Source organism: Emys orbicularis, chromosome 1 (assembly GCF_028017835.1).
Source record: "Emys orbicularis isolate rEmyOrb1 chromosome 1, rEmyOrb1.hap1, whole genome shotgun sequence".
In the NCBI taxonomy this organism is placed as follows: domain Eukaryota; kingdom Metazoa; phylum Chordata; order Testudines; family Emydidae; genus Emys; species Emys orbicularis.
Window position 1 is genome coordinate 162238031 of NC_088683.1, and position 72089 is coordinate 162310119.

The 72089-nt window shown below is 47.6% G+C and overlaps 1 protein-coding gene across 1 annotated transcript; it reads right to left on the reverse strand.

Moving 5' to 3' along the window:
• Window positions 1–502: 502 nt before the first annotated feature.
• GAP43 (growth associated protein 43) lies at window positions 503–37062 on the reverse strand. Its single transcript, XM_065418259.1, has 2 exons — window positions 36402–37062; window positions 503–591 (listed from the first exon to the last, which is right to left on the reverse strand). Exons 1-2 carry the CDS (start codon window positions 37060–37062, stop codon window positions 503–505), a joined length of 750 nt encoding a protein of 249 aa, XP_065274331.1.
• Between the last annotated feature and the right edge of the window lie 35027 nt (window positions 37063–72089).

The following is a 72089-nucleotide window of genomic DNA, read 5'->3' on the forward strand; positions in this document are numbered from 1 at the left end:
AGGAAGAAAAAGAAAAATGTTTTTTTTTTTTTTCATTTTTAACTCACTTGGTAAATCTGGACTCCTCAGATGAACGGAACATTGCACACACACTTGGAACAGAGAGGGACGGGAGGGGGGAGAGAGAGAGAGCGCTCGCGGCGGGCAGACAAACACACGCACGCTCCAGATCAAAGAACTCTGATACAGTGCAAGAATTTTCCCAAAATGATTGGATCATCATCATTACCAAACAACTCGCCATAACAACACCAAGAAACAAAGAAATGTTTAAGCCACACTGTTCGACTGGGATTTTTCCTGCTTTTTTTTTTTTTTGCTTTTTTTTTTCTTTAAATGTTTGCCACACAGAGAGAAAAAGGGTTTAAGTGGGATGGGGGAGGGACGGACAGGCCCACAGGGGCGAGCAGGAGGTGGGAATCAAGATTGGGGGTGGGCACAGGAAGAAGGATACAGGAAAGGGGGAGGGAGGGAGGGGCAGTGGGGAGTCATTTCTTAATGTTCAGGCATTTTCTTGGTCCGCCTTGTTCTCGTCTTCTTTCACCTCTTCCTGCTGGGCACTTTCAGTAGGTTTGGTTTCTTCTACAGCATCTAGTGGGGAAAGAGAGAGGTGAGGGTTAGTTGCCTGAGCTACAGTCAAGGGTGGCTCTAGCTTTTTTGCCGCCCCAAGCACGGCAAGCAGGCTGCCTTCAGCGGCATGCCTGCGGGAGGTCCCCAGTCCCGCGGATTCAGCGGCGTGCCTGTGGGAGGTCCGCCGGTCCTACGGCTTCGGCGTAGCCACCGCCGAATTGCCGCCGAATCCGCAGGACCGACGGACCTCCAGCAGGCATGCCGCCGAAGGCTGCCTGACTGCCGCCCTCACAGGGACCGGCAGGGCGCCCCCCGCGGCTTGCCGCCCCAGGCACGCGCTTGGAGCGCTGGTGCCTGGAGCCGCCGCTGGCTACAGTGTACTTTTCACATGCTTGTTGCAGAGGGCCTGAATGACTCCAGGTCCTTGTTCCCAAATGGGCCAAAATCTGAGAGTTCTTATCTGGCACGTGTGTGGGTGACTGTGTGAAATGAATTTATATTGTCCAGATCCTAGTGGACAGGTGTATGCTTCCAGGGCCGGCTCCAGGGTATTGGCCTCCCCAAGCAGCCAAAAAAAAAAAAAAAAAAAAGCTGCGATCGCGATCTGCGGTGGAAGGTCCTTCGCTTCGAGCCGGAGTGAGGGACCGTCCGCCGAATTGCCGCCGAATAGCTGGACGTGCCGCCCCTCTCCGGAGTGGCCGCCCCAAGCACCTGCTTGACAAGCTGGTGCCTGGAGCCGGCCCTGTATGCTTCACACAAACCAACACCATGATAAGCGCTAATTAACCTTCTGATTTAGGGAGCCAGAACAGAAAGGCTAAAGGAGTGAATCAACCATACAAATACAATTGTAGAGCGGCAACACACCTGTTAGATCACCTAGTTTATCCTAAATCCCTGCCCGACCCCTAGAGCCAGTTGCAGGTTGTTTCCTTCTATACATTAGCTAATGTTTTTTCCCCAGTCTACTCTTAAGTAGGCCGTGAAGAGTGAACTCTCCACTCACTCCTAAGTGTTTGGAAGGCTACATTATCCATACGGAAAAGTCCTATAGATTTTGATAGGGATGAGACCAAGGTTCTCTATACACATGACAGAGTTCTGCGGAAATTATTCTAGAACCCTATAGAATTGAATAGCAAATAGGAACCTATATCTATAGGGTTTTTTTTTTTAAGTACAGAAATCTATAGCAGGGAGCTAATTTTCTATTAAATGCTATAAGAAGTTATAGAAAGGTTCTCATTCTCTAATCCCTCCTCCAGGACTTCTCTATAAGGATACATCTGCCTGAGCTGTGCCAGTTCTGTGACTGGAAGCCGTCATACTCCATGGCCATCAGACAACTTTCACCCGCCCTCAGTTAACATGAAATGTTAAAGTAAAATACTTTAAACAGTGACATTCTAGACATGTATTAGACAAGAGATCAGGAAAGGGGGGGCGTTAGGGGGGAGACAAAGTAGATGGATGTGGAATGATTTAAGTTGGAATGGACCTGCTTTTGGGTCATCCAGCCCATTCTCCTGTAGTAAAGGGACCTGAGTGAACTGTTGCTGAAGCATCCCTGACACCCACGCATCTTGTCTGAGCCTAGAGGATCGCTGGGGCTATAAAGCCAACTTTGCACTTTTGTGGTTTGTGACGCAAAGCTGCCGTAATGCACTGGAGGATCTGGTCTGCTTTGCACAACAGTAACTGACTACACAAGACACAATGGAGTGGAGAATCAGGACCATAAATAGTGAGCACATGGATAGAAGATTCCAGGACTCACTTGTCATAATGGTTGACTTCAGGACTGTCCCTCTGTGTGTATAGGGTTGGTTACGTTTCTTTAAAACCATTCATATTAGTGTAGTGCTGGTGAAAGGGAGTGAATTGACACCACTGCAAGCTAAAGTGCTTGGTTCAGCAGTGCAAGAAGCGCAGAAAGGGCAGTGGCAGAGCAAACCCTCTCCTCTCCCTCCCCTGCCCCCACTGATGTGCCTCAGCACTGAAATGCAGTGACCATCCTGTAAAGGGGAGTTTGGTCACATGTAGCCCATTCACTACTTGCACTGGACTAGGGCTCCTTGCCGAACATCAGTGAGGATGCCTCTTGGCACGTGGATAGTCATAGGAATTGGACTGAGACCAACTCAATTTTGCTAAGCTATTCAGTGCCATTAGATGGCAGACATGCATTTACTACCAACCTTGGCAAACAGCCAAGACCCCTTAACCTAGCTCTTTTAAATACCTTCCCTAACCCTACGTCCCTAAGGATAGCCTTTAAAATGTGTGCAAACCCCCTGCCTCGTGTGCCAATTAAGTGCTTTTATTGCACTTACGCTGCTCGGACCCCCAACCCAGGTGTCACAATGAGTTCCTACTGTAATATTTCCCCCCAAAAATCTATTGGGCAGCACCTTGGCCCAGTAACCCCGCCCTTGTCCCTGGGGCTGCAGACTTCCAGCCAACAGAAGCATATACATGTTTGCTTTCTCCTGCTCTTAAGCAACAAAATCCAACAGCTTTGCGAGGCCTCCCTTGCATTAATTAGTACAACTACAACCATCAACGGAGTGAAATAGGCTGTTGATTTAAATGGGACGCACGCAGGGTTGGGGAGCCCAAACAGGTCAAGTGATCTTAATGGTTTTACTAAACTTTCTTGCAGCTATAACAATTTTACATTGGTTGGGTCTCTCCCCCCCACTCATCTCTAGTGCCAGCTAGCTGAGGGTTTTATGATGGAGAAATGGCAGCACAGAGAAAAAGATGTGATTTGCCCATGGTCACACAGTGGGAAAGGGAAACAGAACCCAGAAGTGCTAACACCTAGGGGTGAGTTTTAGCCACAAGATTGTCTTTATCTGCTAGCAGCGCAGACGCTGCAAGGGCTCATCTGAGCCTTCTGAAACAAAGCCGTCTACAGATTTTCTTACAGGCATACGCAGGATGGGTGGGTGAAGCATGCGTGCGTGCACACACACACACACACACAAAGCTAGAGGTGGGTGAACCAGTTCAAACAACATAAGAACTACACCTGGAATTTTGTTCTGTATTGGAATTATGTACAGTGAAAATTATGTACACTATTATATATAGTGCTGTGCCACCATTAACTTAATCAACTCCCCAGAGAGGTGGGTAAACATTAACTCAGTTTTACAGAGATGGGGGACCTGAGGCACAGAATGGTTCACATGACTAGTTCAGGCTACACAGTATCAGAGCCTGTTTAGAATTTGTGTCAATCCCCATGCTCAGTCCGCTAGGTCATAACACCTCTCTATGTACCTTAGCAATTAAGGACCTGGTCCTGAAGCCTGGAGGGGTCACTTAAAACACCTATGGACTTAATTGACAGTTTTGGATGGTCAAGAAATGCAATACCAGGCTCTAAATGTGGGGTACTGGCAGGCTCAGAGCAGTGCATGGAAGCTCACACTAATGCCACCTTGTGCTGTTCTTGCTCAGTGGATAAACAGAAGGCTTCAGAGCACAATGTCCTGCCACACTACGGCCCCTTTGCATTGCTCTAGTGCAGGGGTGGGCAAACTTTTTGGCACAAGGGCCACATCTGTGAATATAAATTGTATGGCGGGCCAAGAATGCTCACAAAATTGGGGTTGGGGTGCAGGAGGGGGTGAGGGCTCTGGTTGGGGGTGTGAGCTCCGGGGTGGGGCTGGGGATGAGTTTGGGGCGTAGGAGGGTGCTCTGGGCTGGGACCACGGGGTTCAGACAGCGGGAGGGGGATCAGGGCTGGGGCAGGAGGTTGGGGCATGGAGAGAGGCTCAGGGGTGCAGGCTCCAGGTGGTGCTTACCTCAAGTGGCTCCCAGAAGCAGCGGCATGTCCCTTCTCCGGCTCCTATACGGAGGCACGGCCAGGCGGATCTGCACGCTGCACCGTCCGCAGGCACTGCCCCTGCAGCTCCCATTGGAGCACCAGAAGGGGCCATTGGAGCATGTAGGAGCCAGAGGGAGGCCACACCTCGGCTTCCAGGAGCCACGTGGAGCGGCCTCCCTGACCCTGCACCCCAGCTAGAGCGCCAGAGCTGGGCAAGCCCCAGACCCTGCTCCCCAGCAGGAGCTCAAGGGCTAGCTTAAAATGGCTGGCAGGCCGGATCCAGCCCGTGGGCCGTAGTTTTCCCACCCCTGCTCTAGTGGGACAAAGGGGCTGAAAAGCAGCAGATCTCACCCCAGGTCATACTCCTGGCATAGGGGAATCCTCAGGTGGCATGGAACTCGTGTGGTGGCTCAACACTATCCGCCTTCACTTTGCTGAGTATCAGGGTCATAGGCAGAGCCATGGGGACTTTATTGACAGCCTGGCCTCATGACTGCTCTAACTTATACTGGGACTGACTTGCCCCCTGGTTCGGTCTGGAATCAGGGAGCCACAATAGTGACATAAAGCCACCTTTGTCACCCACTCGGGCTCTGCACCAAGCACAGCTCTGCTGGACAAGGGAATCAAGGCTTCAGTCACCAGGGCAGTCCCAGGCACCTTTCACCAGCACTGAATTCACATGAATAAACGAGAAACCTGCTCCGTGAAGAGAGTTAGCAAGCAAGATTCAGTTATCTGCCTCGCTCTTGCTTGGATCTGAACAGGGAGCATCTGGGATGTGTTTTTGCTTAACAGCTGTGGCAGTGTCTCACTGAATTTGAGGACAGTGAAAAATCAGAACCTACTGGTCAACATTGAGGTTTGATCACAGGTGGCAGCACAAGGATATACAATTGTGTGCAAAACAGGTTCAAAGCACTGAAATGCTACATCACAGAATCCTAGACAGAAGAGCTGGAAAAGACCTAGGGACAGATCCTCAGCTGGTGTAATTTGATGTAGCTCCATTGATTTCAGTACCAATTTACACCAGCTGAGGATCTGACTCCTAAAAGTATGTAAAACAGCCTCTCTCTCTCCCCCTTCTCTCACTAGTGCACGCTTGTTCCTGGGTATGTGTTCTGACCAGGGATTTCTCCAGTCTAACTTTAAATGTCCCAAGCAAAGGGGCTTCCGCCCCTTTCCATAGGAGACTACTAAGCAGTTATCTATTAGCTGTCACTTGTCAGAAGGCTTTTCTTGATATTGGGCCTAATTCTCCACTCCCTTGCACCTTGGGTCGTCATTTACATTGGTGCAGTGTGGATGTGTAATTTGCCTGTCAGCAACACAGGCGGTGGCATTTGACATGCACATTGTACTCTTGTTGTATAGGGATAAATAGTGATATGAGATGCAAGGCCCATTGAGCCAAAATGTTCCTTCCCTTTTTCAAAATTGAAATGCACCAGCTGCAGCTCCTTTTGGGTGGCCAACTTGCCACCCCTGCAGAAGCTGCCACATCTGCTCCTGCCAGGTATGCTAAGATTCAGTGCATTGACATTGTGAGACCTTCTCCCATGACCCCGCCTCTCCATTTTTGTGGGCGGAGTAGGAACAAGGAAGAGGCATTGGTTTATTTGGAAACAGGCCGGTGGGTCTGAGATACATGGAGCTGTAGCAGAAGAAGCTCAGATAGCTAAAGATGTGGCAGGAGAGGCCATCAGCTGGAGCAGGGGAGGCTGGTTATGTACAGACAGCAAATGGAGCCCCAGCACCCAGAACGTGAGAGGAGAGGCCCTGGGGTATGTCAGAACATGGAATAGATGCGCCAGGAGATTGAGAAGAAACAGGAAGGGCAGTGACATGAAGCTGAAGGGGCTTGGGATATGCAAAAAAATAAAGCAAGGGAGGCCAAAGGACAAAGAAGGAGTGGCTTTTTGAATTCTTCCCATATGTGTGGTGATTCTGGGTTAGGGACAAATGTCAGACTCAAGATTCAGCTGAGATGCAACCACTCTCATTTTAATCCTGGATTTTGGAAGAGAAAACCTGGTTCTGAAACCCATTGGGCCACCTCAGAGCCCTTGTATGATGCTTTAAATTGACACGGTGCATTTGCACCAGTATTAAACTATGGAGTTGTTTGGTAGATTAAAGCTGAAGTATATTTCTGTGCCCTCCTGGAGTGGACTTTGGGCGTGATTCTGAGAGGGGCTGAGAACCTACATCCCTATTAACTTCAGCTGGCAGTGGTAAGTGCTTATCACCTCTCTGGATTAGGCCCTCCAGGTACTGTGCCAGGGAGTGTAAAGCATGGAACTGAATTACAGAGCCCTGCTGAAATGAACTTGGAAAAATCTCCTGCCTTTTAGTGCTCCATTTATTTCCTGGAAAGGGCGAGAACTGTGTCTGAGAACCCCACTGGCAAGTGAGCGCCTTGAACATATGCAGCTACGGTTGCTATAAAGCTGAGCTAGGCAGGCAGGCAGCAGTTTCATTGGATGGTGGCACTTCCAGCTGCTTTCGCCTACGCCACGTTCTAATGGCTGAGCTTGCAGGCCCGGCTCCAAGTCCCTCCACTGCCCTACATTAGTGAAATTAGGTTGAGTGGATTTCTGGGTAAATGTTGCCTCTTGGGACCTGCCCAGCTCCATTTGACTTGCCAAGATTAATTAAATTCGAGCAGACCTCAGCACGTGACCATAGGAGTAGTAACCTCTCCACTGATCATATTGGTTTTGTTTTCTTTTTCCTTTTATGTTCTCTTACAGATCTTTAAATTGTCACAGTCAACACCAAGAGAAAAGAACACTTTGAGTTCAATACAGCCGACTCAGGGATTTTGCCTTTGTCGCTTTTCCATGGTTTTCAGAATTACTGCTCATGCTCCTCACTCAGAAATTATTGTCTCATTCCTTATATTACAGTATTCCACATCCAACCAGCCTGCATTCACCTTGACCTCTGCTCTGGCCCCAGCCTCAGGGAGCCACAATGGTGGTCTACCTTCCCTCTCCCCCCCGGAGTCCTTCACTGCTCTCAAGTGTTGTGCAGGGTCTACTACACTGCTATCGGCAGCCATGTTCCACCCCAGAGGCAGCTCTATTTAAATTATATTTTTTTAGAACTTTGGAAGCTCTGGTTTAGAGATGGGTCCCAATCAAAACCCAGGATCTCAGCCACTCCAAGCTGTGATGATGTTTGGATCCAGAGCTGAACTTCTCAGTTTGGATCCATCTACCCAAATCTATCTATCTATCTATCTATCTATCTATCTATCTATCTATCTATCTATCTACCTATCGATCCAGCCACTCAAAAGCTAATTCCAGACAGAGCATGATAAGTCTGAGACTGTTGAAATGGAATCCATTTCAGGCTCAGAGCCACTGCAGATACCATTCTCCCTTCCCCATCTCTGTGTAAAATGCATCCTTGCCCCAGTCCCCCTCCACTGAAATGCCTCATACATCACGTAGTAGGTTAAGAGCTCCATGAAAACCACTATCCCTTTGAAGGCCCAGTCTGCTTCACTGTGTGACCTTTGTGGGCCTGTTGAATACTGGAGAGAGGGGAAACAGAGTCTATCATGGGTCTCTCCTCCATGGGGAGTGTCTCCTGCTATTCTTCACAATTGTTTGATGAGTCACTCACTACAGTCAGATCAGTAGCTGGCCCACAGCACACCTAGAGCGCCTTCTCAGTTGAAAGGGAACAATAAAACAGCTTTTTGGGGGAAGTGTCTGTCCATTGTATAGAAGGCTCCTTTCCTATAAACAGATGTATGGAAGTATAATTCTTGATGATGTGTAAATCTGCCTGCTTACTCACACTATTCCTTTCTTTTAACTTCACACTTATCAATGAGGGAAAAGGTGTGTGGGGCTGGTAGCTCTCCACAAGGCCCTCTGCAGTGCCATCTTGGCTCAGGCTCCCGTCGGGAGTATTGTGAGCTCACCTCCACCCAGGGATCCTGGTGACATCATAGAGCCAGTGAGCTCAGAGCGTCCTTAGTGATCACACAAGGGGGTCTCAATCCCCTGGCACATGCAGCAGCAGGTGGCAGTGGTGCCCAGATAGCCCAGAAGACATCAGAGAGAAGTAGATGGGGAAGTAGAAAATTGCAGCTCCCTGAATTAACTCTTAGAAGATTTCTCAGGCAAGGGGGTCATTGAGCATGCTGGGGGAGGGAGTCCCAGGGAAGGGTTGTGTGTGTGTGTGGGGGGGAAGGTCAGGTCCTCAGGGAAGGTAGCAATCAGTCACATATCACTAATATTCATTCCACTTTTGGTCTTCCAATCCTGATACTCCTCTCCATGTTGTGTTCAGCCCCATATCAGCCGAGACCCTGAACAGGGCAGGGAGAAGAAAGGGGCAATGCTGTTGGTCCTAGCAGACCAAATTGTCTGCTGCCTCACATTTTCTGACCAAGCTAAATCCTCTGAGGACAGTCAGATCTGTCTCTGTTGCCGCAGCTGCCTTCTTGCTTCACCAAGCTGAGGCGAAGATGGCTTTGGGATTCTCCCCACACACCCCGCAGCCTGTGGAAAGGAAACTCCATTCCACCATTGGGCATTCACGTGTGCAGTAAATGGAAAGGAAAAGGGTGGAAGTGTGTGGGGGGGGTAGGGTTGAGGGGAGCTAGAATTGCAGCTCAATTGCAAGGCAGCTCTCACAGTGTCTAGACACCAGCTGCCTGGTTGCCATGGAAACCCTCCAACTTTGGCTGATGGGCATCTCTCCAGAGAGATAAGGGGGTGGGGGAAGGAGAGATGCTCTTTGTGAATGTGTGGCGTTAATCCTGATACACCACATTTACAAACGCTCTGCTTCCTTGGGAAAAGGAAGAACTGACTCCCTGTCATTCCCTCCACCGCCACCCCTCCCACATGCACATATATGGTGCTACACCTAACGGCTGAGGGGCATTGGCTAAGTTATTGCTGGCAGGTTGCTTTTTCACTCCTATCTACTGCTCTATGGTGTCAGTATGTTTGCTCGCCCTCAGCAAACCAACGCGTTCTGCACCGAAACAGGTACCATAACTGAGCCATTCAAACCCACCAGAGAGGGGGATACAGAGCCTGTTATTGCTTTACAGGCAGCAGGGCCTCCCTTGTCAATGGGGAGTCTCCCCTCACACCATTTCCCATAGCACCTTCCTCAGTTGGTGCAGCAGCAAAATCAGCAATGAGGCTTGTTTCAGGGATGCTTTATATTGTAGTTGGAAGGGGAGGCCTGGTAGCTCACTGTCTTGGAAAGTGGTAGGGGAGCATCTTTCAAGTAAGAAGATGCATTGAGGAACCAGAAACCTCGTGCAGCTGCAGAGTGGGCCACTGGCATCTGGCTGTAACACTGCTGCTTTCGGTGCATTTTCGCTGAGGAAGCATTTGTCTCACAGAGCACGACCAAGGGCTCAAGGTTCAAGTACAGTTTGCACCCCACATAGAACAGGCATAATGATATTGAACCACCTCACTGAGGGAATCAGACTGGAGGTTCATGGAGCTTCATTCAGTAGATCTGAAAGTACTTTAAATATACATCAGCTGGCAAGGGCTACAGATGCCAAGGGATGGTTATTAGCTCAATTTACTGTGTTGTCACAGAACAGGTTCCCTCGCCTGCGGCACACACAGCCACATAGCCGTGCTCTGCGGGTGTGTATATATAAAGTACTTTGCTCTTTTGGGGGAGGGGGGAGTGACTGTAGTGCTTGTCCAAGAGGGCAGCCTGGCAGCCCTGGTTCAGGCTAAAGGATCCTATCCATAAAAAAAGTGCAGCATGGCGAGCAGCCAGCGAGCTTCCCGCATGCTGTTCCATAGCCAGATGCTGTGACCCCAGTTCCCATATGCTTCATTCTGGGCGCTGGGACAATGCAGTTCTCAAAAGGAGCAGAGCTGTTGGGGTAGCTCATAGATTGGAATTCAATCTTTGATGCACCTGGGCCTTGATCAATTAATTGCTTTGAAAATTAGGACCAAGGCCTTAAAGTGGCTTTGGAAAATGACTGGGTGCCTGGGGAGGGGCCTGAGCACAGGCCTGGTGTGCTCACTGAGGCCTGAGCCATGGAGAAGAAGGCAGGCAGCTGCATTCTGAACCAGCTGGTGCTGGCACACCATCTTCACATTCAGCTTCAGGTACAATGAGGTCAGAAATACAGCCTGGAGGGGACAAAGGCGTGGATCAGTGTGTCCAGGTCCTTGTACAAAAAGGGACGACATTTCCTAGCTAGCTGTAAGAGGGACAGGGCTTTTTGAGATACTCGTGCTACCTGATCATCCAAACTTAGTGAGGAGTTAAACAAGACCTAGAGGCTTCACACCACTTTAACGAATGGGGGCTGTGTGCCTTCAGCGAAAAGTAGAGACAAGGTATTGACAAGCTCGTCAAAGTGTTTTTCCTTCCAGCCAGTATCTCTTCAGTCTTGCCTGGGTTCAGCATGAACCAGTTGGGCTTTATCCAATAGCTCATTTCCTGTAGACATTCTAGTAGCATCAGTAGAGAATAAGACATACAGCTTAATGGCATTGGCATGCTGTTCACAGCCAAGCCCATGGCATCTCACATCTCTCCCAGTGGACTCACATAAATATTGTAGAGGAGAAGTAGCTATTCATCTTTATTCTGAGTTCTGTTGGAGTGATTCTAATGCTGGGCCATCTACCCCTGTTATGTCACATAGGTGTTTGTAGCAGTACCTAGAGTAATAGATTCTAAGTCCAGAAGGGACCATTGTGATCACCTAGTCTGATCTCCTGTCTAAACACAGGCAATAAAACTTCCCCAGAATAATTCCTAGAGCAGATCTTTTAGAAAAAACATCCAATCTTTAAATGATTTAAAAATTGTCAGTGATGGAGAATCCACCACAACCCTTGGTTAATTGTTCTAATTACTCTCACTGTTAAAATAATAAGCCTTATTTCCAGTCTGAATTTGTCTAGCTTCAACTTCCAATCACTTTGTTTGCTAGATTCAAGAGCCCATTATTAAATATGTATTCCCCATTTAGATGCTTATTAAATGTAATCAAGTCACCCATTAACCCTCTCTTTGTTAAGCTAAATGGATGGAGCTCTTTTTTTTAATCCTTTAAACATTCTTGTGGCTCTTCTCTGAAGCCTCTCCAATTTATCAATATCCTTCTTGAATTGTGGGCACCAGAACTGGACACAGTATTCCAGCAGAGATCATACCAGTGCCAAATATTGAGGTAAAATAACCTCTCTATTCCTTGTTGTACGCTGTATCAAAACTGCAGAGAGATCCATCAGTATGAGCATGGAGATTTTACCTATGTCCATGGCCATAAGGTCATTGTTGGGGGGAGTGGATGGCTTGTGGCCAGTGGCAGTGGACAATAGGTGATTGTATTGCTGTACTAACTCATTGGCACCTTGGCCTTGTAGTTGGGTGTCTTGTTCTCCTAGGGTGAGATGAAAACCAAGGGCGTTCATGAGTCTTTTGGGAGGGGTGGGGGGGAAAGTGGATGAGCTTTGGTTGCTCACTGTCCTGGCAGGAAGGAGGGAAGGCTCTGATCTTTGCTTGCAGGAGGCAGTGATGAGGCCAAGAGAGTGGCATGTTGGTGACCTCTCCAATATCCAGTCCTAGGCTGAAGATAATGTCCAGCGTATGTGCGGATCCAGAGACTGCCTAGCAGAATCCCACATAGGCCATGAGATCAAATACAGTTGTATCAGTGGCCTTGTCAATGTGGAGAATGAGATCACAGAGAACAAGGAATCTGGGGGATTCCAGTACTCTGCTGGTCAGCAGCTCTGCAAGTTCCTCCAGTAAGTTGACAGGGTTTCCAACTGGAGGCCTGTACCATACTAGGAGCCCTAGGTTCCTCTTGTCCTTTGCCTCACAGACCATATAGGTGCACTCAAATGTTTCTGTTTCCAGACTGGAACGTCTTCTGCATCCTAGGCTGGAGGGCAACAGGACTGTTGCTGTACTTCTTCTTTGCTGTTCTTGGTGCATTCTGGGGTCTGTCTTAGCTTTTGACATACGATGAGTCCTGTGGGCTTCCTTCCAGTGCCTGGTTTTTGAGTTTATCCTAGTGCATGGTGTTCTCAGGGGATGTTGTGACAGTTTGAGTCATTTCCTGCAATATCTTAGAAAAACCTTATTGAACTAAGTTTAAGTATCTTTGGAATCCATTGTATTGAATGCAAAGTTTATGTATTATTCTGGGATTGGATGTAACTTCTTTGAGGGGGAGACATGGTCAATGCAAAACTTGGCTATGAATTGAGCTTCAAATGACTATTTTAAACAAGAAGGAACTTTTGGGATAAACAAAAGTTAAGTGTGTTTCCTAGGAAATACCTGGGGGAAGGTGAATGTAAATCTCCACCTCTGGACACAACCATTTGTAGCTATGCCCTGAGGAGAGAACCATTGTCTGCTGATTACCAGTTCCTGGAATCTGAAGATCAAAGGCACAAGTTGTATAAAGGACATACTGACGTATTCATGTGTGTTCTTGCTCTGAGCAAAAGCTGTTATGAAATTGTAATCACAGAAGAACCCCTGTGTGGGTGTGAAGGACTGATCACTTACCAGAGTTCTTGTTGGAGTTGGGGGATCTCTGGTAAGCTTGCTAGCACATGTGTAAATTCTTTTATTGTTTTAATATGTTTTCTCTGTAATGCTTTCACTTTAAGAATAAATGTGCTTGCTTAGAAAAAGTTGTGTGGTAACTTAAAATGGTGGGCAATTGTTCATAGCCTCAGAGGAGAAAGCACAGCAGAGACAAAGGACAGTTTATGCTGTCTGGCTTGCTGGGAACATCACAGCATAGACAGGGAACTGTGCAGCCTGGAAAAAACCCTGATCAGAAGAGAGAGAGATTCAGGTCTCCACCAAAGAGAGGTGATGGCTGAGGAGGCAGAAGCCTAGCTTGGGTGCCCTTGCTGGACCATGGAGGGGGAATCATGCCCTAAACTGTGACAGATGTTTCCTCAATGCAGTGATAGTGGGGTTTGGAGGGTGTGGTGTAATGGGGTTTGAGATCCTTTGAAGGTGCTGGTATTCCTGTTCTCCAGATCCTGAGGGCCTGGCCATGTTGTGCTGTATCCAGAACATTTGCATGATGATCCTTAAACAGGTTTATCAGATGAAGGCTGATCTTGAATTAGAGGATTTTGGCATGAGTGGTAGAGGGAATTTTCCCTCCTGCAGCATTTTGAAAATCTCAAAGCATTTTACAAACATTAATTCTCACAGCCACCTCTGTGATGTTGAAAAGTATCATTATCCCCATTTTACAGATGGGGAAATTGAGGAAAGGAAAGAAGAAATTACTTGACAAGATCGCCCGTAGTTTTAGTGGCAAAGCTGGAACAGAACCCACAAGATCTGATCTAACTCCCAATCCCCTGCTATATCCACTGTCTAGGGGGGAAAAAGCAGCCAACAACTTTTGGCTGCTCTCTGAGCTGGATTTAAAGTGGCAAAGACTCCCATTAATCACTTTCCTGACCCAGCCAGTCCCCTGAGGATGTTATTCCACAGTACCACAGGCAACTGTAATACTGGCATTTCCTAATTTTCAGCTGCTTAACTTTGCAACCTTAATTTTAATATAGTTTTTTGGTATGTTTTATATAACATACACATATATAACACACACACACACACTTAAAATGAACTCTGACCTTTGTGGCGCCTGCATTATGACCTGCCCAGATAGTACCCATTACTCTGGTCTATTCCAAACCACAACCTTGGTGAGCAAGTGCCATTAGCCCCATTTAACAGATGGAGAATGGAGGCACAACACTGAGTAACTTGACCAAGGTTACATAGGAAGTTTATGACAGAACCAGAAATTAAACCTATGCCTCTTCAGTCCACTACCTTACCCATTAGACCCTCCATCCTGACCTCACTGTTGTACTACCCATGGCCTTTGCAGCAACAGCTGCTGCAGAGCCAAAAGTCCGGAGAGGGATTTAGAGCCTGAGAAATTCTACAAAAGCCCTGTCGTAGGCCAAAACCTGAGGCTGGGCAAGCTTGCTAATGGCCCACTTTTTCAGAACTAGCACCAGGACAGGGGGGTATGGCAAGTCATGACCTGATTGGCTCCCAAGCCAGGGGACCTGAAGGAAAGGCAATTCACAACCTATTTTCTGATCTCTTTCTCTTCCCTAAGAGCCTACAAACCATAAAACCTGCTCATCCTACTCCTTCTGAGAAATACTTTGATGTGTGAACAGCTTGAATACGCAGGTTTTCTTCCAACTGTGGAATGTGACATTTGACGGTAGTAGGAAGCTCCTATTGGCACACAGATTGGAAAAGATGTCCCCATCCCATGTAGCAGCAGTGCCCCTCTGTGCAACGTATCTGTGCCCTATTTCTGGGGATCTTGCAATCTCTAGAAGATGCTCTGGGAGATGTGTGTGGGAACTTGTGTCAAGGCAGATCAGTGGTTGAAGTGTCCAATTTTCTTCAGCCTGTCATCCAGCAAGAAGATGCAGTAAAGAAATTAGAGAAGGCTTGATATTATAAGGAACTGAAAGGCCCAGACAGAAGAGACCACAGCTTGCTTACCATGGAAATTACTCAAGCGCGTAAGGAGATTGGCTGTACAAGCAGGTCTATCTTAGCCAACAAGCTCATGAGGCTGAGGGTACAGCAGTTTTAGGGGCACTGTTTTGGCGAGGCCAAGCAGGTCTGGGGGAACTGTGATGAAAGCTACGTAGACAGGTGGGATCCTCAGGTGCATGTTTACCTGCTGTAGCTCCTACGGGAGGGTTTGTAGCTGCATGCTAGTTGTGTGAAGGTGAAGAGGCAGGCTGTGGGTGAGAGAAAGGCTGGCTGAGCAGAGCCAAGACTGACTTCAAAAAGAGGTGGTAGCACCAGTGGGAGCGCAGTAACCCACTGATAGCTGAGCCAAGGTAAAAGCATTAAGAACAGGAGGGGAGTGCACAAAATTGTAGGGTCCATGTGCTCTCACTGGGTTGATCCAGCTCTGTATATAACTTCCTCCTTGTCATAATGGACAAGCCTTGTGTCCACAACATGGGACACAGGCCTTGCGTGTGCTCCTCTCCCCAATTGAACATGGGGAAAATGGTGCTCCCTGTTTGCAGCAAAAAGCTTTGGAAATTCTTCCAGTGCCTTCTGAACTGATGACAGCCTCTATCCCTGTGCCCCCGACCACCACCACTCCACCCTCATCTCTTATTGACAAAAGAACAAATTGCTTCAGCCTTACTATACAACCCCACGCCCACCTACCCTCCCCCAGTCCAATGGATGCATACCATTCATGATCTGCCTCACTGCCCAGTGTCCATTAATATACACTCTACTACAAGGCTGATAAATTGGGGATTCACGAAACCTGCAAACCTTCCACTAAGCCAGATTGCCATGGAAACCAGGGGTAGCCTCCAACCTAGATATGCTCTAGGAATTAGATCTGCTCTTAACATGAGTGGAGCATGGCTCCATCCCACAATACTTTGGGTAACCCAGTTAACTCTATCACGACCACTAAGTGAGTTGACACCATCCCCAGTTTGTACCCTCTGGGACTGATTCTCAGCTGCCTATCTTTTACGTCTCCGACACGAATTATTGGGCCCAGGACAAGGGTAACTGAAGGACATTCTGTGCTCTGTGTTATGCAGGAAGTCAGATCAGCTGATCTAATGGTCTCTTCTGAGTCTCACATGCTATGAATCTATGAGTGCATGTTACACCTGCTCAGCAATCACTTTACACTGGTGTAAATGACTGCAGCTGGGGCCTGGAAACTGGGACTCCAGGGTACAGAACAGAGTAGGAATGACAAAGCAGGAGGGAGGCCTGTCTGAAAAGTCTTACACATGAGGACTAACCAATGTTTGCACTGGCATTCTTTTCCATTAAGATGGCTGCCAGTGGCATAAAGAATTCCAATTTTAATTAGAATCTGGGCATTTTTAAAACTACCTCTCACAGTTTGTGCCCTGCAGGAGGGACTTTCCACCCTCTGAACTTTCTGAATGCTGCACCCAGCAAATAAGGGGCAGCTGCCTTTCAATAGCTGCCTTGTTTTAATTGGCTGACAAGCTTTTTACAATAAGACTTCCATTGCTCGGTTAATGAATTCAGGCTCAATGAGAGACCATCCCTGACTAGGCGGCTATGAAAACAGCTCTAGATGACCGGAGTGCAGTGGCAAGCCCAGCTCTTTAATTACCCAATCAGCCCACACATTGGAAAATACAAGGCTTCTCCATTGTTGCTCAGTGCAGTGCAGATCTCTGGACAGCAGAGGGCACTGGTGTAATTCTCTTACTAGCTGTGGCGTGAGTCTGCATAACAACTCAACTGAGCTCTGATAACGCTGGGAGGCTTGATCTCTAGATAGGGCGTGGGATCCAATGCCCCAAGCAACCCAAATGAAGAGTCCCACAAGCAGACATAGCCCAATGTAGGCGCTCTTTGCTGCTAAAGTTGATGAACAGATTCTAAAATTAACTTTATCAGCGAGCAGAACTGGGCCCCGGAATGCACGCGGGGTCTGATTCTCCTCTCACGCTGCGGTAAATCAGGAGTAACTGCACGGAAGTCAGTGGAGCTGCAATGTTGTGACACTCGTGTGAGAGGGAAATCAAGACAAGGAGTGTGTGTTCCCACAGCCAAGACTGGAACAAGAAGCCCTGTAGCATTATAATAAACTCCTCCTCCTATAAGGGCCAGATGGAAACTACCTGTGAAACTACCTGTATTTCTTAGTACAGGAAATAATTTCTGGATTATGCTGCCTAGAATCCTTAAGAGGTAAGTGGCTGATCTATGCTTGGAGAGTGACCAAGAAGGCCCAGAAGATTGTTAGTAGTGAAGATTAAGGTCTCCCTGTTTCTCCTATGGAAAAATATCCCACATGTGCACATAGTATGACAATAGCCCTCGACTGGTTGACCTTGAAACTGCCTCTTTCCCTAGTCAAGGAAAAGGCAATTAAAGAAATCCAGTCATTCTTTGCAGCAGTGACTCTATCAGGGCCGGCCCTAGATTGCATTAGCAAGCTAGGAAAATGTGTGATTGACTGTCTTAACCTAATCGGTCGGTCCCTGCTCATTTCTTCCCTTCAGCCCATGCAGCTCAGCCACTTATGGCGTCATTTCCTCCTCACAAATACTGTCTTTGTCTCCACTGGTCAGAGTGTGGTGGGTGACTTTAGGTTCCAGACTTCTTGACTCTGGCTACAGCAGTGATTTACGGGAAATGACCTAAAGGCTTCTGATAGGCGTTTGGGACCCACAATCGCATGGAAACATGAGTAAGCAATTCAGGATTTGTGACTGACCACAGCATAAATCCCCTACGCAGTTGCCTACTGACCTTCCCGCACGTCTCGCTCTTTCAAGGTTCCTGTATGCTTCCCTGGATTGTCGGGCACATAGGAACCAGAAACGTAGAGATCCCATGGAATATCCATCTGTCTTATCAGTGCTGCTTCCTGACACCAGGACCTGACTACAGCACCATCCTTTTGACTAGTGAAGGAAACTAGTATTTTTTTCCCATTAGCAATGAGTAATATAGTGCACTAGCAGTTCCTCCCATGACTGCTTTGTCCCGGCTAGGACTTAGTAGACCCTGTGTGGTGACACTAGTCAGCACAGGTTGTGTTAGTCATTCAAGGAGCTACAGTGCCAGACAGAACCACAGGGTCTATCTGTGGCCAGCAGCTTTGGTAACAAGTCTCCTTTCAATTCATTACAACTTAGCCCTTAGTACAACTTAGGGACACTGCAGGCAAGACTATACAACAGGTCCATGTAGTGTAAGTCCCTGAAAATATAGACAGGTGCATTTTATACAGGCTGCATGCCTCCATCACATGCCAGCCAGGCTGGGTGAATGTCACACTCAGAATTTCCATGTGGTAACCCATTAAACTGTCACTCCTCAGCTAGGCTGGCCACTTTGCCCATTTCTACAAGCACAAGTGTGGAAGGAATATTTGGTAGAGAAAAGGCTGGTAGGGTTGTCTTCTCCATTACTCAGGATTGGCTGGCACTTTCCCTTTAGTCCCTATGGTAAAAATCAGTGATTCCATCCATCTTTCTCACAGTCGTTTGGCTGCAGACCTGAAGAAGGTTTCTAGCTCGAGACACAAAGAAACGTTTTCTTTCACACTGTTTATCTGTTGAGTGCCGTGACCAGTGGGGAGCTGAAGCCCCTTGAGACTGAAGTCTGCTGTTTATCCAAAGAACAACTGCTGTACTGGCAGCAGTGTAGGGTTGCCAACTTTCTACTCGCACAACACTGACAACCCTTGCCCCGCCCCCGCCACGCCCCTCCTCCGAGGCCCTGCCCCCCACTCACTCCATCCCCTCCTCCCCGTTGCTCAGTCTCCCCATCCTCACTCACTCATTTTCACTGGGCTGGCTCAGGGAGTTGGAGTGCGGGATGGGGTGAGGGCTCCGGTTGGGGGTGTGGGCTCTGGTGTGGGGCCAGAGCTGAGGGATTTGGGGTGCAGGAGGGGGCTCTGGGCTGGGGCTGAGGGGTTTGGAGTGCACAGGGAGCTCTGGGCTGAGGCAGAAGGTTGGGGTGCAGGAGGTGAGGGCTCCGGCTGGGAGTGCGGGGGGTGAGGGGTTTGGGGTGTAGGAGGATGCTCCAGGCTGAGACCAAGGAGTTCGGAGGTTGGGAGAGGGATCAGCGCTGGGGCAGGGGGTGGGGCATGGGAGGGGGTCATGGGTACAGGCTACGGGTGGCGCTTATCTCAAGCAGCTCCTGGAAGTAGCAGCATGTCCCCCCTCCAGCTCCTATGTGGAGGCGTGGCCAGGCAGCTCTGCGCACTGCCCCTTTTACAGGCGCTGTCTCCGCAGCTCCCAATGGCTGAGATTCCCAGCCAATGGGAGCTGCAGAGCCAGCGCTTGGGGCGAGGGCAGCGTGCGGAGCCCCCTGGCTGCCCCTACGCATAGGAGCCGGAGGAGGGACATGCCACTGCTTCCGGGAGCCACCCGGAGCCACGGCAGGCAGGGAACCTGCCTTAGCCCCACTGCGCTGCCGAACGGACTTGTAATAGTTCCGGTCAAAAACTGGATACCTGGCAACCCTACAGCAGTGATATGTGTTTCCTCTTGCTGCCCTGGCGTTGGGCCTCACCCCTGCCTAGAAGAGCACCCTCTATGGGCAAGAGTGGGGTTCAATCTGCATGGCCCATGCACTCTGGCTGCCCTGCTGAGACTGCCCACAAAGGGTGACAGTGGTGGTGAGTTTTGTGATGTGGACCCCAGTCCACTGAGAACTAGACAGAGACACTCCCCTTCCCTCCCCCCCCCCCCCCCCCGCACACACTCATTTCACATAACCACTGATATGTTAAGTTTGAGAGCTTTGGAGCCCCCCTTCTCATCTGCCATTCTTAGTTGAACTCTGATCACTCTCTAGCCCTCACCATCCAATAGTCCATTGGCCAGAATGTGAAGAGAAGGTGGAGCTGATAGCTGTAGCTACCACAAAGGATCATCAATGAAGATGAATTTAAATGCATGTATTAAAGGGGGGAGGGATAGCTCAGTGGTTTGAGCATTGGCCTGCTAAACCCACGGTGGTTATGAGTTCAATCCTTGAGGGGGCCACTTAGGGATCTGGGGCAAAATCAGTATTTGGTCCTGCTAGTGAAGGCAGGGGGCTGGACTCAATGACCTTTCAAGGTCCCTTCCAGTTCTAGGAGATAGGATATCTCCATTAGTTTATTAACTGCTTAAGCAATTTAAGGGTCTGTCGTTCACCCAAAATTCTGATTGTACTCCAGGTCCTGCAAATGCAATGCATGCAGAACTTCTATTACAATTGACAGGCGTTCCACCTAGGGAGGCCACAGGTCTCCGTGGGCAGAACACTGCACTGAGTATCAGGAGAGCTGGATTGTAGTCATGGCTCTGTCACTGAATTACTGTTTGGCAGCGAACAAGTCATTTCAACTCTCTGTGCCTCAGGGTCTCCAGTTCTGAAGTGGGGATAATGATCCTTACCCTTCCCCATAAGTGCTTTGAGAGCTACAGCTGCAAAGTGCTATGTACATGGTAACCATTGTTATTTTGATATTGCCATTTGAGCTTGCAGTGCGCAAATGATGTAAGATGGGCCCTAATATCCCAAAGCAGCAATGGAATATACATGCAGACAAAGGGCCAGCCCCCTCAATTGGTTTAAATCAGAGTCGCTCTGCTGAAGCCAGCTGAGAACCTGGCCCATAGACTTTACAAATAAATATCTTTTAAAATAGTTGAACATCAGTTGCTTCCTTACTTACCGACCTTGAACTGAATTCAGAGTTCAGTTTTTTAACTCTGCTACAATCTGGCTCCTAAAACAGTGTCAGGAACTCAAGGAACGCCATGGCCCACCATAGGTGTTAATAAGAGCATCCTGTGTTGCAATACGAGTCTAAATTCAGGGCTTGGCAGGTTAAAGAGCTTCACGTTGACCAGAAAGACCATATATTATGGTATTTCACTAAATATCAGAACTTGGATGGAGCTCTCCAAAGAACAACTAAGTGCCGCAGCTGATTCAGTTAGGGACACTGTTCTCTGTGAGTTGGTACTTAACCAATGTGCCCCCATCATGTTAAGGCACACCGTGTCTGCTGTACAATCAGTAGTCTCTAAAAGTTCTATGGCACTTTTCTCAGCAAGGGGGGTCAACACTGGCAAAGTTCCAATTTGGTTGCTTCCTTAAATTCCTCTGCAGTTTAAACTGGATCTTGTATTCTTTACTTCTTTCCCCAAAAGGTTGTGTAGCGAGGCTAGTTACTACTGAACAACTACTATGTATCACCCCAGACATGGCTTTGTTTCAATGAGGGAGTGTTTGTAAATAGTTTTGAGAGTGTTGTGTGAAAGAAGTGTGATATATTATTAATAATTAATAGTAAGTAATGTGTTGTCATCATGAGTAATCATGACTATTGGGATCAGGGCCACAGTGAGTGGCCAAACATGACCCATGACTGCAATGCTTATAAAAGAAATGTTACCATAATGGTTCAAAAGGCTTTAGCAATAAGTGTTACTACAGTGTTGTGGGCCATAAAATGTTGTAGTGGGGTTTATAAAGGTTGAGAAAATGAGAACCGATTTCAGATGAAGGAAAGTCATTTCTATTACAAAGCTCATGGAATCCATGTTGACCATCTCCCCATGTTGCACTGCAGTCCCTGGCATCTCTGTGGAGCAGTGGTAGATATCAGTTGAAACAGAGGGACCCAAATGTAGCCAAATGGGAGAGCACCCAATGGAAAAGGATGGGAATGGGGAGTATCCTTGAAAGCATTCAACCTAGCAGTTTCCATGGTGACACCTAAATTGTTGCTCTGTGCAGCTGCTGCTCCAATTCATGTTGGGATTTAAACACGTGTACCCAAAAAACCCACACAGATGTTTCAAAACATAGAAAAACTTCAGTACACACAATCTCCTCCCCAAAACACATCTCTCAAAACACCCCCCTCCCCACAACAAAACACATCCCAACATACACACACACATACAGTGTTGTTATCATAGGGTCAGTTGTGGTTTACTCCCCCTTTGACCTTCATTCTTCTACATCTGATAGCCCACATGGTCAACACCAAGCCAAATAGAACATCAGAAAACAGCCAGGTGTCTGAAGGGCTTTGAAAGAACTAAAATAGGCCTTTTGTCTCCTCCAACAGAAAGGGAAGACAGAAAGCCAGTGTCTTCCAAAGTGGGCTAACTCATAGCATGCCACACATTAGAATTCATGCAGTCAACATTTAGATAGGGGAAGAAACATACAAATCCTTCACTAGAGGGTGTAGGAGAATCAAGCCCCTAGACTCCCTTAGACTCACATGAACTTACCAAAGGGGAACTTACTGTGGCAGGATGGCAAAGTGTAACATGGGCCTTATTCTCCATTGGCTTGCCTCTAGTGTCATTACTTACACTAATGCAAAGGAGGAATGCCACGCCTCTGATATAGTGGCATTGTGCACCCACGTTGCACAGCTGTAAATGACTAAACAAGGCAGGAGTCCAGAATCAGATCCTAAGACCTTGTACCGAGATATATGGCTCTTCTGTCAAGTCATACTACGGAAACGAGGTGGTTGAGGTAATATCTTTTATTGGACCATCTTCTGTTGATGAAAGAGAACAACTTACAAGTTACACAGAGCTCTTCTTCGGGGCTTCAACAGATGTTGGTATAATAAAAGATATTACCTCAACTATCTTGTTTCTCTAGTATCTTGGGATCAACATGGCTACAACAACCCTGCAAACAAATCATACTTGGCTCAGGTGCTAACACCATAGGGGAAATCCTGGCCCTAATAAAGTCAATAGGGGTTTTGCCACTGACTTCAATGGTGGTCACGATTTCACCCCATGCATTCAAATCCAGCCATTACTACTGGGCCATGCTAGCTGGTGGGTCCACTTAACTCCAAATAGAATATAAGTGAGTTAGGACAAAGAAGGTCCCAAACCCTAGGGGCAGCTATCATGGGGAAGCAGCATAGGATGAAGTTTATGTCATGTTATTGATTTTGAGTTACCAGTAAAGCCTAGCTCCAGGAAGGGGATGAATTTAGATACTCAGTTATGTCTGTGCTGTAATGAACTCAGCCCATTTGCACTTACACTGAACCCCTCACCTTCCCTCTTTACACATTGCATCAAGTCCACGTGCCAACCTGCCAGAAGAGAGAAGTGCATCAAGAAGAGCAGGGGTTTTTAAGGTGTAATCATCCCCTATTTTAACTTATAGCTTCTTACACCTTCTTCCAGCTCCTCCAGGGGATCTACTCTAGGTTCCCACAGCTCAGCTTCCCTAGAGTCAGCAATGTTAAGAACTCTAGTATCGACAGGACCTGGCTGCTCACACCTCTTTCAGCACTGTGTCTATGGGGCCTTCTGTAGCTATACAGCGTTGCACGAGATAGCACATATTTTTCAAATGCAAAAGGGACTTCTTATCTCTTCAGCAAGTATTATAGCTCCACCAGGGTCAGGGTCACATCCAGTCATCCTCACTAACATCTCCTCGCCTCCATCTCTTGCTCTTCATGCCTGTTGCTCTCTTTCATGATGAAAAGGAGTCATTTACTATTGGCTAAAAAGATGGATGGAAGCTGTGTGGTACCATGACCAGTATTTAAGTGTGATCACTAATGACTATTTAAGCCTATTTACATGAAAGCTTTGAGTCATATTGTTGCCAGGGTTAAAAAAACAGCCTTTTCCTTTAGCTCTTTATCCTGATCCAGCCTTCCATAGCTCTCTGTCTTTCCATGCAGCCCCACAGGTGACAGCTGTACAATATGGGCTACTATATGCTAAGGACTCAGCTGAGATCCTCAAACCCATCCAAGTGTCCCATGGAGTGAATGAAGTTTCTAAGGACACAGGAAGAAAAGGCTAAAGTCAAGACTCCTTGTATTGTGCAGTGCATTAGATCTATATTATGTGGCAAGGCCCCTCAGAATTATACAGCAAGACCCATGGAATTAGGTAGAAAGTCCCAGCACAGTGGAAGACCACCTTCACCAGCAGCCTGTTGCCACAAACCAGCTAAGCCTCCAGAGAACAGCCTACCACAGCCTACAATCACCCTCCACCATCCAACTTATTCTCACAAGTTAACTTGAAGTTCCTCTTCTTCCTTGAGATGCGCAGCAGCCGCCCAAGGAAGGTTTCTTCTCAGAGTTGACCCTGGCACAACAGGGAGTCCGCAGAAGGGGGCTGTGGCTGAAGAGTTGATCAAATTGAACTGGGTGGGTGTGGAGCTTGTTGGAAGAGGTGCCTGCCCTGAAGAAGTTCTAAAATCCAGAGAAGGAGAGCGAGACCCTGTTCTTGTGGAGTTTTGTAATTCCATAGGGCAGAAATGTCCCTAGCTGTAGAGGTCCTAAGGAGTACACAATTGGAGCCAGCCTGCTTTTGCTTCACTCTGGCAAAGCTCCTAAGGAATGCAGGAACTACTTTGCTGAGCATCTTGGGAGCTCCAGAGCCAAAAAAGTGCAGAGCTCTGATTCTTCACAAGAGCAGGCGCTGTGCCCCAGCAGGACTCAGCATTGCAACCGACTGCTCCGAAAGCATCCTGCTCCTGTCCACATTTTTTGGCCTCTTTAGCCACTGGCCCACTCTACAGCCAATCATGTGGCTCAATACAAGATTTATGCAGCATTTTTACAAAAGGGAGAATGATAAAGTCAGGAAAGGGACCTGGAGATCACTATAGAGAGCTCAATAAAGACCTCAGCACAATGTGCAGCTGCAGTCAAAAAAGCAAAGATGTTAGGATGCACATGGAATAGGATGGAGAGCAATATAGAAGATATGAAAATGCCATTACATAAATCTGTGATGCAGCCTCCCCTGGAACATTGTGTGCAGTACTGGTCACCCCATCTCAAAAAGGCTGGACTGGAGAGTGCTTAGAGAAGAATTACCAGAATGATCAAGAGCCTGAAAAAGCTCATATATGAAAATACTGGGAATGTTTCTCATAGAAAGGAGATGAATAAGAGGGGACATGATAAAAATGAATGGCCTAGAGAAGATAGATTGGGACCTTCTGTTATCCCTGTCTTATAATACAAGAACAAGGAAACATTCAATGTAATTAAAGTGTGGCAAATTTCACACAACATGTGATTAAACTGTGCAACTCACTGCCACCGGAAGGTGTTGAGGCCAAGAATTTAGCAAGATTCAGAAAGGGATTTATAGGTATATGGCTATCAAGAATATCCTGAGTTATCATAATAGCAGAAATATTCAAAGGGATATTAAACCTCCTGCTTCACGGTTTAAGACAATGTCTAGCTATCAGAGATCAGGATGAGCCCTAATATAGGGGGCAGATTAACCCACATCTGCCTGCTGTGGCATTCTTACACTTTCCTTTGAAGCATCTGGTACTAGCAGGGGCGGCTCTAGGCACCAGCAAAGCAAGCACGTGCTTGGGGCAGCCCATTTGCAGGGGCGGCAGGGATCCAGCCTGGGATCTGAGACCCAACAGGGGGCCCTGGGAGTTGTAGTTCCTTGGTTAGCTCCCTGCCTATAGAGCCAGCCCTGGAGCAGGGAAAGAACTACATTTCCCAGCATTCCCTTGGCCACTACCAACAGGAAAGAGGGGGAGGGAGTGAGGAATCTGAGACCTCACGCTGCAGCCTGCTTTGAATGGAGAGCTGCACTGGGAAGGTAGGGATACCATATTTTAACATTCAAAAAATAGGACACTCCATGGGAAGGGAGGGTAGCCCCACCCTGCCCCCATCCACTCCCTCTGACTGCCCCCCACAGAAACCCCAACCCATCCAACCCCCCTGCTCCCTGTCTCCTGATCACCCCCTCCCGGGACCCCTGCCCCAACTGCCCCCCAGAACCCCACCCCCTATCTAAGCCCCACTGGTCCTTGTCCCCTGATTGCCCCCTCCCGGGACCCCACCCCCTATCTAAGCCTCCCTTCTCCTTGTCCCCAACTGCCCCCTCCTGAGACCCCCCCAACTTCCCCCCTAGGATCCCACCCCCTACCTGTCCCCTGACAAACCCCTGGGACTCCCATGCCTATCCAACTGCTGCCTGTCCCCTGACTGCCCCCCTGAACCCCTGACCCATCTAACCCCCCCTTCTCCCTGTCCCTTGACTGCCCCCTCGGAACCCCCTACCCCTTCTCCAACCCCCCAGCCCCCTTACCGTGCCACTCAGACCAGCGTGTCTGGCTTCGCGCAGCGCCAGACACGCTGCTGTATACATGCTGCCGTGCTCCCCTGCGGAGCCACAGCGCCCCCCCCTCCCATCACCTGCCTTCAGATTTGAACACCTTAAAATTCAGGAGTGCTCAAGCTCAGTTTGGGCAGCTGTTACTTCATTTCTCCCAAATCAAATATACTGATCCACTGTAACTTGCTGTAGAAAAAGTAGGATAAAATTGAGCAAGAAATGCTTCCCAGTGGTTATTAGGACTGGAATTGCTATTTTCAACAGCCATTGCCTTTTGTTTGTTTGTTTGTTTGTTTGTTTGTTTGTTTGTTTGTTTAAAAGGAAGACAGTGATATTGCATTGGCAAATTCCCCATAGAAAGAAAGAGTGGAACAAAAGAATAATAAAGGCACCTCAACTTTTCCTCATTTATGTAGGACAGTCTTATAATATGCATCCAGATATCCTCCAATCACACAAGCTGAAAATTGTTCCACTTTACTGCAGTTCTGAAACCATATGGGAACCAATCCTGTTTGTGTTCTGTGCACATCCAAAATTCCTGCTGAATGACCCGCCCTGGGAGCGAGTTACCAGTAACCCAGGGCTGCGGCGGAAGGAGGGTGCAGGGTGGGGGGGGAGAGCCCAGGGCTGGGGCAGCAGCGGGGTGCGGGTGTGGGGGGGAAGAGCCCAGGGCGGGGGGTGCGGGGGGGGGAGAGCCTAGGGTTGGGGCAGCAGGGGGGTGCGGCGAGGAGCCCAGGGCTGGGACAGGGGGCAGCCAAAAATTTTTTTGCTTGGGGCGGCAAAAAACCTAGAGCCGGCCCTGGGTACTAGCCACTGTTAAAGGCTGGATACTGGACATGATGGATTTTGGCTGTAATGCAGGCTGGCAATTCCTATGTTCCTATGCAGCCATTTGCATGGCCGCATAACTTCAGAGTGCATAGGTCCACCTTAGCCGAGTCCATGGAGCTGCTGCATGGATGGGAAGTGATCAAGGAATGTTCATCTAATCTGATCACACTGACTGGGTGGAATTTGCCTAAGCCTATCATTTTATGGAGGAATTAGTGCTTTCACCTTAAAGGAATTGCAGCACAAAGTGCAGAGCTGTCTAACCCTGACGGCTCTCTTGGATTTGCTCCTTTGACTAATAAATCCCAACTGATACTTTATATGCTTAGTGTTCAGCTGCAACATTCAGCCTAGCAGCTCTTGATATACAGAGAATCCATGGCTGCAGTGCCCTGCATGGCCATGACTGTACGGCACGCAGCACCTAGCTACACTTCATAGCGATCACTCTGTCTGTCTAGCATTGATTTTATATTGCCAACCATCACCTTAGTATATGAGTGCCTTCCATTTAAAATCAATAGCAATAGTGAAGTATGTAGTGGACTTTGTGGAGTCTCTGGCATTTTTCCCTTTTTGGGGTCAATACTCTGCATGGGCTAGAGGGTTTTGTTTTGTTTTTGGTTGGTAGGAATAAAAGGGGGTTGCTTTTATTGTGAGCATCACGGTCGAAAGGCTTTCTCAACGATAGCTAGGCTCTTGCTTCACCTGATCTCATTGGGAAGATTGTTCCATAGCCAGATCCCATATAGTTATTACTAAACACAGTTATTACCAAGAATATAAGCAGGGCTTAAACTCAGGTCCTTCTGCTCCAAACATACAACTCCAACACACATTGTTTAAGGAGAACCTCATTCAGTGATAGTTTTAGTATACACACTGGAGCAGGTAGAACGCTCCATCCTGTAAAGGAGAAGCAGGAGGCCACATAGGGATCATGTACTCTGGAAAATTGTGGTATGCTGCATATTAGCTCCTAATACACCAAGCTTCTGTCCACAAATCTGCTACAAACCTTCTGAAGATGTGGTGTCTGATGTCCCCTTGCTCTGCATCTTGTGTAGTCATTTGCACCAGTGCAAAATGTGTCCATAAGCATTTTACACCCACTTTGCACTGATGCAAATGACTACAGAGCCCAGGCCAAGCCAGGGAAGCTAATGATCCAACCAGCAAACCAAATCCAGTTTTGAATCCTGGTCACATGCCACCTGAGGCACATTGCGCATATGCTAGGAAGAAGACTACAGTGCAACAGAAAATCAGGCTCAAGCTTTATAGTGCTGGGGCATGCTATGAGCAATACTAATGTTTGTTCTTAGCTTGTAACTATAGAGCATTACAGTAGACAAGAGGTGCTGGCAAACTAGCTTGCAGGTTACAATTACACCACTGTTCCCCTGGGGAAATGTGCTTGCATCACTTTCCTATGCTGCTTTGTGTAGATGCAGAGATAAGTGCAATTGAAATAAGTATGCTAAAGGTGCTCTATATCGTGCCAGTGATGCATAGACCAATGCTAACATCTCAGTTACACACTCTAATCCTCCAGTGTAGATCAGTGTAGCAAGTACATTACAATAGACAGTGCTGCCCATAGGCAAATCTTTATATAGGCAATGCTCCCTAGGTTGTCCCTGGGTCAATATTCTGATACAACTCAAAACAAAGCTTTTACATCTTGAAAAGTGTCCCTGGAGACTTGCATTCTCTAAGGAAGTGAGCGGAAGTGGTGACTGCCAGTGTGTATGGCTCCTGGGATGTAGAGCCCTCTGGGAACTGCAAACCTGCCAGACTTGTAAAGTGATTGTAGGCCGACTGATTATTCCATTGTAGCGGGGAGACTGCTCCATTTTAAGGCTATTTCACCAAGCAGGAGAGCATTCTTCATTTCCTGTACAAAGGAAAATCAATTTGCTTCCTTAGGTACATTTACTAGTTGAGATTTCTGTGCTTCACTGTATTCTTACCTGGTGTTCTAAGAGTGCTTTTGATGTGAGGGTGAGCCAAATTCAGAGGTGAGTTTAAGACAATCTAGGAAAGACAAAAGGGAGTCTAAACTGGTGTGACTCGCACCTTCTCCTGCACCCCACCATGTGCATGTTACACCAGCTATCATAGACTCCCTCAGACCAACTAGACTGGAGTCTGATCTCTCTTTGCACCTGTCTAAATCTGGAGTAAATCCACTGACTTCAATGGAGACACTCCAGATTTAAACCAATGCAACGGAGAGTAGCATATGGCTCGATTAATTAGTCCATGGCCACACTACAAACTTTGGTTGACACATGTTATGTTGGTATGCAGACGCCAAAGTTTTTATATCACCTGGGCATAAGCATACTTGGCTGCTTGTGCGGTGATGTGTGTACGCACCAGAAGGGCGTGTGTTGATGCAAAGTATGGTAGACAATCGGTAGGTATCCCAGCATGCCATGCGCTGCCATCCAGCACAATACATTTTGGGCCATTTTTGCAATGTTTTGTGGGATAGTAATAACTCGCCCAGAGATCTCTGGGAGATAGAGGTCAAATTCCCAGCATGCAATTTTCTCCGTCCCATAATGCCATCCATATCCCTTAGTTTTTAAGCTTTTTTAAACCAATCCCACAATCCCATGCAGCACTTTTCAGTCTCTGCCATCTCTGAGAGAATCATGGTGCCCACAGAGTTCTGCACTATTCTCCTGAATGTTGCAATTACACAAGGCATGAGTCTCCTGTATTTGCAGATCCTCAGGAAGTAATGCAACAACCGGGGACATGAGGATTTCTTCAAGGACCGTTTGCGGCGGGACATAGCGAAAACCCATTCAAGTTTGGTGGTGGTGTTCACAGAGCAGCTGCAGCTGGTGGAGAACTGCTTCTGGGCTTGAGAAATGAGCATTCACTGGTGGGATAGCATCATAATGCAGATTTGGGATGACGAGCATTGGCTGCCGAACTTTCAGATGCGAAAAGCCACATTCCTGGATCTGTGTACTGAGCGTGGCCTACCCTCCAGCTCAGGGACACCAGAATGAGAGCTGCATTGACAGTGGAGAACCAAGTGTCGATCGCACTCTAGAAGCTTGCAACGCCGGATTGTTACTGGTCAGTGGCAAATAATTTTGGTGTTGAAAAATCCACAGTGGGTGCCATTGTCATGCAAATGTGCAGGACCCATTAATCGTCTCCTGCTATGCAGGACTGTGAGTCTCGGCAATGTGTGGGAAATAGCGGATGGATTTGCAGCAGTAGAGTTCTCCAACTGCGGTGGGGCAATAGATGCATCTCTCTATTTTGGCACCAGAGCACCTTGCCACAGAGTACATCAACAGAAAGGGCTACTTCTATGGTTATGCGAGCATTGGCGGATCACTGGGGACACTTCACCAACATCAGTGTTGCCTGGTCAGGGAAGGTGCATGATGCTCGCATGTTTAAGAACACAGGACTGTTCAGAAAGCTGCAATTAGGGACATTCTTTTCCAACTGGCAGATTACCTTTGGTGATACTGAAATGCCAATAGTGTTTTTGGGGAGCCAGCCTACCCCCTTCCTCCCCAGCTCATGAAGCTGTACACTGGCCACCTCCACAGCACCAGAGAAAGATCTGTGAATCAAAGGGGGAAAAGCTGCCACCAGCGTGGAGGGCAAAGGTGGAGAGACTGACTGCTGACTTTGAACAGCCAGACCCAAGGGCTATTACAAGAGCCAGACTTGAAGCTATGTGGTTGTGGGAGGCTTTGAAAGAGCACTTTAACTATCAGCCACGGTAGTATGCTCTGCCAGAGTGTTCTCTAGGCCTGGAGCTTTGCGTGCTGCTAAGAATTGTGTAGTGTTTGCTGTATATTAATAAATGTGACAGGTGTTTTCCTTAAGCCATGAATTCTGTGGTGCTTGGGGTGCATTTACAAGTGCCATTTGCTTTGAGTGCCGCTATGCATTCTGCAATGTGTGTGTGAGTTAATAAAGATAATTTGGTTGTCCCAAAATTGAACTTTATTGACTAGAAAAAAAAAACAGTGCAGAAAATCCGTGGGCAAAGAAACCATAGGCAATGTTATACAAATTTTCAACATAACTTAATGGGGTGAAAAATTAGAAATATAAAGGAAATAAATGTTTATGTCCATGTGAGTAAATAAATGTAGTCCATTGTGGCTACGCATACACCAGTCGTGGTGCTCACAGGTCATTGTTTGTGAAGCTGTGGGTTTCTTTGCTGTATCCTGGAGTGGAGTGTGGTAGGGATAATGATGTGGCCCATGATGCCTTGTGGTATGTTGGGCAGTTAGGGAGCAGCGATAGTGGAGTGCTCCAAGGACTCCAAAAGTGGAGAGTCCAGGATTTTTGGACCTGTAGGTCAGTCAGGGTCTGCAGCATTTGGGTTTACTGCCTGAGAAGACTCATTATGTCCTGGTGCATTTCCTGCTCTTACACCTGCTGAGACTCCTGGACTTTTCCTTTCCTCTCTGTCTTTCTCCATACTGTCAGTCATATTGGCCTTCCAGGCCCTTCGTTCATGGGCTGATGCAGCACGACCTGCAGGAACTTGCTGAATGTGTTCTCCTTAGTCCTCTTCTTTTTCCTGCTCATCAGGGCCAGGCATTCAGCGGGTGTGGCAGGGGCATCCCTCCAGGCTGCCATGCCAGAAGCTGCTGATAAAAACAGACAGATGTACCATTGGATTTACAGCCACATGGGAAAGGGAAAGATAAATTTCAAAACACCCTTCCCTGATTCCCACAAACACTTTTAATGAGAAATGCTTATTGACACTTCAGCTTTGGAGCGCCTCTGCACAGCACTGCTCTCCAGCCCCAGCCAGGGTGAGTATGGCCCACCAGGGGCGATGGGAGTGGGCAAGGATTATCTGTTGCATGAAGCTATAACATTTCAGACCCTATTCCAGTCCCTATTTCAGGGTACGAGTATAGTACAATGGCACTGGATATTGGCACCATTTCCCACAGCCAGTGGTGATTTTAGCTGGTATCTCACTCCTGATGGTCATAAAGGCACAGAGAAAACAGCTGCTGCTAGCATCCTTAAGCCACCCAGGTCTGTATGCTGCTACCTGTGGACTGCAGTGGTGCCAACTGAACTCATTGCAGAGTGGCGTGGGAAAGTGTCCTACCATGGAGGAAGAAATAAGGCTGCCATCCCTAGAAACCTTCAGGAGAGGATTGCAAAGGACCTCCATGCAAGTTTCATGGAGACCTCTCAGGAGGATATATGGGACATTCCTATATACCTAAACAAAGAGCTCTGCATGAACACATTCACCCCGCCACCTAGTCCAATAGGGGTATGAAAAGCAGATGCCAACTCTACCTCTGTTTATTGTACCACTACCTCTTCTCATATGAGTAAAACAATGAAAAGTTGATACCTGTGTCTCAGTAACTTGGGGATGGGCCGGGCGCCATCTTTAAATGTCAACAGTTTAAGGAAAAATGCATGCACACACTTACCTGAATTCCCTTCCCCTTCATCAGGCTCACCCGCACTTGCTTGGCGGGACTGGCTACACTGTGGCAGAATTTCAAACGGGTCCTGGTTCACAGCATGGCTGGAGTTCCCAGCCACATGTCCCTCCTCCTCACACTTCACAGCAGGGGTCACTGACTTGGGCTTCTCTGAGGTTCCGCGGTGTTCTGCTGGGTGCCCGTGGAGTCTCTGCCAAGTACGGCATGCAGTTCATTGTAGAAGCAGCAGGTCTGCAGTTCAGCACCAGATCTACTGCATTCCCTGGCCTTGTGGTATCCCTGGCAAAATTCCTTCTGCTGATCCCTGTTGTACCCCTTTCCCTGTATCCCCCTGCATTCTGCTCATAGGTGTCCACATTTCTATGGGTGGTCAATAGTTGTGCTTCACGGCCTCTTCTCCCAACAGGCCCAGGAGATCCAGTACTTCCAGTGTAGTCCAGGCAGGAGCGCATCCAGTATCTCTCGGTGTGCATGGAGCCGGCATGGTTTTGGGGCGCCTGTTGCACTCAACAAAGGTGAGACGCTTGGTGTGCTTACGAGGTGGGCAATCAGGAAAAGACATTTCAAAAATATGCAGGGGCCTTAAAGGGGTGGGGTCGTGGGTGGCTTCTGGTCTCTATGACCCTTGGACAGCAGAGTTTAAAATTGTGACCAAAGCGATCACTGTCTCAGGGAATGGGGCACTGTGGAGGACTGTTAGGGTTGACACAGGTGTCTACACTTGCACTGCATTGACCTCAGTAGATTGACAATGGTTCCATGCCATTTGGGGAAGCGGTTTTACTGTGTCATTGTAACAGGCACTTACATCACCGGGAGACAAATCTGAGTGCAGAGACATGCACATATAGGTGAATGCAAGGCGACTTATGTTGACCTAACTTTGTAGTACAGACTAGGCCTTAGACATGCACCTTCTTACCAATATGTACCGTAGATACTCCTTACACTTCCCCGCTGACTTTGTCCCACTGAGTAGGACAGAGTTGAAGGGGCCAGAATCCAGGAATGTGGCAAGAAAAGCAACAAACAGGAGAGTATGAGGAAGTGTAAATTTAAGTAGGCTACCTCCTAGTTTAACTTACATCTTCTCCCAGATCCTCAGCTTGTAAGTGACATCAACATACACCTACACACAGGGGAAGGGTTGTGAGGGGGTCTAGGATTCTAACTTAGGTCAGCCTCTGAATTTGGCCCCGTGTCTCATTCATGCCTTATCCTGGGTAGAACCCCACATCTTTGCTTCATGGTCCAGCAGCCCTAATCAGAATTATTTAGAAGGTGCTTTATAATAAAAATTCAGGGAACCCTGAGGCACCAAGTAAATTAATACTGGACACCGATTGCTTGGTTAAAGCCAGTTTCCAAAGCAGTTACCTAAAAGACAAGATTAATAGAGTGTCTAGGGCTGAACAGTCAGGGGATGATGAGTGTGTTAGTGGAGTAAATACTGTTCGGGAGGAGCCGCCCCACTTGCTGTTCACTGCAGAAATGTTTAATTTTAAGCACTACAGGTAATGCAATTTAGTTAATTGATTAACTCATTCATTCATTCTGTCTTTCCTTTTCTTTCTTTCACTCAGATGCAGAGGGAAAAGACCTCCCAAGGATGTAGGTCAAATGCCCTCATCCACTGCTAGTGGTACCACAGGAATATACCCATAGATGAGGTGATAAGTGTAGCAAAATTCTACCCAAATGAATAACACCACACAAATGTGGAATGACCTGCACTTACTCTTCATAGTAGTAGCAGCCAAGCGTGCCATGGCAATGAGCCAACCAACGACGCTGGCCAGTAGCCAATTTGATTTATTTATTTTTTGGCAGCCTCACACTGCATAGTTCGGTGCTAGTCTTCGACCACAGAAATGATAAAAGATGAACTTTGAAAGCGAAGAGAATGACTTCAGGGAGAAATAGCCTGATAGAGCTGAAAGAGGAGATTTTGAGAAAAGCTGGAGAGATCGGTCCCTGGACTGGCAGAGTGCTGGAGTGACAGATGTTTAGTAGTCCTCGCTCTTTCATGGATGACCAAGCCACCACAGCACTGCGGGGAGTTGGCAGGATAATGCATAACTAAATGATGACTGGAGGGACATGGTCACCGTCTATGAGTCTAGAAAGGGAGTAAATGCTAAGGAAGGAGAAGCATTGTTTAGAGGGACATGGGGGAGTGATAGGATGCAATTAGGAAAAGAAAAATGTAGGCTGTGTATCAGGGAACAGTTCCTAGCCGTGAGATCTAGGAAACACTGGAAGCTCCATTGTGGTAGCCCTATTGTTGTGAAAGCCCTTCACAACTAGACTAGGCAAAGTACTGTGGAACATATTTAGACTTGGAAGGATTAGAAAACGTCGATTTCACCTTATGCACACAAACAGATGAAAAAATATTTCCATCAATAATCATAAAATATGACAGATAGGCAGAATAAGAAAAATGTCACTTGAGAACTTAGAGTTTGATTTAAGGCTATTTGCTTTGTATATTTTGACACATGATGTTGACAATTTGTGTTTTAATGGTTGTAAAGCCTTAACTTTTTGAATCTCAGTATCTACCATCATTAAATAATTATCTGACCCCACACACACAGACATAATTCCCCAAAACTGTGAACATTTAAATTAATAAAAATTGAAAAAGGCTTACAAATAAACATGGATATTGACAGTCAAAATTATAAAAAAATAAAAATCAAATTCTGCCACGCCTAAATACATATTGCAGGGAACAATCCCACATCAGGGAAATGGATAAAAAGACATATTGGATCTTTTTTTCCACTCTAATTTCTGTGATCCTAGGACACACCAATTGTGTGAATTTGTGATTGGAAAAGCTGATCAAATAGTGGGAAAGGAGATTTTGTTACCAATATTCATTAGCATTCCAAAGGGAATTTTGATTTGACCGTGGTCACAAACCTGCATTTGCTTTCTGAAAACACTCGAGAGCTTGAGTTCCGCTAGCAAGAATATCGAATGAATATGAATAAAAAGCAAATGTTTTGCTTGAATATTCAAATATTCACTGAAAGCTCATTTTAAAAAGTGTATATGCAATGGTGAAATTTACAACTCACTCTGTGTTGGCAAGCTAAGCTATTTACTTATGTTAGAGCGTGAACTGCAAATTGTATATTCAATTGTAATGTTCACAATTCCAATGATCTGCAGGCCAAGAAATATTTACTGAAGAAATTTGCAAATAATTTAGAATACCGATTAGGTGCAAGAATATTGTAAACAGTTCACTGACAACCGGCGAACAAAATAGATGAAAATAATCAAATCAATATCTGCTGTAATAAATTACTTAGCTCTGGTTATTACAATGGAGCTGATGCATGTTTGTCCTCACTATTAAAGGGGATGATAACATCCAAACGACAGGGATGTTACACCTGTGCCAAGTGAGTGCAGAGTGGGTGTAAAATTCTACCAAATCAAGATTCCCTGGTTGCTCACACCAGTGATGGCATTTTACACCCACTTTGCACAGGTGTAAATGTTGACACAAAGGGCAAAATAGTGGAGAATCAGGCCCTAAAGAATCAAAGTTGAGGCCATGAATTCAGGGGGTTGTCTCTGGGCAGGCCCAAGGTAAAAGAGGGTAAAAAAAATCCCTTCAGAGTCTGCTTTCACCATAGAACTGGATTCAGACGCTTGTTACACTCAAAAGATTCCCTGCACTGGAGTCCGTCTCCTCCTTCACCCCCCGCCCGCCCCCATTTAGCCATATCCCATATCATACAGCTTCCATAGGTATTTCCACAAGCTCAGGGGTCTATTATGAAAATCTCTCTCACCTTTCCCTGAAACATGAAGATGACTGGACTGGTCATTACCCACCTTTCTTCCTCACTAACTTCTTACCACTCTATCTTTGACACTTCAGGGAACCACAGGGAGGCAAGGGGCATTTCACAGTCCATTTAGAGAGAGCCCTGCTCCTTGACGTCCACTTACCTGTCTTCTCTTCGGTTTGGCTGCTCTCCGCCGTCTCCGTTTGTGCTGTTGCCTTGGCAGTAGCATCCTCTGCAGCAGTGGTGGTGACAGCAGCAGGCACATCGGCTTGTTTAGGCTCCTCTTTGTCTTGGGCTTCATCAGCCTTCAAGGACGGCGAGTTATCAGTGGAAGCTTTAGTGGCACTTTCTGTTTCGGTGGCAATGGGAGCGGGCTTCTCCGAGGAGGAGGAGGCGGGAGTGGCTGCCTGTGGGGCTGGCTGCTCTGAGCCAGCGTCAGCAGTGCCTTCCCCCTGCTTTTCCTCCGAGGGAGTGCTGCCATCTTTGCTGCCCTCTGCAGGCAGGGTGCTGTCAGACGGAGTAGCTTCTGTGGCAGCAGGAGCGTCGCTCTCTTTGTTCTCTGGCACACCATCAGATGGGGCCTCATCCTTCTTCTCAGCAGCTTCAGCATCGGCCGCTTGGACATCTCCCTTCTTCTCCCCCTTGAGCTTTTTCCTTGTTATGTGTCCGCGGAAGCTGGCCTGGATTTTGGTGGCTGCCTTATGAGCTTTATCTTCTGGTTTGATGCCATCTTGCTCAATCTTTTGGTCAACGTCATCATTTTTTTCAACCTTTAAAGAGAAAGGGAGAGAAAAAAAAGGAGTCAGATAAAGAATTTTACACATGCAGTGAAAGCTCGTTTCATTGATAGCAGCTCACCCACCCTTCTCTAGGCTGGGCAAGGCCTGTCAAGAGTCGAGCACGTGCTAGAGCAGCACCCTTATCTCCATGGGGCAGCAATGTGGCAAAACAACCACACTGTTGTTTATATGCGTGTGTGTGTGTGTGTGTGTTATTTTGCATATTCACTTCATACAGAAGTCAGATCCTGTCCTTCAATTTAGCAACTTCACAGCAGACCCCAGAACAAAGTTGTTTTAACCTGGTGGATTCAGGCTCATGAGGTTCTCCCCTACACAGGAAGTTTCTTCAGCGGTATCCAGCTAGGGCTGCGCAAAAATGTTGAATTCTTTTCTGTGGAAAATAGCCAATGAAATAAAATTGCATTTCCCTTAACATTTCCCCCCAAAATGTCCCCATTGTTTGATGGAATGATCTGAAACGAACGTTCGTTTGGAACTGATTTGAAACCAATAAAAAAGAATTTTGATTTGATTTGAAGCACCTTTTTTCTAGGGTTTACTTATTTATTTGGGTTTTTTCAGAAGGAGAAGAAAAAAAACTTTTTTTTTGTTTATATACAATTTGATTCAAACTGGGTTTTTTTCTTATTTTGCATCATTTCACTGAAAAATCAGAAAATGTAAATCAATATGAAAACGTTTGTAAAACTGCGGGTATTATTCAAAAAGTCATTTTTTTGTTGAAAAACCTTTTTGATAAAAATGCACTGACTAGTCCTATATACAACACCTGCAGTGGCTCCAGAACCACCCCCCTGACCTAAGCATAGGGGCATGGGGGTGGTCCCTTGGAGTTATGCAAAGGTGATTCAAAGCCACTTTTTCAGCCAATCAGCTGTGCCGAGTGCTCTTTGGCTGCAGCAGAGGACCTGAGCTAACTTGTTTGCCTCTCTTTAATTTCATGTGATTTTTCCCCCCTGTTAATTTGTGATAATTTACCAGATATTTGCTATCAGTTTAGAAATGTTCGTTCTCCATTTATTTTTACTGACTCTTCAAAGCCACCACCCCTTCACCCTAAAAAAGCAACCCACACTACTTTCAGGGTGGCTTTGTGTAAGGCCTTGGTGCTAGCAGTATTGAGTTCGGTGTCAGTGGTGTCTTTTACCCGGGGGAAATTCCACTGAAGGGTTATACAGATGACACACAGACACACAAATACTCCCTCTCACACTCACACAATATATGCCTCACAAATGCTGCATCTACAACCACCCTCTCTTGCCCCCAGTCTCATCTGCTTGTGCTTTCAAAGCCAGGTTCATTGAAAGGAAAATAAGTAGATAGTGATAATTCATCCAGTGTTACAAGATAATTAGTATCTCTATTAATTCCCCCTGAGCAGAGGGCCACATACACCACTTATGTCGTAATCCCCATGTTGAAGTCTTAAGAAGAAATACAATGCCATACAGGCCTCATGCTGGTCTCATGCATCAGGGTAGATTTTACCCCTTAATGGCTCCTTTCACTCTATGATACGTACTGTACTTCTATTGATAATTTACCAGCACTTGAGTAGGTAACAGTTCAACTGCATATTGACAAGGGGATACTTTTCCATCAATATTCCAATCCAGTAGTTATCAAAAGAGCTATTAAAGAGCAGAGGCAAGCTGGTAATGCAATGGCTTCTACACTATCAATACATGTCTTCAAACACCAGGGCCTGGGCTACACTTAAAGCTTAGGTCAACATAGCTACAGAGCTCAGAGGTGTGAAAATTCCACATCCGTGAGGGCCACCTGTGCCAACCTAAACCCCATTGTAGATGGAGCTAGGTTAACAGAAAGATACATCCGTGCACGAGAATGAGCATGCAGACAGATTGCACCCACACGAATGTGTGAGAGTGAGTATGGGGAGTGGCCACGCCCACATGAATATGTGACAGTGAGCCCAGGCTGAGCACATACATCAATGTCATCCACATCAATATGAAAATGAACATGAGTGACCGCGCCCACATCAATGTGAGAGAATAAGTGTGGGGACTGCCCATACAACATCGCTGTGTCACAGCATCTGTCCACACCACAAGCCCCTACAGCTGCACATTCTTCCATCAACCTAGCTACTAAACCCAGGGTTGTGAGTTCAATCCTTGAGGGGGCCACTGAGGGATCGGGGGCAAAAATCAGTACTTGGTCCTGCTAGCGAAGGCAGGGGGCTGGACTCGATGACCTTTCAGGGTCCCTTCCAGTTCTATGAGATATAGATAGGAGGGGGCTAGGTCAACCTAACTACATTGCACCGCACATGAAATTTTTCACAGCCCTGAGCGATGCAGCGAGGCTGACCTAAGTTTTAGATCGCCTGGAACTGACATGACTTAGATATTATCTTTCATTGGACCAGCTTCTAATGGTGAGAGAAACAAAAGCTTTCAAGTCACACACAGCTTTTCTCTCTCACCAATAGCAGTTGGTGCAATAAAGAGATACCTCGCCCACCTTGTCTCTCTAAGTTTTAGGTGTAAACTAGGCCAGAGTGAGTGTGGGAAGTAACCACACCTGCACCAACATGTGCACGTGAGCATGGGGATGGACCACGCCTACATCAATGTCTGCGAGTGAGCATGGGGACTGACCACGCCCACATGGACGTGTGCAGGTGAGCATGGAGACAGTCCATGCCCGCACCAATGTGTGCAAGTGAGCATGGGGACTGACCACACCCACACCAATATGAGCAGATGCGGTTGTGGATATTCACAGCCCATTTTTGCAGATCACAGATCGGATGTGGATACAAATTTTGTATCCCCACAAGGCTCTAACCATGTCCACATCAATGTGAAAATGAGGCTGGGACTGACCATGCCCACTCTGAGTTGTGAACATGAATGTGGGAAATGACCACACGCACATCAACATGTGATAGTAAGCATTGGGTGACCAGACCCATGCCAGTGTGTGAGAGCGAACATGGGGAGTAACCATGCTGACACCAAGGTGACTGCGAATGGGGACTGATCGCACCCACATCAGTGAGAGTGCGCCTGGCGAGTGACCATGCCACATCAATATGATGGTGAAGATTGGGAGCAACCGTACCCACATCTGTGTGTGCGAGTGAGCATAGGGAGTGACCACATCCACAGCTAAGTCAATGAGCGAGCATGCAGACTGACTACACCCACATATACCTCAGAGTGAGTGAGGGGACTGACCCAAACCCCCATCCATGTGTAAGAATAGTGTGGGGACTCACCACACCCACATCAGTTTGTGAGCGGGAGGAAGCATGTTCATATCAATGTGTGAGAGTGAGCATTTGGCGTAACCACTCGCACGCTAACGTGAGCACGGTCTGACCACACCCACAGCAACGAGTGAGCCTGGGGAGTAACCCACGCCCACAGCATGTGAGTGAGCAGGGGAACTTGCCATGCCCATATCAATGTGAGAGTCAATGAGGGGATGGACTGTGCTCACATCAATGTGTGAGGGTGACCACTCCCACATCAGTGAGTGCGAGTGAGCATAGGGACTGACCACGCCCATGTCCATATGTGAGAGAGAGCCAGGGGACGGAAGACGCTCCCATGAATTTGTGAGAGTTTGCATAGGGTGTGACCACACCTATATCACTCAGAGTGAGCATGAGGGTTGACCATGTCCAATCAATATGAGAATGACCGTGGGGTGTGACTATGCCCCAAAAATCTATTGAATGGGAACAATTATGCCCATTGCGTAGGGAAGGGGGTGAATTTATGTTTACTAATGTTTCCAGAGTGCATTAAGTGCCTCAGATGCAAGGTGCTACAGCACTGCAAACTTTCAGTGAGCGGTAAGGCCGGCCTGCCAGGTGACATGGTGTCAGCAGGACCATGGAGTCTATGAGCCTGTTAACATGTTATGCCAGCTGCTGTGAGCATCAAAAGAGTGCCTGCATTTGCAAAGCTGCCTGTGTCCGTGTGTTAGTAGATACCTAGGGTCATACCTTTCAGCCCTATTTAAGTCTCCCATCGGGCACAAAGGGGTTTTAAAGCTTCCTCAGTCTGGGAAAAACCTCAGCTGGTGTCAAGCCATCTTATCCCCACATAGGTGCACTAGGGGCAGGAAAGCACAAAGGCACCACACAGTGTTCCAGCCGACGGCGAGGTCTCTGTGTGTGACCGCTCCAGGCTGTGTCAAGACTAGGAACCATGTCAACTCCCTGATAGCCCCAGTATCAGGGGAATGGAAGGGTGGCGTAAGGCCAGCTGCATTGAACATAACCACAACACAGTTAAGGATCTAGCCCCCAGCATCCAGCTGCTCCCACACTCATCAGAGAAGGTGATGTAATCATCAACCCTCGGATAAAAGGGACACACAAAGAGGAAAGGGTTAATTAATGTGCTCCCCACTCCTGTCCTCTGACCACCATATTACACGGGCCCTGAATGGAGTACTGAATCCCTTTCCCACCATTCCACTCTGCACCCGCAGATAATCATCATCATTGCACACACAGAAGGTAGCGTATGCCATGTGTTGGATATTTGCCCAGCTCTATTAACCAGTTATTTACAATATGCGACCCCCACTAATGCAATTACATTAACTGTCTCGCTTGTCAGCAGTCCTAGCCAAGGTCATGGAGACTGACTTCTCCTCTCGCCCCCCAGAGGAGAGTCCCTCCAGGTCAGTGATTGAGCCTTATTTGCAGGGCTTGCCTCGCTGCTGATCATGCTGTATCTGCCCTGTGACTAAAAAGAGAACTCTAGTTCAGAGCCTGGCCTGCCTCGCCAGCACTTAAAGCGAACTGCTGTCATGATGACATCACACTCTTAGCCCTGCTGTGATGACATCATTTCCCCATTGCCTTGATTTGCTCCCAGATATGAAAGGTCCACCACTGCAAATTGTGTTACACAGACATGCTTTTTGGTATCATTTCATATGTGAAATGAAAGGAGGTCTTTGGCAGAGAGTGGGAGGAGGTAAAGCATGGGAGGGATTTCAGGTCAGTGTGTGGGGAGGGGAATCCAATAATAATAATAATAATTAGACCACTTCCAGCTCAGGAGTACAGTGATTCAAACACGTCTCTTGTGATTTGTAATATTGCTAGAGCCACTCAATAATAAGTGTTGCATTTCTGTAGCATCTACCCCAGAAGCCACTGAGGAATAACATGTTACATTTCCATACCATCTTTCCTCCTGGAGCATGTCAAAGTACTTCACAAACCATGTATGTGTCGCACTGTTGGAATGCAGCCACTTCTGGGGTGGAACACAGCTGCTAACTGGTGCATGTGTCACACTGCATATACCACTGGGGCAGGGAGGCATTTTGGCCAAGGAAAACCTTCGCTGTCAGGAAAAGAGGCATTGGATCTTCATCACTGAGTTTTACACACACTGCAAACAATACCTTACTTATGAAGGTTGGGTCAGAAATAACCCATACACAGTGAACAGCCCGGAACGCAATTTATCTTCCCTGGAAGACTGAAGAGGTGAGTCAGTCCTTCCAGGACATGAACATGGTTCCGAGGAATCCCAGTGGAAAAGGGAAATCTATCTATCTATCTGTCTGGCTACATTCATGATATTCGAGTGCTATTTTCATGGCTTCTTATTTACTGTTATTATTAATAATAATTATTATTTGTACAGTGACAGTGCCTAGACGTTCCAGTCAGGAATCAGGGTCCAACAGTCCTAGGTGCTGCACACATGCTTACGTATAGAGTGAATTCTGTATAGACAATATGGAAACTAACCAAATGCGCAAGTTATGCACTGACATCATCATTCTGCACAGAGTAGGTGTTCTCTGTATTGTACATGGTGGCTCGAACCCTAGACATTACCGTGGTGGAAAAGTCAGAAATACTGACCGATCCATTGATAGTCATTGAAGACAATGGGACTTTGGCGTGAATAAGATGTGCAGGATTTTGAAAGCTCTCCGTGAAGCACACAGCTAAGCAGCTTTGTCTCTATCTACACAGCACAGAGTCTGTCTTCTGTACAGAGACATGATCTTGTTCCGCATCTCTGTCTGCCTCTGTCTGACACACCCCAAGCTCACATGATAGGCTTCCCTTTTCAGGCAGGCAGCTCCTGTCAGCGTTTCCCTCTCAGAGGTAGCTGGGGAGCAGGAGGCAAGAAGATAAATTATGCCAACATAGGAGGAGTGTCGATCAGCTGGAAAGAGCCAGCAGCGTGAAGAATTCCAGGCATGCAAAATACATTGGCCCTTGACCCCAGTAAGGTTTCCCCTCTCGCTCACAGAGCTGACTTGGCCACTACCACCATTGCCTCCCTCCTCCCAAAAACTTGCAGAGGGGGCAAATTATTGCTAGGGATGGAGAAGGTGCCACCAGACCTTCCAGCCCCATGTAAATGTCCCATACCCTGTCACCGGAGGAGGCATGTGACAGTGAGCACATTGCTCCATTTTTAAGAGCATTGACTGATTTGCCTCTGCTCCATTTTGTGACACTCCAGAACCCCCTCTGCTGCACACCGGGAGGGGCTGCCTCTCTACCTCTCCCACCAGAGTCCCCTCTACCCCACCCTAGCTTGCACGGGACTGTTTTCCTACCTGTCACCCCCAGAGACAACTCTGGTACACACCCAGAGGCATTACTCTCCCTTTCCTTTCCTTTTTGTCCTTGGACTGTATGCTTTAAAGCTAGGATTCCTAGCTTCCTGGTCCCTGGATTCAGGGTGTATTACCCAGAAGTTCTGGTTTTATTAAGCTTTCAAGTATTACCAGAAGAGAAAACAACACACATTAAATGGCGTCTGTACCCATGGAAAGGCTGGGAGAGGCTGATGGCTGGCATCCCTTCTGCAAGTTGGGAGAGGGTGTCCCTCATTTTAGCCTCCCCTCCTCCATACCCTCTTTCTCTTGCCAAAGGTACAGAGCCCTAATGTGAATGGGGAATCTTCCTCATTCTGTACTTGTCTCTCCTCTGCACTGGGATATTCTGGGGACTTCTCTCATTGATCTGGATGGATGCCACTCAGACTCAGAAAGCTAGTCCAGGGACAGCTGTTTGCCTGTGGTATTTGGAGGACTCTTGAGGGCAGCTCCCCCAGAGTTTTCCATGTGCCCTACTCCTGACTAGAGCACACAGTAAGGTAGGCCTTGGTGCCATTAGGGAAACTCCCTCAAGGTAAGTGATTTTCCTTTGTCTTTCTTGTTTGTAGTCAAGTCAGCCATTGCTCCTTCATTTCCTCCCCATTCTTGTCCAGCCACTGGGAAAAGCCCATAACTCTCACATACCTACTCACTCTGGTTTCCTTCCCAACTCTCCATCTTCCTTTCCTCTTGGGAGCCAAACACATTCCTCCTGACCTCTGACTTGAAGGACAAAGGGACTCAATGAGTTGCAGGCCAATGGGGGGAGGCATTAGTGGTGCCCCAAAAGGTAGATGAGCTGGCGCCTGAGTGTCAGGGCAGAAAGGAAGGAGCTGTGTTATGGGAAAAGCAAGAGAGTTTGTCTGAGACCTGGCAGCTGAGGAGAGAAGCACATGAGAAAAGACTGCACCAGCTGTCTCCGCAGAAGGAGCGAAGCGTGAATGCATGAGAGATAGAAAAGACTTTCGCACCTTCTGAAGTGAGGAAGCAATTTAGCACTGAGAACAGCTTTGCTTAACCCAGTTAAATGGTGTGAAGACACCAGGATAGAGGATTGCCCCTCCCTGCTCAACCTGTCTGCAGTGTGAGGAAACAAGAACATGATTCCTTTTTCCAGAGTGAGTATTGCTATTATGGTCAAAACATAATTTAGAGAGGGAAAAGACCTGTTAGTTCATCTAGCTCACCTCCCCCTGGGCCAGTGACGGATAGTTCTCTATTGTATATTTAACAGGATAGCGTCCCATCTAGCTTCAAATGCCCCAAGCAATGAGGCTTCCATCCCTTCTCCTGGAAGACTATTCTACAGCCTAATGGATCTCATGGTTAGAACGTTCTTCCTCTCTTTTCTGGTGCCCAGAATGGAGTGCGTTAGTGATAGATAGATAGATAGATAGATAGATAGATAGATAGATAGATAGATAGATAGATAGATAGATAGATAGTAGGGTTTCCAACTGTCTAATCGCACAAACCCAAATACCCTTGCCCCACCCCCTTCCCCGAGGCCACCCCCATGCCCCGCCCCTTCTCCAAGGCCCCACCCCCACTCACTCCATCCCTGCTTCCTTCGTCTCTCACTCTCCCGCACCCTCATTCACTTTCACCGGGCTGGGGCAGGTGGTTGGGGTGTGGGAGGGGGTGCAGGCTCTGGGCTGGGGGGGGTGGGGCTAGAGTGACCAGATGTCCCAATTTTATAGGGACAGTCCCGATATTTGGGGCTTTTTCTTACATAGGCACCTATTGCCCCTCACTCCCGTCCCGATTTTTCACACTTGCTATCTAGTCAATCTAGGTGGGGCCAAGGGGTTCGGAGTGTGGGAGGGCGCTCCAGGCTGAGCCTAAGGTAGGAGGTTGGGGTGCAGGAGAGGGTGTGGGGTGCGGGCTCTGGGAGGGAGTTTGGATGCAGGAGGGGGCTCAGGGCTGGGGCAGGGGGTTGGGGTGTGGGAGGGAGTGCAGGGTGCAGGTTCCGGCCGGGCAGTGCTTACCCTTGGGTGGCTCCCAGAAGCGACCAGCATGTCCAGCTCCTAGGCTCAGGGGCGGCTAAGTGGCCCTGTGTGCTGCCCCTGCCTGCAGGCACCACTGCCGCAGCTCCCATTGGCCGTGGTTCCTGGCCAATGGGAGCTGCAGAGCCAGCGCTCAGGGCACGGGCAGCACACAGAGACCCCCTGGCTGCCCCTGTGCTTAGAAGCCGAACATGCTGGCTACTTCTGAAAGCTGCACAGAGCCAGGGCAGGTAGGCAGCCTGCCTTAGCCCCGCTGCGCCGCTGACCAGACTTTGGCCTATTAAAATCTCCCGGATTGCCTTTAATAGTCACCGGGAGATTGAGGCCGATTCTGGGAGACTCCCAGCCAATCGGGAAAGGTGGGCAACCCTGATTAGATAGATAGATAGATAGATAGATGTGTTCACACTCCTTTAATATTTGTAGATTATCATGTTCTCTCCTCTGTCCATTACTGACTGCAGCTTGACATATTTAGCTTCTTAATCACTCACAAATCAGTCCCTCCAACCCCCTAATCCATTTTCTTTCTCTCCTCTGAACTCCTTTCAGTTTGTTAGTATTTCTGTTAATATGGTGGTCAAATGTTATATCCTCCCACGTCAAGACCCCTAGCGCCTCACTGGGTAAGTGAAGAAAGGCACCTAAATATGCCAAACTGCACTGATTATCAGGGCTTGATGAAAATTTTCCTTTGAAACAGTTTAACAGAAAATTGGGTTACCAGATAAACAAAAAATTTCATAGAAAGTGTCTGTTTTCCTTGACAATTTTCAAATTTTTGCTGGAAAACCAAAAGCCTGAACTCTTTTCAGTTTTTGGCTGGAAATATTTCAATTTACAGCAGTTTTTGGCTGGATTTTTTTTTTTTTTTTAGCAGCTTTTGGCCAAAATTTTTTTGATTTTCCAACGAAAAGATTGAAATTTTCCACTGAAAATTTCAGTGAAACATTTTTTTTGTTTTCATTTTCATCAAAATCTCCTGTGTTGTTGTTTCCATTTTCCACCCGGCTTTCCTGACCTTATTAAAAGTACTGCCAATACCAGAGACTGTGTGCATGCTCCCTATTGGGTAAAACACAGGACAGTGGCTGTTAGAATGCCCAAGAAATCACATGTGGGTTGCTCACTATTGGACACTTGCACCCTCACATAGGACGGAATAGAATGGGTTGCATCAGAGAAAGGTCTCCTGGTGCAATGGCTTAAAATGCCCAAGCAGAAAGTGTGCATGACCCTGTGGGCAGACCTGAAGAAGAGCTCTGTGTACGTTTGAAAGCATGTCTCTCTCACCAACAGAAGTTGGTCCAATAAAAAATATTACCTCACCTATCTTGTCCCTTTGTGCATTTGCAATATGCAACTGAAAACAATTTGGTGGCAGAACAAGGAAGGGATTAAACACCAGAGAGGCAGTGCTCTCAGCCTGCATCTTGCTTAGGTCTTAAATTGCCTCAGATGGTCCTGCATTGAGGAAGGCCAGCTCACTGGATGCCGGGAATCCTAAAGTACTTCATGCCCTTCCCCTCACAAGCTGAGTGATAAGTGGAATTTCAGATGACTTCAGTTGAAGTTTGGCTCTGACCAAATCCAGGATCTTAAAACCACTAGACTTTGGGGAAATTAGGAGCCAGATCCAAATGCTGTGGCTTGGGCCTATAGAGTTTCCAGTGCTTCAGAGCAGAGACTGTGTTCTCCTATGTGTTTATATAGTTATTGGCGCATTCAGACCCTTCGTTGCTGCCACAATATAAATGATTATTATTAATAACCCCCGAACCATAAATCCCTGCAGACTCTGGCGATTCTGGCCTGCATTTTACTTTCATAAGGAAACTCAAAATTCGGTGACTTTATCTAGTTTTGGGTCTCACTATGGAGGCTCCACACAAACGTGGTGATTGGGTGATTCTCATTTCCGGCAGTTCAGAACTACTGTTCCCATGAGATCTGGGCATCCCTGCTTCCAGCTTCAGCCAAGACCAGGGGCCAAAGGACAGGTGTTAACCTATGACTAATGCTTCCTTCAGATATGGTGCAGCCAGTCACTGAGGCTGAGCTTCCATGGAGGCCAAGGTGTTGTGACCTCTCCCGAACTCGTTTTAAAAGGAAGCGATTTCTGTCCCACTTGCTTTCGCCCATTCCCCTCTCTCTGAATGTACCACTGCATTCACGGCTCTGGAGAGGAACGGCCTGCAGCCAACCATCTGGTTCCTCAGTCCTCTTTTTCAACTGTCCATTAACCCTGAACTTACTCGGATGCCCACTGCAGACAGTGAGATGCCACTGCGGTGAAACAGTTCAGCCTAATGATCAGAGGGAGCTGAGCAGCTCCCAGCATCTTCCACACTTGGCTGTGTGAGCGCGGGGCTGTATTTGCTCCATTATTATTATTATTTTTTAATTTATGTCATTGGAAATAGGGGCAATTATCTTCCCACAAAGCGTTTACAGGTTCGTTAAAATCAAACAAACATCCCAAGCAATTAGGGAAAGCGAGGCGCGGATTAATTCCCAGTGGTTTGGAAAACAGCTAGAGAGCAGGCTCCGCCAATGCAGCTGGTTCTCTGCTCGTGCCGCAGCACCAGCCGCCGCCGCTGCCTGGGGGAGCGTCTCCCCTCCCAGCACAGACACAGACAGGTGCCACACCCTCTCTGCCTTCTGTCTGGAGAAGCCGCCAGGAGCAAAGCTGAGACTGAAAGAGGATTAGAGTCACCCAGGCTGAAAACAGCAAGGGACAGAGCATGGACCAGGGGCAGCTGGACAGGGAAGAGAGGGAGAGAAATGAAAAGGGGGAGCTGCAGGGGAAGAAGATAAGAAATGAGATGAGAGAAGAAGGAAAGAGAAAAGGGCAGGAACAAAGGAATGAGAGACAACAATTAGAGGAGAAAAGGAGAGACAGGGATGGAGAGAGAGAGAAACTGGCCAAAATCAAGAGCCAGAATGGGAAACAGACAAAGAAAGAAGAGAAAGAGGTCGGTTGAGAAAGGCACATGGAGAGACACAGAGTGAGAGACAGACAGACAAAAGAGTAACTGATGCTTCTCTGACGTGTATGAGAGAGAGATGCCACAGAAAGGAGGAGAGCGAATAGCTGGACGGGTTCAGCAGAAGCAGACCTGTGTGAACAGAAGACTATTGCTGCCGCAACTCAGGCACCACTTGCTGATCTTTCCATGGCACGCCCAGTCTCGCTGCATTGAGCCCTGAACGCCATCTGCAATGCACTGGTTGCAGGGACCCCCGGATGAGCATTTCCCCAGCAACGGCCGGGTTATTCCTGCAAGCGTGGCTGGCGGCAGTGCCCCTCCGGGGAATTAGCCTTGTCAGGAAGGATATTGATTTGGCTACTGATGTGTTAATGTGTGGCAGCTTTGGGCATTGCTGCTCCCTTCCCTTCCCCACTTCAGACAATAGATATGGGTAGCAAACTGCACTAGCCAGTCCTGGGGCTCTCTTCTTGGAAGGCAGGGGAGAAGAAAAGAAGACAGCCTGCTGTCCAGTGAAGCGAACTTAGAGTGTCTATAAAACCTTTTCTATTCCAAGTTATCCCAAAGGAACAGCAATAAGCTAGATACAAGGAATGCCGGGAGAGTGTAGGAATATGTTGCAGCCATTGCATGCTCAGTAGTAGCTCTCACACAGTCTGAGGTCATGTCTACATTACCACTTTTGTCGGTATAACTTATGTCTATCAGGGGTGTGGAAAAAACACACCCCAGTGCGACATAATTTACACCAACAGAAGCGCCGGTGTGGACAATGCTGTGTTGGTGGGAGAGCTTCTCCCACCGACATAGCTACTGCCACTCGCAGAGGTGGTTTTATTCTGTCAATAGAAGAGCTCTCTCCCGCTGGCATAGAGCAGCTCTACGAGAGATCTTACAGTGGTGCGCTAGTGTAGCCACAGCCTCAGATGTTAGACCTTGCTCTGTAAAGGGAGAGGAGGGACTACTGGCCAGAGAAGCAGGTTTATTATCCCCTTTCTGTGCTCAGAGCGTGCCAGGGGATCTTTGGAGAACATACCAGAAAGGAGCAAAGGGAAATGTCAAGGTTTGTTTGCTTGGGAGGTATCTACTGAAATTCCCCATTCAATCCTTGGCCTTTCTCCCTCCTCTCGTTGAAGACTGTTAGTACCGCTGTGGGGTGGGCTGAAGCAGGATGGGCCAAACTGACACATGGCACCCCTGCAGTGACAGTCACCACTAGGAAGGTGGCCCCAAAGAAAGAGCAGCAGTGAGAGTCATGAGACCTGAGTCCTATTCCCAGCTCTGCTACTGATGCCCGGTGGGGCCTTGGTCAAGACACTTCCCCTCTTTGTGTCTCAGTTTCTCCACTTGTAAAAAGGATATAGTGACCCTTTCCTTTGTAAAGCATCTTGAGATCTATAGGTGAAAAGTGCTTTGCAAGTGCAAAATATCATCATGAGTATATTATTATTATACAACTAGGGCATCACACAGACCATACTTCTCATGTGTCAGCTGAAGCCTGGTTGAGAGCAATTTCATGGTTACACAAGTGTCTCCTGTGCATTGCTGCACTGCTGAACAAGACCACTTCGTTCTGACACACCAATAATGCAGGAAGAAACACTGTGGTTGGTATCCATAACTGCCCTCCTCTCTGCTCCCAGGGACAAGGGATTATAATAATGAATTGGTGACATTTCTGCAATACTTTTCATCCCAAAGTGCTTTACAGACATTACAGATACAAAAACTGCCTCACCCATGCCTGAAATGCAGCCACTTCTGGGGTTAACCACTGCAGCTGCTTAACAGTGCATAGCAACCTTACACCACAGTTTCAGACAGGACGTGAAGAAGACCACTGCATTCAATTAAAATTGCAGGGGGAACTGAAAGAGGCAAACTGTAATTACTCAGACTGGGATTTGGCCAGGACACCAAGGTTACCATCTCTTTTCTTATGTGGGATCTTTAGTTATACCCCGTGGCCGGTGCCATAGTTTTCCTTCTCTTTTGAAAGAGCACAGTGCCCCCGCACCTCTCTGGCACACGGGTGTCTGTACTGACTCAGAGAGAAGAGCACCATCCCCACACACTGCAGCACCTAGGTACAACCTGCACATCTCCCATCCGAAGAGAGGCGAGGTCCAAGCCTGCTTAGCTTATGGTAGCCCCTCCCCAGATCTGACCCCCTTCATTCACTAAGAGATCACCCTCATTTTCTCTCTGAAAAGTTGATGTGCATCTGCTTTGAAATCTTGCAGCAGATCCTGTTGGCCTTGCACCTATGGATTCCTGCTCCCTGAGGCACCTGGCTGGCACCCTTGATGTAGACTCCAGCTCCCTACAGGGCCTGCCTGGCTCTTTTGGCAGCCTCGGGGTATTGCAGGTGGGAGCAAGCCTCCCAGCCTGGGTAAACAGACTTGCACTCCTGGGGCTCGAGCTAGCGTGTGGACGTTGTGGCTCGGGCTTGACACCCTGGGTCTGAGCTTGGGTGTCTAGCCCAAGTCTCCTTCCGGGTCCCAACGGCCACACAGCTATTTTTAGCTCGCTAGCTTGAGTGAAGCTAACACGAGTCTGTCTACCAGGGTTGGGAGGCTCGCTCCCAGCTGCCGTGTAGACATACCCTTTGAGCACAGGTTCTGCCTCCCTGCCTCCCTGTTGGTCAGGGCTGGCCTACCTGGCACAGCTTCTAGCTCCTTGGGGCCCGGTTGGCCCAGTTGGCACCAGGCTCCAGGCTGGCTCCTGTGGACTAGGGGCTGCCCTTGTTGGTACAGGCTCAGGATGCTGGTGCCAAAGTGGTGTCAAGAGCTTCGGTTCTGATTCCTGGGAACTGATAGGGCAGCTGGCATCCCTGGTTCATGCTCTGGCTCCCAGTGCCCAGCATATTGCTTGACCCAGCAGATCCCGACACTCTGGCTGCAGAAGGCTTCCCCTACAGGTGTCCAGACACGGTGGCAGAAAGGGCATTCACTCAACACAGCACTTGAATGAAGTCCCTGTGAGCAGGGAGGGCAGGACCCTGTCTCGTGTATCTGACTTTTCCCCAGCAGCAGCATGTCTGGGATGCCAGAGTCCCATATGCCACCATTTTTGTGAAATCACTCTCGGCCTACACGTCTGATGTTTTTAATTGCACATGGGGGGAAAATATTCCCCCTCCCCACACACATACACACACTACCTTCCCATCCCTCAACTCTGTCCAGGAAGTGAGGGAGGGCTGTACACCCCAAATAGCCTCTCTGCTTGGTCACCAGTGTGTGGGAGAAAGATGGGAGTAAAATCTGCTCTAGACATCCAGGATATTAGATTTTAAAGTGATAATGGCTCCTGGTCCCTAGCCGTGGCTCAGCTACTGCAATAACTCTCTCATTGGAAAGCAAAGCCCTTTAAGAGAGCTAAGAATGGGAGACTACGCTCTTTGCTAGCTGATTTCATGAGCATGTGGCAAAGACAGAAGCTCCCTGCTCCCAAGTTGTGCAGACAAACACCACAGCGATCTGTTGGGTAAGGCTCACCGGACAGGAGAACTGAAGTTGAAAAGGTTTTTGAGTGGAGCCCACGCACCTTTTGCACCAAAAGTTGTGCAAATAAAATGGAGACTTTAATTTGAGAAGCAGCTGTGTCCATGTGCTCCTGGAGAGTCAGGGCTAAATTCAACACTGGCTGGTGTAAGTGGGTGCAGCTCCATTTATTTCAATGCCCTCTTTTTCCACTGGAGAGCCTGTAGGACCCTAGTGGCCAGTTGCTCCCAAACAATTTGGAGAGGACAGGGCAATTCTCATCCCTTTACTAACGGGGAGACACAAAGCACAAGCTAAATGAGCACCTCGCCTACACAGCCTTGGCTCCACTAGTAGCGGACAGATAGCATAGCATCCATAGCCTCTGCTTTCAGCACCTTCCCATCCCCACCAACCACATCCTTGTGGCATTCCCCTTTGTGATGTCTAGCAATGAGGCATATGACAGCAACTAGGGAAGCCAATGGGATGAAAATACGACCAGCCATCTGAGCAGGATACAAACCTGTAGAGAAAAAGTCACTCAAATACTGTGGAGGTTGGTGCAGGATGAGAAGCTATCAGAACAGAACAGACTAGACTAGACATACGCCACATGACAGAAACTGGCTTTTGGTTAAAATTAAGAAAGGAAACAAAACGAACACTGGTTATTAAAGATTCCACTTAATGGCAAAGGGGCGACGAGATCTAACCACAGGTGTCTGCATTTACACCACTAACACTAGAGGAACTCAGACAAAAATTCAGGGCTACATGCTCTCAAGAACTTTCCCGAAAGAACCAAGATGAGACCGAGCTGGGATGATGAGAACAAAACTGATTCTCCTAACTCCTCCTGCATTCTGCCGCAGTTTAACCTGAAAAACTGAAGATCACACAACCAGTTTCTCCCTCCCAGCATTCACCAATCAGGACTGAGAATGGTTTTATAGTTATGGTAAAGAACTTGGAGTCACAAGATCTAGGCCAGTGGTTCTCAAACTATTGTACTGGTGACCCCTTTCACATAGCAAGCCTCTGAGTGCGACCCCCCCTTATAAATTAAAAACATTTGTTTATATATTTAACACCATTATAAATGCTGGAGGCAAAGCGGGGTTTGGGGTGGAGGCTGACAGCTTGCCACCCCGCATGTAATAACCTCATGACCCCCTGAGGGGTCCCAACCCCCAGTTTGAGAACCCCTGATCTAGGTTCTAATTTCTGGCTCTGCCATGGACATCCTGAGTGACCTTGACAGAGTCACTTTGCTCCTCTCTGCCTCTGCTGTCTCATCCTACCTCATTGTGGGACTCTAAAGCTAGACTCCTTAATGCTTGTGGAGGGTTTTGAGATCCTTAAATGGAAGGTGCTGTAGCAGGACAAGGTAGAGTAGAATACTCAAGATGGCCCTCTCTGGCCCCTTTCCTGCCTATCAATGCATAGGGTATGAAATCACTGAGAGGAGGTGTGTTTGTAAGATCTAGGTCTCCAATAAGGACTTTGGAAGGGCCAAAATAGAGCAATGTCCCCCTACTAAAGAATCCATCACAGGTTACCCAAGAGAACCAGGGCTTGATTTTCTGTTGTCCCTTAGCTAGTTTATGCTGCTCCAGTGCTTTAAAGGGACCATGAAATGGGTGAACCTGGCTACCTGCTGCAGGGGTAATCCCTGAGGGCAGAGAACCAGTGTGACAGTGTTATGCCACGCCCCTCTCATAGCCCTTTATGTAGAGGGGTTGGCCAGAGGAAAGTGGGGGTTGGCCCCAGTACAGCAGAGCTCTGTCTATTCTTGGCTGCTGGAACAACCCTTTGTGGCCACAGGCAGTTGAATGTGAGTTCGAACAGCCTCAGGGCTGGCCCTGGAATATGGGAAATGCAAATGTGGCTTTAAGCCATTCTTGCTCCCACTCTGTTCCTGCACGGAGCACACAGCTCAGCCAAAAATGCTAACGTGACCTGCAGTGTATGCTGGGACAGGACACTTTGGTGGCTCTGCAAAGTCAGATCTAAAGGGAGGCGTTAAATAAAGCAGCTAATGAAAGGACCTGAAGTATATTAATTTAAGGCTCACAGTGGCCTGGTGCACATCAGCCCACCTCTAACAACTGCTACACTCTTCCAGAAGTCCCACCTAAGCTCCCTGCCTAGTGCCTCTTTGCTTTCTACTTTTTCAGCTCTTTGCTCATGGGGCTTCCACCTCCAAACTGTTATTAAAACAGGGCTTGAGTTGGCTCTGAACACCTCAGGCGTAAACTCAATTCTCCTGGCTTTTGTCCAGCCTCCAATCAGCAAGCATTATAGTAGCTTCAAAGTGAGTTCTACTGCCACGTGTTCTTCCCGGACAGATTAGATAGACAGAGATCCACCTGATGCATGTATAACACACCCATCACTGAAGTATATAGGCACCATCAAAACAGTCCCTTTAGGGTGCTTTGTCCAGCATCTCTTGCTGAGTGAGCAGAAGAAACCAGGCAGAGGGGGTTCTCTGGATGGAATATGTGAATGGTGTAGGAGGTACGATGGCTGAAACTTTTTCCATTTCTTTCTAGTATACTTTGGAGGTGGGGGCCAGTTTTCATCTTGACCAAGCAGAAGGTGTGGGGTTTGGAAATAGGGTCCTTCGCTACCTGACATTCAGTACACAGCCACAAAGAGAAAGTGCCAAGAGGGGTGAACAAGAACATCACTATTTAGAAGCTGCAGTAATTCGCTTGAGAGCAACTGCTAGTGAAGGATTGACTCACACCACAGACTGTACAGTCAGTGAACAACCATTGTAGATCCTTTTGGGTTGGAATGGACTCTTTTTGGGGGTCATCCAGGACTGATTTCATTGCTCTTAAGTCCTCCCTGATAGATGGGTATCCCATTTCAGTCTTGGGGTTCTCCAGAAATGGTGATTCCACAGCTTCCTGTGGCAGCTTATTTCATTGCGGAACTAAATATACTCAGCTGCAGCTTAAGCCTGTCCATTGCTTCTTGTTCTGTCCTAGGTACCTAGTGAGAACAATTGGTCTCTGCCCTCTTGGTAACATCCCTTCATATATCTGTAGCCCTCATCTCTCACATCAGTCTTCTCTCCTCCAAACTGATCATGCCCTGCTCCCTTAACCTATCCTCAGAGCTCTTATTTCATTTCCTGGAGTCCCATTTGTTCTACTGAGAAATGACTAAATGTCTTCCCAGTTTCCATGAATAGCTAAACACACCATACTAACAATAATAATAATTAGCCATGTAGCTAAAAATAGATCAATGTGTGGAACTGACTCTCAAAGGCAGACAGGGAAGCTGCAACCATGAACATAGACGGTGAAGAAATTAGCTAAGCACCTGGAGAGAAAAGATTTCGGAGAATTCATAAGTGGAGCAGCCTACCATAGATGGATGACCATCCCTCCTCATTGTCACAGGACAGTCCTGAGTTTGACTGCCCTGTGTCTTGTCTGCTGTCCAGCCTCCTGAAAGGTATTCAGAACATTAAGGAGCTCTCTGAGGACATTAAACGTGGGGATGGCTCAACAAGGCTAGGTCAAATAAGATCTGGTGGAAGGAAGTCAACCATTTTTCTGAGGTTCCAATATGTCTGACTAACTGTTTGCACCAGGGTCCTCTTATCTTTAATTTTCACATGGCTCTGAGCTTTCAGGCCCAGATGGAAGGAGATTACTGTGAGATAAGCCAAGCTTGTGATGATTTACCATGTCGGTGTTATTACTGGTGTTATTACTACTACATCCTGGTAACATTACCCTGGTGACATCCAGAGATGAAGCAATGAAACAAGCAACAGCACCTGGAAAAGCCAATGGGATGGTGAGACACAAAAACAAAGTGCAGGATACAAGCTTGCAGAGGAAAAGGCACTCACATAGCCCAGAGGTCGGCCGGCTTATTTATGTATTATTATTATTATCATTATCATCATCATCATCATTATTATGGTAGCACTCACAATGTGCTAGATACTTTCCAAACAGAAATGAAGAGTTCCTGCTCTAACTTCTGCTCTCAGAGGTAGCATCAGGACAAGGCTGGTTCTTACCAGCCCAATTTTCTTGACTCAAGAGAATAACAATACTTAACATGTTCCCAGACAAATAACCTGAGTTGAATAAATAATTGGTAGAGCTAATCAAATGATGCAAAAGTTGTGACTTGCAAATGAATATGTACGCCCTCATCATTATTATTTGGCCTGGACATATTATTAGTTGCATGCCAGTATTTCAATAACCATCGGTTTGTCCATGGATATGCTTATCAATCCCATAAGTATCATACATTTTAACTCAAATGATTATTGGTCTGAAAATTCACACAGGAAAGTGCACCATTTGTTACTTCCTATTAGCCATTCTTTATCCACCATTCTCCTATCCACTCAATAATCAGAAATAATGCCATGTGAGTGTCACGAACCAAGCACCAGTAACAGTGAATATTACTAACAGTGAACAATTTGCAAGTAACCCGTAGACAGTAACATCTGTCTGCATAAACAATTTACTGAATACTTATGAATAATGAAATCAGGGTTGATTTGCAAACAGGAAAAAGGGCTAAATTCACCAAGTATCACTTGATCAGTTCCAGTGCGAGCAAGGAACATGTTCACAAACTCTTTTAGAATTCTTTCAAACAAGTACCTTCCTCAGTGGTTTTGGATATTAACTAACCATAACTGGTATCTATGAAGAGTTAAAGCAAACTTGGAGAAAAAAAACCTGTTGATATTTTAAGTAACAATTTGATCTCTGTAGAATTAATATGAGCTTTCACTTATTTTTTGTTTTGAAGCCATTGTTGATTTAAAGGCACAAGGAAATGTAACAGTCCTCTGCACTGTTATATCCTCTTCCAACTGAGATTCTCAAAGCACTTTACAAACATAAATCAGTTGCTTATAACTTTACCCAACTTTGAGCGTTCAGGCTAAAGTTTTCCATCCCAGGTGTCTCACTCAAGGTTGAATACATTTGGAAAATTTTCAGCCAACAGTGTTGGGCTGTTTCTGAGAACGAGATTAGGGGGAAAGAAGTTGTTTTGCCCACCTTAACAAAAATTCTGGTGACCTTTTATTTGGGACGCTCTCGTGCCTTTATGCTTTGGAAAAGGGACTTGAGACTTGGTGGGAGGGAGTGGCCTTTATGGCAGGGCTGTGCCTTTTGCAGCGCCTGTGAAAATCTATCCAAATGTGGTCAAATTATAAGCCGCTGAAAAATCACAGTTCACACACGTTCATGCACATGCTCGTTAGAGAACTGTTAGAACTCTGAAGCTAAATTCCCCAAACATTCCTTTGCACTGGGCATGCCCCAGCCCAGGGATACACAGGACTTCCCCTGCAACTGCAGCTCTGGGCTGTTGCAGGCAGAGGCAGATTATGGTTTTGTGGGGCCCTAGGCCTGGACAAGTGGGGGGGCCCTCCCACCCCTTTTGCCTGCAGTCCCCACCCCACTCCCCGCACTCTTGCCAGGGAACAGGGTCAGGGTGCAGGGGCTTGCCCCGCTCCCCCCGCCCAGCCCCCCAAATTGGCTAGGGTCCCTGGGCACGGACCCCATTGGTCCAGTGACTAATCTGCCACTGGTTGTGGACTGGGACTGGCTGAGTGAGAAGAATGAAGAGCCAGTGGTGGGGAAGAGACAAGACTGGGGCAGATTGGAGGGGATGGAGAAGAAGGGGTCAAGCTTGTGGATACAGGAAGAAGAATCTGTCCAATAGAACACATTCCCCACCAGAGCCTGGAATGGAATCACAGGCGCCAACGTCTCATGGCGCCGGTGGGTGCTTGCGCCCCCCAGCCCCACCCTGACTCCACCCCTGCCCCGCCCCCATTCCAACCCCTTCCCCAAATTCCCCACCCCAACTCCGCCCCCTCCCTGCCCCTATTGGACCCCTCCCCAAATCCCCATCCCAGCCCATCTCCTCTCCTAAGCGTGCCGCACTCCCCCTCCTCCCTCCTCCCTCCCAGGCTTGCTGCGCGAAACAGCTGTTTCGTGGCGTCAAGCACTGGGAGCCGGGGGAAAAAGCGGCCACGTGTCGCGCTCAGGGGAGGAGGCGGAGCGGACGCGGAGGTGAGCTGGGGTCGGGGCAGGGAGCTGCCAGTGGGTGCAGAGTCGGCGCCTATGAATGGAATCCAGATTCCTGAGTCTCCATTGCTCTGCTGTCAGCAAATATCTGTGAAACCCACTGGCAAAGTAGGTGTATTGTTGCTGGTCCCCATAGAGGATGACAACATACTACTGCTATCAGTTATGCTATTAGCTCAAGTGGCAGATTGGGGTTGGCTTTTAGAGCTTGTCTATATGAATTAATTCGTGGCAAGTTAGGGTGTAAATCTAGCCTGCCACTCACTAACTGACCACATAGACTCTGCTGACATGGACTAAGTTTCTTAGTGTGCTTTAATCTACTCTCACTTCAAAGTGAGGTGGATCAAAGCACAGTAGGGAACTGTTAGGGCATCCACAAGGAGAGTTAGTGCTTGGCAGGCTAATGAGGAGTAGATTTTCATCCCAGTTTGCCACAAACTACATGTTCACGTAAACAACAAGGAGTCTGGTGGCACCTTAAAGACTAACAGATTTATTTGGGCATAAGCTTTCGTGGGTAAAAAACCTCACTTCAGTTTATGACCAACTAAATCTGTTAGTCTTTAAGGTGCCACCGAACTCCTTGTTGTTTTTGTGGATACAAACTAACACGGCTACCCCCTGATACTTGACACCATGTTCACGTAGACAGCCTTAAAGGTTCGAACACCGCTGATGACCCATTTGGGAAAGTATGATGCCACATGATGGAATTTGGGGGTTTTTTTCAGTTTGGTTTTTTTTTTTAATACCTAGGAAATTACACACACAAAAACTAGGTTAAATGAACATTATTACGGCGGCAAAGTGAAACACTCAGAAGTTAGGAAATGCCAGAGTTAAGGTTGCCTGTGTGACTTTAATTTGGGCTCCTTGTGCATATGGATTATGCTCAGAGCTGTGCAGAGAATGGTAATTCCATCTTGTGCAGGATTTTGAAGTTTGGTTTTGACTCGATTAGTTACTAAATTTCAAAATTCTCCATGAAAGAAAATTCCAAATATATATACAGAGAGAGTTTGGATTGACCAAAATGTTTTGTTTTGACAACTTCAAAACACTACATTTTGGTTTTGTCTATATTATAATACATAATACATTTAAAAAAAATCAAAAATGAAAAGTTGTTTTGAAACGAAAAATTTAAATGTTGGAATTCAGAAAATGGCAGAATAGGATGGAACTGCATTTTCTGACAAAACTATTTCATCACAGTTTTTCCAACCAGCTCTAATTATGATGCAGTCTTTAATTACATGACCACATACTGTTTTGTTCACAAGACCCCTGCCTCATTAAATGCTCAAAACAGATATGCTCTGGGAATGAATCAGGTTTGTAGGAGGCTGGTGTCTGTTGGACCCTTGCTTCACTTGTTGCAGAAGTTGAAAGATTTGTGGCTATGGGATGGGCGAAGCTATACCCGCCCAAAACGAAAGGTCTGCTCCCTCAACCAAGGGAGAGGAACCACTGAACCAAGGCCACAACCGAAATCTGGGGCAACAAAGGATAAAAACAGGAACACAAGTGAAGGTCAAAGATCGAAGGTTAAAAATCAGGGAACCGGAAGGGGACACCAAGCAGAGAAACCATGACAACGCCCGCGGCTCCTCAAAGGCATGTAAGGGTCAGTGGACTCCACCCAGAGGAACTCTTATCAGAGGCATGACTTAACAAGGGACTGGTACTCAGGATGGAAGATGCTCTTGGCTGTGCCTGAAACCAGGAAGCGCTTGGAGCCAAGTACCTAGAAGAGGGTCTACAGTCTGGTGGTTCAATGGCCATGCTTCTACTCTGAGTGCAGGCTGAGGGGCAGAGACTCATGTGCAAGACTTTGGAGACTAGGGGACTAGACCTGGGAGGGAAAGTGTCAAAGAGTGAGTCTCCCTGTCAGTAGAGACAGGTTCAAACCATAGCACAGAGCACAGGAAGAGCAGCAAGGTGAACCCTAGCAGGAGGCTCAGCGCATAGTAGTTGGCATCAGGGAAAGACTGAGAGTGCACCAAGAAGGCCCTCCAGGGTATGGAGTGGACACAGAGCTGCACTGCCATGCTACTGGTGCCTCAGGGCTACTGTAGCCTCTATGGTCAGTGTCCTCCCCATTAGTGGGGGAAATCCGCCAGTGGATCCATGTAATTGTGGATTGCCTAATCCCACTCTTCTTCCAGCCTTTCTCTGTGTTCCCCACAAATCACCCCCTGCACTGTGGCACAGTAAACCCTCCTGTGGTGTGCACAGGAGCAGGGTTTGCCCCAAAAAGCCTACCTCAGACTCACTTTGTAACTGGGCCCCCACATCCTAAAATGACAGGCTCCCTGTTTCTATGTTTAAATAGCACAGCAGAAAACCTTTCCCTCCAAACTTGGCAGTAGATCCTCTCTTTGGGCCACCTACACCCCAGCCTCTGGTTCTAATAAACATTTCACCCTACCAGTTACGTTTATTAAGTCTGGGGCAGCACAGAGGTCTGTGGACAAAACTGTTGAGCCGGAGGTGGCCAGCTGCTCAGAAGCCATGCTGCAGTCCCTGGGCCTGACCCAGCCTGTCCAACTTCAGCCCTTTATAATATTCAATCTTATGGGAAAATGCTTTTCTCTCTGCTTCTCAGACTGCTGCTGGTACAAGACCTCTTCATTTTGTGATCTGATACTAGAACAGCATTCTTAAGATTCCCTGAGCACTCCATTTCCTATATAAAACAATAGTAATGGGATACTCTGTTATAATCTCAAATATGGGGAAATGTAATCCTTTCCCAGGCTGGATCACACTTATTGCTTGAAAGAGCTTGTGAGACTTTATACCCAACTTGACATCATTTTTCTGTTTGTAAGTATGTCGGTATCTACCGCAATAATTTTGGAATGCTGCATCCAATACATTTCAAACTTCCAGGGAATGTTCTATGCATCAAGGAACAGATTATTGATTTGGGGAAAATTGGAAAACCAAGAGGGGAGAAATGGGGGGCAGATGGACCTCTTTTTAGAGCAGCTCTTTTTAGCATAGCCACATCTTCAAACACCTCTGCAATGGTGTATAGACCAAACAAGTGTTTGACTGGACCCACTAATGCCTTCCAGCATAACAACATCCCATCTCAACTCTGCTCATCCTCCTAATAGTTTAACATGTTGACACCCTGAATGATTTATCATCCAGAGAGAAAGAAGAAGAATGGTGAAGGGATGGTGAAAAGGGGGTCTGCATACAGCCCCTGGAACATGGCAGAGAATAGGGGACAGGGGAATGGGACACACAGAATCCCTGGTGTAGGTGGGGGAAGTTGGGGGACCCTAGTATTGGGTGAGGGGGAAATGGGCATACAGATCTTCTAGCATGGGGGGAAAGCGGGGGAATGGGTGGCAGACAGAGCCCCTGGCATGGGAGGGGAAGGGGAAGTGGTAGTAAGGGGTAAGGTAGGAAGATTGGGAAACCTGGTGGGGAGGTGGGGAAAGGAGGAAATAGGGATATACACAGAGCCCCTATCATGGGTCGAAGAGTGGGAGGCTCTGGAATGGGGGAAGGGAAGCCACACAGAGCCCCTGTCAAGGAGCAGGAATTTGGGAACTGGGGAGATGGGAGACAAGGCACACAGAACTCCTGGAGAGGGGAGAGTGGGGGACCCTGGAATGGTGGAACTCAGGTTGCAGGGGAGTTTGGGGAAATCTGGTGTGGGGGAAGAGGAGCCTCACAGAGCCCCTGGAAAGGAAAGGAATGGAAGGGAAATGGGAATGTGTTGCACACAGAACCACTGGTATGGGGGGAGAGAAGGAGGAGCCTGGGTATGGGAGGAGGAGGGAATGGGGGGTACAGCCCATACCAAGGGCAGACTATGGGGGGACTGTGGAGGGCTGCAATAAGTATCAGCCTACACACGCTATGAAGTGTGTGTGACCCCCTAGTTATAACAATATCTAAAATTTTCCCTAAGTAGCTCAGAGTGAACTACAGCCACTCTAAGAAAACGAGTCCAAATGGCTTCTGCTGAACTTTTCGGGAAACACGGCGGTAAGCTCAATCAGTGAGTCAGAAGCAACAGCATGTGACTTCAGCCATGTCACTAATCTCACCATTGACCAACATTGACATTTTTGAAGAGAAGTCCAGGCCACCACCAGAACCATGGCAGCAGATGCCAAACACGCAGAGAGCTGGACTTGCCAGACTGTATTCGCACCGTACAGAGACTGCAGCTGGGGCGGGTTGGATTCTGACCCAGTCTGTTGCCAATCAAGGTGACTGTTACTGATAAAAGGAGTGTTTGCACTGAGCGTCATTTTGGTGTGATTCCTGCCTCCTCAAAGGCAGTAGGAGGGGTCTCCAAGCCAAGACATGGGGGGATGGGGGTCGGAGCCTGCAACCTATTACTAGCCAGGGAAGCGCAAACTTGACACACAATTTCAACCCACTGTAATGGGAGCTCTGCAAAATAGGAGCGAGGATACACTTGTAAGAGATATAAACCCTCATTCATGGCACAAGACAACCACTAATGTGTAAACCTAAGAAGAAACTTCCCCTATGAGATTCCATCATGGTTCATTATGGGGTAGTACATGTTCTTCTGTGGGCGACACCCAGCTCTACGCCACCTTTACATCAAACCATCTCATGGCTTTCTGAATACCTGGCTGAAATCAGCATATACATGGTAAGCAGCCTGCTCTTCTGGTAGGCAGTGGGAAGTGCTTCAAAGAGCATGTCTTCTCATCCCCCACTACTGAGGGTATCTGGCTTCAGACAGTTAAGTTGGTTTGAAGCCTTTTGTGCTCCTCAGTGTTACTGGATGCCCAAATAGCTGTGGTGGTAAAGCCACCTAGCTCCACCTGTGACTGGCCAGAAGACCGTGCCCCATCTTATGAGCCACAGTACTGGCATACATGACCTCCACAATTGATTACTGCAACTTATTTTAGCTAAGAAGGAAGCAACACATTCTGGAAATGCTCTAGTTGGTACAAAACACAACATCCAGTCTCCTCAGCAACATGAGTCACTGTGAATACACCACCCTGGTGCTCTCCTCTCTGCAATGGCTTCCCCTTGAGTCCCATTGGAGGTCTCTGACCTCAGAGCCTCCCATGGAACTGACCCATGTCACTGAGAGATTGCCTGGGAACACAGCCATTGTTGGAGGCCAACCCAGGGAGAGGCAATCATAAAACTGTCAGCCAAAAATGGGAGGCTCCTGAGTGGGGGACATAGAGCTTACACAGGACCCAGACTGTGAAATGCACTCCCCTTACAGCAAGAATGGCCAGGGACCTCTCCACTCTCTCATTTCTCCAACATAGCCCTCCCTCAGTAAACTCTTCGGATGAACGCTCTCACACACAAACGCCACCCACGCACCAGCACACACAAATAGAAACAGGCAAACAAATAAAAACAAAGAAACAGGCAGACAAATAAAAACAAACAAAAACAGCCTTTACACTAATCAAGCTATTTCTTCTATGGGCTTGGAAGACAGAAAATTGCTGTTATTGTCATTTCTATTTTAATTCTTGTACGGCACTCAGACCCAAATGTGATGGGGGCCAGATAGAAAGACAGGGAGAGTGTCCTTAGGCAAGTCATTCCACAACTTTCTGTGCCTCCGTTTCCTCATCTGAAAGGGGGCTAAGACTAGTGACCTACCCCACCGGAGCGTTCTGAGGCTTATTTCATTATGAGACTTGGCCAATTTCAGTTGAAGTCAGTGGAAGTTTTGCCAGCAATTTCCATGCCAGGGCTCTGTCTCAGTCTGAATAATTCTGGACAATTTCAGCCAAAACAGTTCAGACATTTTCGAGAACAAGGCTAAGGGAAAAACATTATTTTATAATGTGAACAAAATTCTGGTGACCAATTCTGGTGACCTTTTCTTTGGAAAGCTCTAATGCCCCCATGCTTTTGAGGAGATACTTTCAATTTGGCAGGTAGATGGCCTTAGTGTCAAGAATGTGCCTTTTGCCTTCCCTGTGACAAACTGCCCAAATTGGGCCAACTTATGAGCCTTTGAAAAATAGCAGTTCACACAAACTCAGCTGAGACGTCCTTAACCCTAGCTAAAATCTTTGAAGATTCTGCCATCACTGAACATGTTTGAGAATCTCCCAGCTCCTAGTACTGACCAGTCTGCACATGTGCCATCCCCACAGAGCAAGTGAGCATACAGCTCCATTCCCAAACAGCTCCTACGTGTGACAAAATCGCTCATGCACCATCCCCACCAAGTGACAGGGCATGCTCCAAGCCAGAGCTACCAGAATGGGGGGACTCAGGAGGACTTTCCCTGTAATGATTGCTCCCAGATGCTCCAGACCAGGGTAGGACAGGGCACTAGAACTGAGAGCAGGGGGCCTGTCTATTCTTTTGTCTCAGTGACACCCCCCATTGCTGACACCCAGGCAGCATGGAGCAGAAAGCCATCTGATTCAAAGACATAGGGGAAAAGAGACAGACCTAGGGCCAATAGTCTGGGAGGCAAAGACTAGGACTGGAGGTTGGCAAGAGGCAGAGCCTGGGACTGCGGGGACAAGGAGACTAGGTCGGGGAGCTGGGGATGGAAATGGCACAGGGAGACAGCTGGCCAGTGGGTCAGGAGGAAATTGAGATCAGAGGAGGATCTGAGGGGGGAAGACAGGGAATGGCAGGGCAAGGAGGAGACTGGGACTGGGAGCCAGTGGGGCAGGGGGAAGAAGGTGTGGGAAGGGGAGACAGATCTGACACGAAGTTGGAGGATGAGGGGAGAACTGTGACTGGCTGGGCAAAGAAACTGGGATAAGTAGTTGGGGACGGCAAGGACAGTGAGACGGAATGAGAAGCCCAGGAAGAGAGACTAGGACTGGAAGCCATTGGGATGGGAAACATGGGTATGGATGATGACTGGGGACAAGAGGGTGGGAGACAGAGAAAGAGACAGATCAGGGAGTGGAGGAGGGAGCTAGGACTGGCTGGACAAGGATACTGGGGACAAGGAGCCAGGAGTAGGGGGAGAACTGGATATGCTGGGAAGGAGACTGGGAGTAGGAGTATGGGGGAGACTAGGAATGGGACAGACTGAGACAGGGAATCAGACAGGGACAAGGATCAGAAGCCTGAGTAGTGGAGACTGGCAATGACTAACATGGGCAGCGGGTATAATAGTCCAGGGGAGGCTAAGCCTCCCCAATCCAGGCTGTAGCCCTGTCCATGCTCTTCTCCGAGGCCCCACCCTCACTCCCTCTCTTCCCTGAAGTCAGCAGGGCTCAGCTTGGGCCAGTGACCTGGCCAGCTTTGAGCTCAAGCTGGCCAGTGGCTGGGGGTGGTTTGGATCAGCCCATGGCTCAGGCCAGTGCTCCGGCTGACCAGCAGCCCGGGACAGTTTGGGGCAGGCCTCTTCCGGCCATAGGAGGGCTCGGGGCTCCAGAGGGCAAGGGGGAAAGGGGTGGGGCCTCAGGAGGAAGGGGGAGGGCTGGTGAGCTAGTCTCCCCAAAGAGGAGGTTCACCCACCGCCCATGGTAGGAAGGAGAATGGAACTGTGAGAAGGAGCTAGTGGTGGATGGGAAAGGGACAGGGCAGAAGGGGTCAAACTTGGGGAGAATGGGAAGAAGAGTCTGTGCCTACTAGAACAGGCTCCCCTCCAGAGTCTGGAATTGAACCCAAGATCCACGAGTCTCACTATTCCTCTAGTGTCAGCAAATAGCTATGAAACCCACTTTGAAACTGTCCCATTCCCCTCTAGTGCTGGCCCTACTACTGCTATCAGTTTCTCCATTAGCTCAAGTGGCAGACGTTTGTGTGGAGTAATTAATAAAATAAAATAAAAAATAATAAATTGAAGTCTGCATTTTTCTAGGCAGAACTTCCTAAAAGTTAGTTTGACTTGTTTTTGCACTGCCTCTGCACTTCTGGGTTCTGACCAAACCGGAAGCCCTGAGTTACATGTTACATGCTCCTCTCACAAGGTTTCCGGCTAGGCCTCCAGTCTAAAGCACAAGAAATCGTATAAGAAAGTGCATCCTCTTTGTGATACCCAGCCCAGTTTTAGAGAACCATGTGGTTCAGGAAGATCTGGAGACTATGTCTACACTTTTTGAGGGGGGTTTTCTGATCCCAAACTCCTTGAATCTTTTTGGGCTCAACTGTTGCTAACGTACAATTCCCTTCATTTCCTCATCTGCATACTCTGGTCCAGTGGCACAAAAATGGGGAGATCCTTTTTGCCATATATCTAGTTCTAACACATAACATGGAATTTCCTCTCTTATTTATCCAAATTCAACCTTTGATGGCTGCCTTTTGGGCACAATGCATGTTCTGCTTATTTCCTCAGGATTCTCTTTAACTTTTCACCTCTTCTTTTGTTCTGGGGGTCAGTGGGGCAGGTTGTTTTTCCTAGTCACTCTTTCTTTTATGTTCTTTCGGTTAATTGGGGATCATTTTCTTCCAGTTGTTAATCTGGCTGCCCTGTGTCTATAAGGGGATGCTCTTTTATCAGACCCTATGGTTCTGGTTGAGCCGGTTGCTTCTTCATTCAGATCAGTGGTTCTCAAACTGGGGCCGCCGCTTGTTCAGGGAAAGCCCCTGACGGGCTGGGCCGGTTTGTTTACCTGCCGAGTCCGCAGGTTCAGCTGATCACGGCTCCCACTGGCCGCGGTTCTCCGCTCCAGGCCAATGGGGGCTGCAGGAAGCGGCGCGGGCCGAAGAATGTGCTGGCTGCCCGTCCCGCAGCCCCCATTGGCCTGGAGTGGCGAACCGCGGCCAGTGGAGCCGCGATCAGCCGAACCTGCGGACGCGGCAGGTAAACAAACTGGCCCAGCCTTCCAGGGGCTTTCCCTGAACAAGCGGTGGCCCTAGTTTGAGAACCACTGATTTAGATCTTGTTATAGATTTGTTATGGTGCCTTGAAAGGACTTGCCTCCACCAAACATCATCCTCCACCTTGGACATCTGTTCTCAGAGTCTCAAGCTGGTATGCAGCCTTGGGGTTCTTCTAGACTCCCCACTGCCAAGCTATGGCTGTACAAAACATCCTCTTCCACCTTGGCTGGCCTAGAGATTGCCCCATCCCATCAGATTCCAACTTGGCTACTGTGACCCATGCATTTGTAACCTATGAACATAAGAACATAAGAACATAAGAACATAAGAAAGGCCGTACTGGGTCAGACCAAAGGTCCATCTAGCCCAGTATCTGTCTACCGACAGTGGCCAATGCCAGGTGCCCCAGAGGGAGTGAACCTAACAGGCAATGATCAAGTGATCTCTCTCCTGCCATCCATCTCCATCCTCTGACGAACAGAGGCTAGGGACACCATTCTTACCCATCCTGGCTAATAGCCATTTATGGACTTAGCCACCATGAATGTATCCAGTCCCCTTTTAAACATTGTTATAGTCCTAGCCTTCACAACCTCCTCAGGTAAGGAGTTCCACAAGTTGACTGTGCGCTGCGTGAAGAAGAACTTCCTTTTATTTGTTTTAAACCTGCTGCCTATTAATTTCATTTGGTGACCCCTAGTTCTTGTATTATGGGAATAAGTAAATAACTTTTCCTTATCCACTTTCTCAACATCACTCATGATTTTATATACCTCTATCATGTCCCCCCTTAGTCTTCTCTTTTCCAAACTGAAGAGTCCTAGCCTCTTTAATCTTTCCTCATATGGGACCCTCTCTAAACCCTTAATCATTTTAGTTGCTCTTTTCTGAACCTTTTCTAGTGCTAGAATATCTTTTTTGAGGTGAGGAGACCACATCTGTACACAGTATTCGAGATGTGGGCGAACCATGGATTTATATAAGGGCAATAATATATTCTCAGTCTTATTCTCTATCCCCTTTTTAATGATTCCTAACATCCTGTTTGCTTTTTTCACCGCCTCTGCACACTGCGTGGACATCTTTAGAGAACTATCCACGATGACGCCAAGATCTTTTTCCTGACTCGTTGTAGCTAAATTAGCCCCCATCATGTTGTATGTATAGTTGGGGTTATTTTTTCCAATGTGCATTACTTTACATTTATCCACATTAAATTTCATTTGCCATTTTGTTGCCCAATCACTTAGTTTTGTGAGATCTTTTTGAAGTTCTTCACAATCTGCTTTGGTCTTAACTATCATGAGTAGTTTAGTATCATCTGCAAACTTTGCCACCTCACTGTTTACCCCTTTCTCCAGATCATTTATGAATAAATTGAATAGGATGGCTTGACCACTGCAGTGCAATGAAATAGGAAGGAAAATGCTGACCCTGAAAAAGCTCCAGTTGGTTCAGAATGCAGAGGGTCATCTACTGAACAAAACGAGTTGCCAAGAGCACTTCATTCCAGTGCTCCACTCTGCATTGTCTCCTTATTGAATACAAAGGCATGTTCAGTGTTACAGCACAGCTATTCAAAGCCCTGCCCCAGACTGGTCTGAGCTACCTATGTCAGCACCTCTCAGTCTGTGAATATGATCTCCCATAAGAGTCATGTTTATCAGGGACAAAGGAACAGTCATTCTCACCAGCGAAACTAACAAGTGCAAAAAAACAGAGCTTTCTCCGACACTGACCACAACTGTGGAACTCACTTCCGCAAGAGATCAAAATAACCACTAATCCGACAGCCACCAGAGCAAAATGTAAAGCTCATTTCGTTAGGCCCCTCTTTCCAGCAATAAAATAATAAAAGGAAAATGACATAAATGCATCATTCAAAAAGAATTTACTCCTTAAGAGGGAGTTGGAGGAATGGAAGAGCAAGTGAGAAGAACAGAGATCCTGGGCCTAATTCTCTGCTGTCAGATCAGAATGGTAATGTTTCATGCCCAATTGCACTGGTGGAAATGACTCCAGGTGGTGCAGGGCAATGGACAACAAGCCCCTCCCCTCCCTCACCCACATATTTATAGCATTGAGAATTTGTAAGGTGCCTGGAGCATGCAATAAATGGATTAGATTTCATCAGACAGGGTGAGGGATAGATGCTTATTGATAAGGACCTTGTTAAGTATTTGAATAAAAGAAATTCTAAATAATTCTGGAGACAACTGATTACTAACGATAGGCCCAAACCACAAAGTAAAGGGGATCTTGATCCTAGCGTTTTGTTTTAAACCTATTATGGAGGGGTAAGGATAAAGCCAGCTGCAGAATTTGGTCTGGATCCAATAACCCCCCAAATTCCAGGGGTATTCAGAGCAGGGGTGCGGTTGACTCAAACCCTATTAACTCTATTAATTACCAGACTTGTGCCTCAAGAGAAAGGCAGCTCCTATAGAGAGGACGGTTCAATATTGTGAGACGTGCCGACTTTCTATAAATAGAGATGTAAGCGATTATCACTGGAATTAATTCAAGGAAATTCAGAAGTAGATGAGTAATGAATGGGGCTGACATTTATTGGTTATAATTTGAAAGGAGATAAGCATCTCCTCGCTTCCCTTTCTAGGAATCTAGCCCAATGAACCCTAGAGGGGGAGGATAGACTCAAGAGAACCCCTCTCAGGCCAACAAGAGAGTAAGAGAGCTGTCTGCAACCACCACAATGAGATGAGTAGTGGAGGTGGCCCCAGCAGATTTGGCAGGAAAATGAGCGGGGGGGTGGATTAGTTATTGCTCTGCATCACACACCCTGGCCTGCCATAGGACTGCTTCAAAATATTTGTCCCCTCCCCTCTCCGCCCCCAGCACAGGGATAATGCTAGTGGGAGCCTGCAGATATTGCCCATACCAACATCAGGGATATACTGGGGGGGAACTGCAGTTACTACCCCTCTATCATCATGGGAAACTGCTGAGACATTGTGGGGTTGGAGAGGCTATCACTCTGCCTGGCAGCAGGAATATATAGACATGGAGGGGTGACTCGCATAGTGTGGCACTCTGTCCCCCTTGAGAGGTGACTGTTTCCAATTGCTTCTATAGGCACCCATGCAAAAAGACACCTCGAGGCCTGTAAAAGCAACTGGAAACAAGGCGGAGAAGCCATCTGAGCTGCCTCTTCTCTGGGCTGTTGATGTAAAGTGGAGGACGAGAGAAAAGAGAAGTTGCCATCAGTGACCAGCGCTGTCCTTAGGATAGGAATGTCCCAGGGAATACTGGAGAAGGAAAGCAGACTAGAGGAAGACTAGGCATGTGCAAAAGAGAGGACCACATGACAGGGAAGTATGCACACAAGTTGGGGAGGAGGACTTAGCATCTGGGAAGCATGTGCAAGAGAGCAGGGGGAGAGCAAGGAGCAGAGCAGATGGAAAGAGGAGATGAAATGAAGAACAGAAGGAGACAGTGTGATTTAACTTCATTTAAAAAGGACAAACTCCTTGGTGCACTACGAGAAGCTAAAAATACATCACTACTTTCTTAATGTTGTTTTTCCATGCAAGCAATTGCTGTAGGTTGCTACATGGCTGTTGCTTGATCACAGATGGGAAGGGAGGTGGTTGGTGTGACAGCAAATAGAAGGAAAATCTCCATGATGCCAATGCTCTGTTAAGGTGTGGTCCACACTAAGAACAAGTCTGATAAACCTTGAATTAAGAGGGCAATAGATGGGTTGTGTCAGGCAACCCAAGCAGGTGATAAACATTTTAGGGCTCCACAAATGATCTAAAATGGAGAATAGAACCCTTTGCCTATTAACAGCACCTTCCATTTAAGGATCTCAAAATACTTTACAAATGTTAACTAATGTAGTCTCCGAAGCCTTCTCTGAGGTAGGAAAGCATTATCCCTGTCTCTCAGAGAGATACTGACAGGCAAATAGCCTGCCCAGGCTCAAGTCAAACAGCAGAGCTGAGAATTGAATCCAGTTCTCTTGATGCCTATTTCTGTACTTTAACCACTGAGCTCTACAGTTATCAGCATGAGCCCACAGGAGTCCTGAGAGTGCACATGATCTCCCAGGATGTTCAGGAGGACTCCTGGGGTAAAACATGAAATGAATGTGGATGGGTTTCAGGATCAGAGTTTAGACAATAGCTGGTAAAGGGGGTTGGATGTTGGGTTCCCTTAAATTTAATCCCACAATATGCCTCAGTTTCCAAATCCTTCTTCACAGTACTCCAATAAAACCCCACTCCATTCTGACAGAGATGACACAGCACGCTCCACAGGCCTTCCCTACTGTGGCTTCAGGACAATGGAACCAGTTGCCAGACTCAGCAGGTCCAGTATCCTCTATGCTGAGCTGTGGGCTACAGCTGCTTCATTAGAATATGCACACCCGGACTTCACCGCTCAGAGGTGCCCAAGTGTGTACGGTCTGACAAATATCCCCCGGGGAGGATACTTAACCTCACAGAAAAGGGAAGAACCAGGCAACGCACTCCCAGGTATCGCTGAGCACGGAGTAAACAAGCTCTACTGCAGAGGTGGCGGCGGCAGCAGCCTGGACCTATGACCAGATCCATCACCCATTCTGAAGTCCAGGTAAGGTGGAGATAAATCCCAGAGGGATGCAGCAGAAGCAAGAGGTACGTAAAGTGCAGGGAGTCACTGGGAGGAGGGGACAGTGGTAGAGTTAAAGAGGGATACAATGTGGAGGAAAGCATGGACTAAGTGACTGCTGGTCAAGTTATGCACACCCAGCCAGCACGGAGCAGGCTGAGGCTTAAGGTTACATACACTCTCTAAGTTTGGGACCAGAGTAACCATTAGTTTATACACCATTTCAGCATGGGAAAGGCAAAGTCCTCAGGCTCTGAATGCAGACATGCCAAACCACGAAAAAAATGCAGAAATTGGGCTTGGTTTTGGCTTAATTGGCCTGTGAGTTGCTTGTTGGCTAGTTTTTGGCTTGTAGCTCGTTGCTTCTTTTTTTTGATCGTCTCCCGGTAATCAGGGGCAAGCAGGGGCAAGGGGGGGGGAGAGTCA

Bases quoted from the DNA above. Each gene is read 5' to 3' on its own strand.
- GAP43 (XM_065418259.1), bottom strand. From the start codon at position 37,062: ATGTGTAAAATTCTTTATCTGACTCCTTTTTTTTCTCTCCCTTTCTCT. The intron at 592-36,401 runs GTAAGTGGACGT...TTTCCCCACTAG, and splicing joins CCAAACCGAAGAGAAGACAG to ATGCTGTAGAAGAAACCAAA.